Below are 72,089 nucleotides of genomic sequence, written 5' to 3' on the forward strand. Positions count from 1 at the left end.
ACCTCAGCCTGAAGAGCGCTGACTTTCTTTCACAGAACCATGCCTCAAACTAATAAATTAGTCTGAAATATATCAGACTAATACATTAGACTAATATCAGACTAACACCCCTTAAGAAGGGTCCAGTAGAAGCAGATTAGCAGAGCTGGGGCTGAGGACCCAACACACACCTTAACCGTGTTTCAGGTGTTTTAGTTAGGGCTAGCATACTTAGGTTCCAGGGACTGAAAATTCATTAGTAGTTGAAATGCACCAGGTATGCTGCTGGGTGGCAGCTTTCACTTTGGTTTCATCTGAAAGGAATCAGACACTCAGTCTGCTGTGCAATGGAAACCAAAGAGCAATGAGTGGGAATGATCAGGGAGTCTTTTTCAAAAGTGTACTCCTGACATGAACTAAGTGCAGTAATGTCAATTCACCTGTTGTCTTGGGATTACACATTACCTGCATTTGTGTTAAGAAGGAAAATAAGAGGAAAATCCTATTTCCCAGGAGTAGAGTTGTATTGTTTAGAAAGTGAGATTTCAACCTGTATCCCATGAAATTCAGACACTTGTATGGAAGCTCCCTACAGATCAACTGGAAAACAGGTTTGTTTGGCATTTCCAAATTTGGTTCCCTGTGGTTTCGAGAATATATGGTGAAGTGAAACAGAGGAAATTCCAGAGTTACTTTCTAGGAGACAACCCAATCCCAAATCACTAGCCTTTTTTTTTTCTTTTTTTTTTTTTTTTTCTTTCTGAAAGATCAAATTGAACTTATGTGGAAATTGGCTCTCTCTATACTGTAAATCCAATGGCAGGATGGAGGCTTTTGTGCAAGTAGAAGACTAGAAAAGGAAATCAAAGTACTCAAAAAAAAAAAAAGATATGTAAAGTGTTTGTTCCTAACAAATTCTCTGATTGCAGCAATACTTTGAGAGGTATGGTAGAGTTTGAAAGGTAGGAAGTTGAATGCTAACATTGACAAGCACAAAGTGAAAATACAGTAATTAGACTCATTCATGAAGAACAAGAAGTCTGTTTAATGCCTATTTTGTGTAATAGTTTGGTGTTTAGTTCTCATCTTCCCTTTTCTTTATCATCTATGACATACCTTTGTTATTTTGCCATGTACATTTCAGGTAAAAATGGTGAAAAAAATAATAAATAATATGTTGCATATCATCACAGAAGGAAGAAAATAACAGCCTGTGCCAGCTGTGCCTAAAGCATGTGAATTTATTCACAGCAGTGTGCTTCTAATTCCTGCTCCTGTGAAGTACTTAAGTCCCTGAAAAGACAGAGGTTATATTATGCAAATGTGGTTTGTTAGTCAGAGAGGGATGACACACCTTTAAATATCTTCCTAAATGTTCTGCTGTGACACTCATGAAAAGTTCAACTTCTTCTTCGAATTTGTTCTTTTGTTCTTTTGAAATCTTAGGGCTCTGATCTCCCTGATTTTGTTGCATTTTAATGTCTAAACTTCAAAATTTCATTTAGCTTCCCTCACGTATTGATACCTTAGATATGTATAATGCACCTCCTTGCCCTTCAGTGGAGAGGTTTTGAGCAGACCTTGTGTTGTCTGTCATTCAGACCTGAAGTACCTGCTTTATCATTAACTCTGAGAAAGCAGCTGTGATAGCCCTCTTGTCTATGAAACCAGAACATGTATTCACAAGTATTGGAATCTGCTATATGTTGATGGGATCATTTATCATTTTAAATAATTGTACTTTATTCCATAATAAATATTTCTTTTTATGTAGGAGAAACTAGTCAAACACACTTCAAAGCATATGTTAATTAACTTATTATAAGAGTAGCCTAGTATAGAAAAGAAATAAACTGTACCTTTCAAATTACTTTGTATTTTTTGGATGTGCTCTCCATCTTGCCACCTGGATCCAGAGGAAAACATCTTTTTCTCTGTGTGATAATAACAGCGACTGCGGGAGATACTGTTTTTCTCTCCTGTGAAAGGGGAATGTCTGACTAATCAACATTTGTAAAACAATTCCCATGAAGAGAATTCTATAAATGACAGGTACGATGTATTATCTTCTTGTCTTCCAAATATCTGCATGTTTTCATCTGTGCTAAAACCAGCATCAGAATTTAGAAGTACCAAACTGATTTTGACACCAGACAGACTGGACAGCCAATAGGTTTTTTTCAGTGTCCTTCAGAAGAAATAGGGGCTATCTGTTTGAGGCGTAAGTGGATAGGACAGCTGGAGTCTGTTATTTCATTTCTACTGTTAAATTCACAGAATCACAGAATCATCTAGGTTGGAAGAGACCTCCAGGATCACCTAGTCCAACCTCTGACCTAACACCAACAAGTCCTCCTCTAAATCATATCACTAAGCGCTACATCTAAACGTCTTTTAAAGACCTCCAGGGATGGTGACTCAACCACTTCCCTGGGCAAACCATTCCAATGCCTAACAACCCTTTTGGTAAAGAAGTTCTTCCTAATATCCAACCTAAACCTCCCCTGGCGCAACTTTAGCCCATTCCCCCTCATCCTGTCACCAGGCACGTGGGAGAATAGACCAACCCCCACCTCGCTACAGCCTCCTTTAAGGTACTTACAGAGTGCGATAAGGTCACCCTTGAGCCTCCTCTTCTCCAGGCTGAACAACCCCAGCTCCTCAACCTCTCCTCATAAGACTTGTTCTCCAGACCCCTCACCAGCTTCGTAGCCCTTCTCTGGACTCGCTTGAGAACCTCAGTGTCCTTCCTGTAGTGAGGGGCCCAAAACTGAACACAGTACTCGAGGTGCGGCCTCACCAGAGCCGAGTACAGGGGGACAATCACTCCCCTAGCCCTGCTGGCTACACTGTTTCTTATACAAGCCAGGATGCTGTTGGCCTTCTTGGCCACCTGAGCACACTGCTGGCTCATATTCAGCTGACTATCAACCAGTACTCCCAGGTCCTTCTCTGCCAGGCAGCTTTCTAATCACTCATCTCCCAGCCTGTAGCACTGCTTGGGGTTGTTGTGCCCCAGGTGCAGGACCCGGCACTTGGCCTTGTTGAACTTCATACAGTTGGCCTCAGCCCATTGGTCCAGCCTATCCAGATCCTCCTGCAGAGCCTTCCTACCCTTGAGCAGATTGACACACGTACCTAACTTGGTGTCATCTGCAAACTTACTGAGGGCGCACTCGATCCCCTCATCCAGATCGTCGATAAAGATATTAAAGAGAACTGGCCCTAGTACCGAGCCCTGGGGGACTCCACTAGTGACCGGCCTCCAACTGGATTTAACTCCATTAACCACGACTCTTTGGACCCGGCCATCCAGCCAGTTCTTAACCCAACAAACCGTACACCAGTCCAAGCCATGAGCACCCAGTTCCTTGAGATAATGCTGTGGTTAACGGTGTCAAAAGCCTTACAGAAGTCAAGGTAGATCACATCCACAGCCTTTCCCTCATCCACTAAGTACGTCACTTTGTCATAGAAGGAGATCAGGTTCATCACGCAGGACCTGCCTTTCATAAACCCATGCTGACTGGGCCTGATCGCCTGGTTGTCCTGCAAGTGCCGCGTGATGACACTCAAGATAATCTGCTCCATGAGCTTCCCTAGCACCGAGGTCAAACTAACAGGCCTATAGTTTCCCGGGTCTACCCTCCGGCCCTTCTTGTAGATGGGCGTCCCATTTGCTAGCTGCCAGTTGACTGGGACCTCCCCTGATAGCCAGGACTGCTGATAAATGATAGAAAGTGGCTTGGCCAGTTCTTCTGCCAGTTTTCTCAGTACCCTCGGGTGGATCCCATCCAGCCCCATCAACTTGTGTACATCTAAGTGCTGTAGCAGGTCGCCAACCATTTCCTCATGGATTGTGAGGGCCACATTCTGCTCCCCATCCCCTTCCACCAGCTCAGGGTACTGGGTACCTAGACAACAACTGGTCTTGACATGAAATTATACAAAATTATACACAATTATAATTCTGTAAATTATAATTTTGTAAAATTGGAAGAAATTGAATTAACCTGGGTGTAAAATATGAATTGTGGTTCTGACAATATGCATTTGAATGGAAGTGCCAGAAATGTCCACAGAAGTCATGGAAGCTACATAGCTGTTTTGAGTAGCTTGAGTGGGGTGAAAAAAAAACCACGATGGTCTTTAATCAGCAAATCTGACTGCATTACAGTGAGCCCACTGAAGGAACTTGTTTTAAGAGTGTTATAAAGAAGGTACCTGGTGGTCCTGGGGATTGCTCAGTGGATGGAGTCAAAATTCCCTGGTATTGACAAGGCTGCTCCTTTACTGATTGCTCTCCTACACGTACCAGAGGATGGTTATCTTCCATATGGCAAAAATCAGGACAGAAATAACATTAACCAGGTGCATCCATAGTCTAACACTTAACTTCTTGTGGCCTGATATTTCCATTCTCAGCAATAGCTATGCTATGACCATGGCAACTGAATTACAGACTCCGGGAAGTCAAATTAATTCAACCTGCTCAGCTTGTTAAACAGCTGAGGAAAAAGAAATAGTTAACTCAGAACTCTATTTTAAATGTGTCTCAGCCATCCCTTTGTGGGTGAGATTTCCCTTACAAAAGCAGAAGGAAGATTTCTAAAGTAAGAGAGTTTACTGAATAGTTAGGTATATATGCATTTTGAAAGCACTGGGAACTAAGAACACACATAATAGAAACGAATTATAACCCAGACAGTATAGCTAAATCTAAGAGGAATAATTATCCAGAAGCAAACGATCTTGCTATATGCTGCTTTCTTTACTTTTTAGACACAGCTGTCTGTGTCTAAACTAGGATTTTCTAAATAAAAAAAAATATTATAGTATTCAGAGTAGAGTCTGGAGTTACTTTAAATCCACTGTTCTGCACAGTGCTATGTGTCATGAAAGACAGGTTTATGAGGTATTTAAATAAGTATGTTTTCAGATTGACTTCCTAAGATTAACAAGACTAATTAGTGTAATTTTCCCATATGGTAACAATGTCTTAGACTCACTGTTTGATAGTACATGCTATAGTATATGCTATATAATGATTTACTGATGTTGTATGTTATTTAGCATGTTCTTAGGGTGAATAAGTAAGCTCTATCAAAAGACTTCTCAGGGTAAGAGCTAACCCAAGTTCCCGAGTGTACTCACCTATTACCATTTACTTGTGGGAACAGGAATAAAAACTGTTCAAATGGGATGGCTCTGAGGTCTCTGGCTCAAAATTTCTCTTTTGAAAAAGAAGAGCAAGATTACTGATGACTTCACTGATGTAACATGGGGGGTAACATTTTTTTAGTCTACTGAGGACCAATACTGAAAATGTGCTGTGAGGTGTGTACATATATAAAATGGAGGGGATTACAGTGACTGCATTTTCTTTTCTCTATGTATTTCATCTCAAAGTAGTATTATGGAAATGCACACTGCTTCTTTTTGCTTTCTATTATTTTCCTCCTCTGTTTACTTCATCTGGGTCTGAAATAAGCCATCCAAGCTGAAAGGTGGTGTCTGCCACTTGCATACAGTTAGTAAAATAGCTCTGCCATTCTGTCATTGAGCCAATATTTTATACTTTTAGTATAAAACCTAGTTCAGGGATGAGGCCAAGGTAAGTGTGGGCTGGTGTGGCCTGGCCAGCGTGGGTGGGAATTTCCAGCTCAAAGCCTAAGCAGAGCATGGTGGTGAAAGAGTGATGAGACTGGAGAGGTAGCCCCAGGGAAAAGCTAAGTTCTGTGGGGAACAGGCTGCTGGGTTTGGACCAAGATAAGCAAGTTAGGAACCTACTGATTTGTTTAAAAGAAGCAGACTGAGTGTCCTGTAACCTGTACACACCACCTTTGTTACACCCTTTCCCCACCTGAATGAGAGTGGTGGTGGCTGACTGTATGGTGATGTATGTACATTCAGTAGTTGCTTTTTGGAATTCAGTGATGTGTCCCTTGTATCACTGTTCACAAGGATGCTGGGGTTCCCAATGTGACCTTTGTGGGGACACAGTTGCATGTTCTTCAGGAGATAAGAGCAGTGGGATGACAACAAAACGGACGTATGTTTGCTGTCAACTTTATAAGAGCTGTACACGTTGTCCTTGCTCTGGCAATATAATCATGCATCCACTGTTTGGATGTACATGGGCTTTGCTAAGTAGTTGTTGGCTACTTGATCAGAATAATCCTTACCTGAAATATTCATCTGTGTCCATTTAGTACTGACTCTGATGATGCTCTTGTTGAACATACCATTGATTGCAATAAATGGATTGGCATTCTGTGACATTCTCCTAATAGAAAAGTTGAGATCTTCAACAAGACATTCTCAAATTGTTATGTATGTCAAGTAAAATTGTATTAAATCTCGTCAGGTTTGGTGGAGGGCAAAGATTTCAAGTTTGTTACTACCGTATCAGAAAACATGCCATTGTCTCTAACCATAAATAATATGACAATATGCTGTTTGATCAAAATATTTTTAAGAAGAAATGGCCACCCAGTCCTAGGACACCACTGAAATTAGGGTCCATACTTCAGATTAATCAAAATCTAATACTTCAAGCTTATTTAAATGTAATGAATTTGGGGTAGTTTGTTGTTTTTGTCTTAAAAGCTCTTCCCTCTCATCAATTTGAATCACTGTCTTGAAATTACCCAAAGCCAATCCTTTCTTTTTGAACTAATAGTTAATTACTATTAAGTGGACAATTAATTGAAACATAGATCTTCGTCAATTTATGTTTTGTATTTTTGAGAGAGAATAACTCCTGTATATTCATTTATCTGGTGAATAATCACCTTTTTACGTTTTCAGCACCAACTGAAACAAAACCCAGAATCTTTCAGAAGACTAGGAGAATTCAAATGACCATGTTTCAGTAGAATCATGTTATCTTGCTACAAATACAAAATTAAGTTTCTTTGTACAACTTAATTACTTTTTACCTTGATATTTGTTATTTTTTTCTATTGCTTTCCTTCATTATGATAGGCCTGATTCTTTTACTCTTATCCACAGTGAACAGTGTTTCAGCCCAACCTCCCAACCAAGAATCAAACATGTAACGATACTTCAGCAAATCTATAGTTTGAGTTCTTTGTACTTCTACATTTCTCCATGGAATATGTTATTTTTTGTACTGTCTTGATAACCTGTCTCCATAAAGAGAAGAAGTGGTCCATCATGTGTATCCCAGCTGAGTTTAGTCCTCAGTAAGGACTCTGAAGATCACAGGGAGTGTGTAAGTATGAGACAACTGAACTACAGATGTAGTGAAAGTGTTATTTGCTCATTATATTTCCTATTTAAATATGAATATTCCTAAATTGAAAGACCTTCACTTCTGGCTGAACTAAATCAGTTTTCAGAAATTTGTGTGTTTGGTCAGATTCACACATTTAAGCAGTTTGGGAGCTTTTTTATTCTCTCTGACGTACCAGTTAGCCAAAGCACGCACAACATGCCAGTGGGTATCATTCAAGAATGACTTTGATAATGGAAACAGTGCCTGAGTGCAGAAAGCCAAGATTTGCATGTGAAGACAGAAGCAGATTGCAATTATCTGATTTTAGAGGTGCAAGGATCAGCCTTCCACAAAGACAGGACAGAGGGACTGGCAACAGTTTGTGTGATGCTCCTCAGTGGAGTTAATAACTAAACAGGGTGTCTGATACCTCCCGTACTACCCGGCTTGTCAGGATAGCAGCAGCCACAGTCTTAAAGATCCTTGCAAACTTTTGTGTGGGTAGCCATCGATGTATCATATTATGCTTGCTTTTTTTTCATGTTTCTAACATAATTTACAATTTGACCATGCTTTTGTTGAGGGCCAAATCCTGTATTTAGAATACTGACAAACAGAAATTTTCATTAAGGCTAAGGAATGGTGTTCATATATATGTGGGGGTGTGCAGGAGGGTTGCAACTGAAATTTTCTGGGCACCAAATTTTCTTTCCAGTCCATGAGAGTACTCATAGGGCTGATTCTCTCCTCATCCTTTTCTTTTTTCATCTCAAGCAGAACATTGGTATATTTTTTCTATTCCAAAATTGATTTTCATTTTTTACAGAGACTACACGATATTTCACATTAAAATGCACTGGAACAGCTTATGGAAATAAGAGCTTTGCAAGCAGGTTGCAGTTTTACAGACTGCAGTGTTTAGTATTAAATATTTTATTCAAAACAAAAGGAAAAGACAAATCATCAACTGAACTTTATTGCTATGATCATTTTGCCCTGTTGAGGCCTGTTACTGTGTGGCTAGAATAAGTTATTTTTAAGAACACTCCAGCGGATTAGGGGCATACAAACCATTTGCTGCAATGATGTAGATGTTGGAACTTTGATGCTGATGGTTAAGTAAAAATGTATCCAAGGCTCCTGAATGTTCAGGTTCTTGAACATTTTTGTCTGATATGCTTTATCATACTGTCAAAGATTACAAATAGATCTCATCTAAAACCCTATGTCTGCTGGCATTATTTAACTTCGAGTTGTTTTAAATGCTGACAGGGTTCCAGCATGTTTTACAAGAGGCTGCACACAAACCTTGAGTATGAATAACAGATATTCTAAAAGGGAATAAGATTTTTGCAGCATGACCATATTGACTCTGAAGTAGTTTACACAATGGAATAACAGTTGTAGTGTTGCAAATAGTGGAAAAGAGATGTTGGCTCTGCTTTATGTCTTAGCTAGGAATACACTATAGAAAACCATAATACCAGAAGTATAGGACAGTAATAAACCTGTTTTATATTGATGTTAGAGATAATATTGCAGTTCGTCATTGTTTGCTATTGTAAATGTTTTGCTGGGCTTTTAGCTGTATCTGTTATTCCATACCTCTGAGGACTTTCATGGTTCAGGTGGGATTTAGTATATTTTCTTTCAAGTACAAGAATAATAAACATTCAGTATTCGAGAGACAGGCTTATAGACACAAAGAACTGAAAAACTTTCTTCTAAAAGTAATAATTCCTTGGTAAGATAGATACAGTATGCATACTATCATACGTTATGCATTTATTCTACTATACTGCTCAGTAACAACATATAAAATCAATAGGGTACTTTATTATGCAATTTGAGGTACAAGCTAAAGCATATATCCTAGTCAACTAGTTATCTGTAAGAGCTATGCATTCCTTATAACGTCATTAAAATCTGTAGATGTTGCAGATATCCCTGGAAAGATTTGAACACCTCTGAATACGGGGGTCATGAGTCACAGGAGAAAACCTGTATGTCTCATCATGAGTACAGAGTCAAACAGAAACCTCTTCTAAAATCATTTTTCACCTTTCGATTTGTTGTCTCACTTGCTAGTTAGCTTTATTAAAACCAGGCTAATTAGAGATAAAATGACAAAATTAACAATAAAATAGTTTGACATCATTACCTAACACTGTGAAATGTGCTATGTGGGAGAGAAATGGAAGGAAAATCTTCATAGATCAGCTCAGTTTTGCTTGTTAGCCCAAGGATTGTGAAGCCAGCTAGGGCTCATCTTTTTCTCCCGGAAAAGCAATAAAGTGCATCCTTTTAGTCTTGTATAGTTATTTCTCTGTCTAATTAATAGCATTTTGCTTTGTCCTTGGCATGGGCTACAAAACACAATGCTCAACTGTGCTCTCTATCCTTAGCTCAAGGAATCTAGAATTATTTGCTAATAAAAGTTTAAGAAGAATGGGTATTACTTGCGCATCCAGACATATACAACATCTGCACATAAAAATTTGCACAATGTCTTGCTGTAGGCATTTCCCCCTCTAGCTGTGCTTCAAAACACGAACATTGCTTCATGGTCTTGAGAGAAAATCTGTAAGTAGCTACTTAAAGAGCAAGGGTGAGGACTCTAGATGACAAACTACAGCAGACATCTGTCTGCTAACTCAGAAGGGGAAAATTTAAAATAAATCATTTTGCATGCTGACTTTAGATTGCTTCCTCCACTTTCTGATTTGCTGGAGACCAAGGTAGTTGCCTCACTGAGGGTTTTGGGTTCTACTCAAGGAGCTAGTAAGCTTTTAGTCAAAGAGTTTTATGAAGCATAATTTTTTGTTACCGAAGTCAGTTGTTACTGGGTCAAGCCCATTGTATTTGGCTGGAGCCAGCAGATGTTGTCAGGGCAAATTTGAAGTATGGCTAACAGGAGATTTGTCTTTTGTCAATAAAGGATTTGTCTCTCTCCTATCCACACTGCTATTTTGCTTTGCTTAGTTCGTGGTAGGGCCTAGACTAAGTAGTGAAAGTATCAGCATTTATTTTTTTATTTCTTTGTTTGGTAACAGGATATGAATGACTGGACATGATAAATAATGGAATTTCTTGTAATTGTGTCTACATGAATATTTCATATACTTAAAGCCGTGAATTTATCCCATATTTGAGAATCCTCTGAACTATGTGACAGAGCTTAATGGTTTGCTTTTGATCCATCCCTCTTACGCTGCTGATACAGGCCCATAGCTGCTTAAGATCAAACCATATTTCAAAAGTTCAGTGTGCGTATACAGGAATGGAAAACCAGGGAGCAGACTGTGAATCCTCACCCTTTTGAGGCAAAGTCTGTACCAGTGAAAGTTGGAAGAAGCAAATAAAGTTAGTCCAAGAAGCAAATTAAGCTAGTCCAAGTCTTCCTGGAAATCTGCTTTCCTCTTGTACAGTACAGACGTAAGGGATTAGCTGCAAAAAATTAACAAAAGTTTCAGGGAGCTCTCAGAGGCCATGCATGAATGCCAGCTGGTGAGTAAACGTGCAGGAAAGTGTAAGGAATTTCTCAGTGTAGACATAGTTTGAGAGTGAGAGATGAGGCATTCATTAGTATTAGGTGTGTTTTAAAACCAAACCTGGTAAGAATATTTTCTTCAACAGTTACTTGTTGAGTAATTGGAAATTAACACAATAATCAAAGATACGGGTTTATCAGGAAATGACAGTATTTCTTGACCTCTAGGAAGGGACAAAGGGGAAACAGGAAAATCAAAACAATGGTGAGAATGTAGATTTCAACAAACTTTGAGAGTTCATAGGATGTTTTGTGAGAGCCAGATCTGAAGAAGGAAGAAAAAAAAAAAAGATGAAGATTAGTTCACAATTCCTTGATGAAATAATATTAAGGGTACAGCATTACGGCATCATACTGCAGTGGAAAGACAACTGTAGAAAGAAACCAACCTGGCTAAATCCTAAGTTCTTCAGTGGGTTTTAAAACAGGAAAGAATACAGAAGTTGGAGTGCAGATCAGGTTCTTGGGACAAGTCTGAAAGTGTAACATAGATAGGTAGAGAAAAAATTGGAAGGGTCATTGATCAAAATGAGATGCAGTTAGTGAGGGACATCAAAGGTAACTGAAAAGTACATTAATAATAAGATAGTAATGAGAAGTTTGTCCACTACTGACACAGTTAAAAATTGTTTCTTTTGTATCAGTCTTCACTAAAAACTCAATGGCAGTCTAATGTCTTTCACAGTTAATACTAAAGAAAAGTGAAGAAAATCTCAGCCTTTAGGGAGGTACAGCACTCCAAACAGTACACAGATGAATCTGATATTTTAAAATTGATGAGGGCTTCTGTATCTGTTGAGCAACTGACCACCAAAGCTATTCTAGTTATCTTGAAAATTCATGAATGACAGACAGCATACCAGAAGATTAAAATAAAACCAAATGTAGTCCTTCTCTTGATGAAGGGCATGAAGAGTTGGAAATGTGTAGCATAATCTTAACATCCAGAAAAATTACTGGTTCTGATAAATTTTTGTAAAAACTTAGACAGTAATGAGATGAGTAAAATTCTCTGTCCACCCCATGCTTGCTTGCCTTGCCAAACAGGAAAATGCAGAAAAAAAATAGTGTAACTTAAAATGATGAGAGGATCTGAATCTGCACAAGTCAATATTTACTTGTGTATAGTATCCATATAGTTCTGATTTCTAGCACTATGCTCTACAAGTGTCAAGAAAAGTTCCTGTAGTTACAGATGCCGAGATTACTGGCATATTAACCAACAAGAATATACAGCTAGCACTTTAGATAAGCTTTCTGGACTGTCTTTTGTAGTTGGACGAAGGTGTTCATTGCTCACCAGAGAATTTCTTCCTTCTTTGATTTTGTGTATGTATCATATTAAGTATTGCCAGTTCAGTTTTCAATGCAGAGTTTAGCCAGCCAGGTGCAATAGCACATATTCAGTTTTCCATGGTGGTAAGCATCCAGGGAATGAAGTGCATATAAAGGAGAAATCTGCATTCACATATTACCTGTTATTGAACAGAGGACGTGCCACCGAGCCTATAATCAATGCTTATTAAAGGGACGAATAAATATTGCATGAGTTTCCAGTCTTAGAAATAGCTGTCTCATTCTATTTAATAAGCAAGGAAGACTTATGGTGTTTGCCCAACAATTTCCCAAGATACGCTTTTTTACTAGACTTAGTCATGATGTTACTTTATTGCTTCTTGCTGTGTTAAGGTCCTACATTGTCTTGTCTATTCTCTGGTGGAGATACATTTGCCAGAATATCAACTGCTTTGAATCAATAGACCTCCAGTGCAACTGTTACAGCAATATTGCTTTACGACAGCTGAATATTGTCTTTTATTATTCTCAAGTAGCCAATGAAATCAACTATTCGGAAGCCAAGTTTTAAAAAAATGTATTCGGCACAGGCCAGAAAACACTACCACCACCACACTGTAATTCCATTTCTTAAAAAATGTGGGAAAAAATGTTTATCATGAAATAAAGCCAACTCATCTTTTTTTGGAAGTACATTTACATTTGTATTTATCTATAAATGGAGAGAAGCCAGTTGACTAGGAGAGTGAGTGTTCCAAAGATAAGAATAGTGAGTAATCCCTTGCTAGGACATCAATCTGAGATTTCAGGGACCTGTGTTTTTCAGCTTGTGCTTCAAGTACAAGAGGGACTAGAAACCCCTTTCCATTCTCACTGAATTACCTAGCTGTGGAGTTTCTCCAGATTCCATCCTGTATCTGATATGTTTTAATTAAAATATTTCTGGAAAATATTTCTGGAAACTTCTTCTTCTTCTCTCTTTTTTTTTCTTTCGTTATTCATTTCTGACTGAACAATATTCTTCAGTGGGAAGTAAGTAGCTTTGTAAGTGGGAAGTAATTATCTATACAGCATAGTTGTTATTTTTTGGGTGAGCTCTAATTTTATTCAAATTACAGCTGGTGTGAGAATGGTATCTTTTGCACATTAAAAAAAGCAAGCCAGCTTGCTATTACTTCAGAAGCATGAAGGAAAAGACTTTTTACAAATGTGGATCCATAGAACATAATACACACAGTGTGCAAATGGTTACATGGAGGAGACGTTCTCCTTCTGGGGATTCGTAACTATACAGTTCATTTATGAACTGCTCATGTTGTTCTTGATGAATGCATCAAAGTCTCCATATACTATTATGGCCTCATAAATCCTAATTTACATGCAATTTCATCTGCACTGCATTGCAACAATTACTTAAACCAGTTTTAAAAGTCTTCCTACTAACAAATATTCTGATTATTTGAATCACTTGGTTGAATGGAATGAAAATACAATCACATTTCATGCAAAAAGGAAAACTTGCAAAAGAGAAAACACAACAAACTGAACACATACAATGAATAAACAACCAGTGAAAACTGTACAGAATAGAAATCCATTATTAGATGCCATTTAATTGCTAACAAGCTGTATACAATTGTTATTTCTAAGCAAAAAAACGGTTAGTAGCAGATCATTTATATGACTATTCAGGTGTATAGAAACTGTTTTTAAACTGAAGATAGAAAAATATTGTGGAAATGTAGTGGACATCTTGTTTAAACTAAACCCAGAACAAATGTACAAATGTAGCTGAGAATGTCCATATTTTACTTTTTTTTTTTTTCTATAAGGTTCTTATCTTCATTCATGTTAATTATCCCACCCTTCTGTCTTTTCTTTCTTATATGTATTTTTGTTACTTATGATTTCACAGAATCAGTACAACAAGATCTAATGATTCTTTATCATTTAGCACTCCACCTTCTTTTTTTCTATTAGAAACATCCATTTAAAAGTCTTCACTAACACTAATTTTCAATTTATGAACAAGCTAGGCGACATGACTGTTGGAGCATTTGAAGATAATATTGCTGTTTCAGATGAAGCTGCCTTTGTACCAGAGTGATTTCTAAGTATGCTGAACTTTTCAGCCAAAGCAGAGAGTTGTGATTTGCAGTTGGATGGACGCCAATGCAAAGTCTGTGTTAGTAGAATCTTAAGTCAAATCTGTTATTTGCTGTTGTGAATCTGTATAAGTGTACTGTGCTGCAGTGCGATGATATTATTCCTCATTATAGTAGAGTCATGTGGAGAGTGTGGCAATCTTTCCCATTGGAGAGCTACCATCTTCTCAATATGCAAAGACATTTCTCAAGGTGGATACAGGAGAATGGGAATACAAAAAATGGAGCCCATGTTACACACAAATCTGGGAGTATGTGTCTGTAGTCTTTCAGTATTATCTTATGTGAAACTGGAACTTCATGATTTGTGTGAAATATGGAGAGAGAAAGTGAAGGTTCTCTCTGAGTATGAATTTGAATCTATGACAAGGAAGGGCTGACCATGCATAAAGGAAAATGTGAGTAGAAGTTTAATTCTTATTAAAATTATTTTTGTTATTTTAACTGCACACTTACAGTTTTACACTTTACAGTTTTAAAGTACATTATTTTTAGCTTTTGCATCAGGTATCAGAAGTCTCTGTAGTAGTGTTTTTTTTTTCTTTGGAAAGGAAATTTTTTCTTGAGAAATTCAGTACTCTTGTCAAGTCTGCTGGGGTGTGGTTTCTACCTCATCTAACTTCACCTGAAAGATGAGATTGGAAGTGTACAAGTTTTTGAGTATTCTAGTTATTGTTTTTTATGTATACTTACATAGTATATTTATATGCATTTACATAAAATATGTTTATATTTCTATTATAATTAAATTTATATAAATATACTATAGTGTTTTATACTTAATAAGTATCAACAAGTTTCATCAGTTCGTCTATACAGGCATGCCATCTGACCATGAAGAGATTATTGTCGGAGAACACAGGGCTAACCTTATTGTGAATCAACCACAAATTGAGTGAATCCATCATTTATTAAAACCAAAATTATAAAAATGAGTTCCGTCTCCACCTCAGTAGAATGACTTTGATAATTATGCAGTGCTTTACACAAGAGCATGAGGCAGTTCTTTATACCAACAAACGGGTAATTACCATGTACTTTTACTCCATCATAGATTCAGAGAAACAAGTAATGTTTTGGTATGAATATCTGCATAGACAAATCAGCTAATTCCTTGAAAAGTGATTTTAGATAGAACTCAATGATTGTTCTGTGAAAGAGTAGGTTAAATTCATGTAAATCTGGCTCATGGTGGTATATTTTTCTCCAAAGTAAGGAAGGATCATTCATACAAATCACCAAAATCCTTCATTAATGCCCAATCCCTTATCTAAATATCAAGATTCATTCTATGAAGTTTTATTACACCTTTGTCTGCTCACTAAATATTTTTCATGTATCACTGAAAGGTAAAGCAAAATTTTTATCCTTTTTGCTTCAAAGTGAATGCAGATCTTTCCCTAGCCTAGTTTAATATATCTAGCCATGTGTACTGGGTCGGACTGGGATGTTAACTTTCCCTGCAGCAGCCCATACAGTGCTGTGCTCTGCAATCGTAGCTAAAACAGCAATGGTATCACACCAGTGTTGTGTCTGCTGCTGAGCAGGGCTGGCACAGCATCAGGACTCTCCCTAATTCCCCTGGGGGTGGGCAAAGATGTGAGAAAAGAAACATCACCAGGGCAGCTGACCTAAACCAACCAAAGGGATATTCCATACCATATGATGTCACACTCAGCAATAAAAGGTGGAAAAAGGAGGAAGAGGGGAGGGGTGGGCTCTCGTGAAAACGTCTGTCCTCCTCCCAAACACCGGCTATGTGCATTGAGGCCCTGCTTCAAGGAAGTGGTCAAGCATTGCTTGACATGTGGGAAGTAGAGAGTAGAGAGTAATTTCTTTCCTCTGCACTTCCACATAGCCTTTGCTTGTTTCGCTTAGTTTTCCCTTTCCCCCTCCCTTTTCCCCTTTCCTTTTTCCCCTTTAGTTAAATTGTTAATTGTTTAGTTAAATTGTTTAGTTAAATTGTTTAATTAATAATAATCTTTCCTTAATAATTATTTTTTTTCCTTTAATTAAATCATCCTTATCTCAACCCGTGAGTTGTTCTTTCCTTTACTTCTTCCCCTCCTCATCTAAGGAGGTGGAGTGAGAGAGCAGTTGTGGTGTTCAGCTGCCTAGCATGGTAAAACCACCACACCATGTAAACAAGTTTTCAAGGACAAAATATTTTTTTTCTAGTTTGTTTTTAAGCTCTGCAATATTCTTCCCTCTTTTTGCAAGTGAAACTAATGGTAACTTGAAGATTTATATGTTGCATTTTGTTGATAGGTCAGAAAATGCTATTTGGGCACCAGATAAGTGAATGACAACAATAAGGAGGTATGTAATATTCTCTAATGGCTTCAATTCCTGGCAAATTTCATGGGACTGCTATTGTGCAGAAAGGGGAGTGCATTCCCATTCACCTGTAATGAGAGGTAAGTGGGACTTGCTTTCTCAATCTCTCATGGAAAGAGGGAAGCTGATTAGCTTATCGGTCTTGATCTAAGTACCAGGCTTTGCCTGTTGGCATCACTTCTTTTCTCTGCAGTTCATTTGCTATCAAGATGAAAGCTAGGTTTAGAAAACACACATACTTTCCGTCCTTTTCACAGCTTTCTGGTAGTTTTTAATCTGTTGTGTATCCACACGCTTTTAGTCTTTCCTTCCTAGAGAGGTTATAAATTGGTTCCTTTCTAGTTAGATAACTGACAAAAGCATCTATGTGTTTTTGTTTTTTAAAGACATTACAAATTGGTGAATTTAGCAGAAAAATCAGTCATGCAGAAAAGACCTCCCTTTTTTAGCTAACAATGAAACATTTCTGAATCTTGTGTTGCTGATATATTTTACCATTGAATGAAACCACTATCTTTGTCAGCCAGAATTTGCACACATACATGTATACACAGGGCTTCATTTGAAATAAAATGATAACAAAGGTGGAGAAGTTGTGAAATAGATAAAGGTTTGGTTCATAGCTGGCTTTTTTTTTTTTTTTGATAAGGAGAATGAAGTGTGGTATTGTTTGAATGCTGAAAATTTTGTTTATTTGCCTAGTAAAACAGTGATGGTATTGTGGGTGTAGTTAGAGACCCCTTATTGAGAGCACAGTGCTGTTTTGTTACGTTCTGTAAAAACACATGGCAGACAGGTAATGAATGGTCTATGGAGCTCACAGCTCACAGCAAGACTGTGAAGACCCCATGACTTCATAGGACAGGAAATGAAAAGAGGCCTGAATAATACATGGAGTTCACATTTTGAATGGGCTAGCTTGTATGAGATTAAACAATAAACAAACAATCAAAGAGCATCTAAAATACAATCACTTTAAAAAGATTAAAAATGGATAAGAATTTTGACAATGAAAACAAATCTCTTAAATCACGGAAAGAGAGCTGGAGAAAAACAATCTCCTTAACTCAAGCTCTGCCTCTAGCCATCACTACGAATACCCTAGCCTTTCTCTTTTCCCCATCACTTGATCGTTGTAACAGTGGTGATCATGCTTGTCTACAGTCCTTCATTGGAAACCAGGTTTTGGCAAGAAAAACGGAGGATTGTTTCAGTCTCCTAAGACAAGGCCCAAGGCCCAGAGAGGTTTCCAACAAACATAAACCTCTAAAAACTTTTAGTGGAGCAGTTTCTGTTCTCATTTCTGTTTATTTCTCCACCTTGGTCTCCACCTTGGACAAATGAAAAAATAACAAATATGTTGCCATTAGAAGGGGTCGTCTATATGTAGTTCAGTGCTGATTGTCCCTCACATGTTATTCTGTGTATAGTTGTTTTGGCTTGTTTACACATTAATAATCTAACATGCTGGGGATCATAGAACACAGTGGGGCAGTTTGTGAGAAAGTTTGAAAGCCAAAGGTTTTCTTATAGAAGTGGATCTACCTTATAGATATCTCTATATCCTGCTGCTCTGTGGGAGTGGTTTTCTCAGAGGTTAAATCAAGCCAACACACTTTCTTCTGAAACTTTGAAATATTGTGGATCTATACAGTAATAAAAAGTAATGGAAGATGAATTGGCAATTGATAAGTTGAGATAAGAAGGAAACAGCAAATTAAATATAGTTTGCCATCATTATAAGTGTAATCCAGAACAGGCACTGTTATGGCTGACCCTCAGCAGCTTTTTGTAATACCTACTTAGCTTTCTAAGGAGTTGGATCACAGGATAGGTCTTTCCAGAATTCCAGTAATTCCATAGCTAGAGGCCTGCAAAATCATTAACAGTATGGAAAAAAATAGGAACTTCTTTTTATTTATTTTTTTCTCCAGTGTAAGAATTCGAGGCATCAGTTGGAAGCATCACACTGCCTGTTTAAAATCCAAAAAAATAAGGTGGCTCTCTAGCACTATGACCTGTAGTTACGTTGTGGGATTTATTGTCAGAGGATGTTGTGGATACTAAGAGTTTACATGGGTTTAAAGAGCAAATGGACAAGTATCTACGCAAGTCTATTAAATACCAAGACTCCACCCTGACTCTGGAAGACCCTGATTTCCAAAGTACTTAAGGCTGGGAGTCATAGCATTACATATTTTCTTGTGTCGCAGACACAGAGTACTAGGCTGGGTGGACCTTTGTTCTGACAAAAAAAAAAAAAAAAAAAAAAGGCTGTTCTAATGTCTTACCGTCTTATCCTGGATTTTTGCTTAATACTATGCACTAGATAAATCCTCTTCCTTTCTGTTTCTTCTCCTCTGTTTGACAGGTAGCCAGGTACCAACACTAGGTCCATCTTGGGAAGCCTCTTTGCCAGTCTAATACTGATAAGTCAGTATCTTCATTGCTGTACAAGTCTAATTTTAAAATTTTATTTTTAAAATATATCAGTTATTACATGGACTCAGTTATTGGGCATCCAAAACCAGACACCAGATCTACTTCAAATTACTATCTGGGTGTAGTAGGTAGATCATAAGAAACTCTTTGGCTAATTGGGAGCCAAAGTCAAAGCCTTTCTTTTGGCTGACTTCAGTTCTGGATCAAGATATTCCTGGGCTTTTTCTTTATAGATTACCCTGTTTTACCAACTTAGAGTGTAACATACTGTAGTACTAATCCTGCCATCACTATTCCTGTAACACTGGAGTAGATCTATTCTTCAAATCATTCAGAGTATAATTAATTCCATTATGTATACTTTAGTTACTGTGTACCATATTGCACCAAGAAAAAAATACAAAAGAACTTTCAAAATGTAGCATACTTAAAATGGAGAACATAAAACTGTTATTTATCATGTTTTCTTTGTAGGCTACACTGCATGTGTGATATACTTAATTCTGTACTCTGAGTATTAAGGCATGTGAGTAAACAAGAAGCTGATTTCCATATCAATAATCTGATCCAACACCTATTGAAATGAGGAGGCTAGTTTCCAGTGCTTCTTTGCTGTAACATTGGCCTGAGTTTTACATTCTGTCTTAAAGGAGAAAGACTGGATGCCACAACGGGGTGAATGGAGTTGGTTACCTGCTCCCTCATCATTCTTTTACTAGCTTGGCTCCCTGACTGCAGACACAAGATCAGAGCACAAGACCAGAACTCTGTTCTGCTGTTTATGCTGCATGCAGTATGGTATCACTCATCTTTTAACACTTTAAGCTTATTCTCTTCTACTTCTGAGTCAGAAACTTCAAAGCGTTTAGATTCAGCTATTTTTTCTTTTTATCTTCCTTGGGATTTTGTATTATAGTATTCTACACATTTTATAGATATAGCCCGCTGTCAAAGTTGTTGTCTTAACAGCATGTTTTGCCCTAGATGCTTCTGTTCTCCAGAAAATTCTGACTTCTATTCTGTTTCTGAATTATTTTTTCTTTGATATTTTGGAATTTCCTGAGAAACAATACTTAAGTTTTGTTTTTGACCAAACATCTGTACTGTCACATCCTAAGTCTGTGACATCAGGGCAGCTGAAGTGCAGCTTTATCTGCTGAATGACTAAGCTGACTGGAAAATCATTTCTAAGGGCACTATCCTGACTTTGCTGATCCTTGGTCTTGAGGATCTTAGCTGTTTGAATTTACTAGTATTACAAGGGTTGTTTACCTCTCACTGATTATTTCTTTTGTTCCTTATGTCTGAATTCAGAATGAGAATTTCTGTGAGGTTTCTTCTTCAAAGCCATTACTGATCCTCTACAAGTGAAACTGCCACAGCTGATCTCCCTGGTTACCATCCTGGCTTCCCTTTTCATTCTGTATAAGCCCTGGGGGGAAAAATATTCATGAATATTCTCAGTGAGAAGTAAACAGGAAGAGAAAATAACCTCTAATAGTTCATAAAGTTTGATATATATAAAAAAAAGCATTAAAGAACAATGAAATATATGTCTATCTCAACAGAGAACTATACAGTTTTAAAGTTTTCCATTAGTTAACAGCTCCTAACACTAACAGCATTAAACCAGCTTTAAAAGTAGCAAACAGTTGAGTACATTTTAAAGTTAGACTTTTATAGCTGGGGCTTGGCTCTACTTCCAGTAAAGAAAATCACAAATTAACTTGTTTATGGGCTATGAAAAACTTCAGAGCTTTTTCTGGAGTCACTGTATCAGAAGAGCTCTTAGAGAAGGCTTGCTTTCTGATGCTCCTTTTCTACTTAGGGAAAAACAGTAATTCCTCAAGTCTTCAGTTTCCTTCTGAGATTAAATGGAATAAAGACCCTTAGGAATACAACTGAACATGCTGAACATGCAGTGGAGCCACTACCTTCTTGGTGAGGTGACAGGACCGCTGGCTTCCTTTGGTTTCCCTTAGCCCTCCCATCATCATTTACAGCTGCATTCATGTTGGAAAGTACTTGAGTCTGAGCCTGATGGGATGCTTCTGTGTTCTTGCTGTTACTTGTTTTCTTCAGAATTTGTGGATATGGGATGTCTGGACTGCAACCCTCACAGTGGTGCTTCTATAGCATGAAGCTGAGGGTCAGTCTTACATGACCTGAGAGGCAGCATGAGGGCTGAAGGTGGTGGATAGTAGGATAGCATTGAAGAGCTGGGTGGGATGCAACACCACTGTGGTGCAGTCTTGTCCCAAGTTTCCACTTGGTGCAACCTCTGGAGTAAACGGTCCCAAGAACCGCACACAGGTTTTGTTTCAGAGAAAGCCAACTGATTAACACTGAAAGAACATCTTGTAGCTCTGTAACATTTAAGCAGTCTGTGTGAGCTGGGGGCTAGAAAGTTCACAAAGAAATGAAGAAATTTAAATGCTATCTGCTGTATATGCATGCACAAATATATGCTGGGGGCCACCCAGCTGGAAAACAGCTTTGGACACCAAGTAAAAGAAGCCGAATGGTGTCCTAGTCTGCAGTAGGAGGAGTGTTTCCAGCAGGTCAAGAGGTGGTCCTGTACCTCTCTGTACAGCACTGGTGAGGCCAGACCTGGAGCACTGGGTTCCATTTTGGTTTCCTGAATACAACAGAGACATGAAACTAGAAGAGAGTCCAGCATCTTTTTATTAATAACACATGCTCTAAGCATTATGTAACCAGGTATGTTCCCTGACTAGTATTTTGCAGTAGTTCTGCTATACACATTTTATAGATTTCAACAGCATTCTAGTTGAAGACGAAGGAGTTTGTAGAAGAAGGAGTTTGTAGCATTTTTCCTCCTTTCTGTCCCCCAGTGCCCTCTCAACATTTCCTACATTCTGCTGCCAGTAGGCAGAAGGGTTATCTGGCACCACTCTCCCTCTAGACTGAGTGTAAATGCATATTGGCATTGATTCCTGGTAAATTGTATATGCTTTGCACATGGCTCCTTCCTGGTAAAGTTTTGGATAATATTCTGCTAGTTTTCTCTCTCTGTGTTTCCTTTCCTGTGTAGCCAGACTGTGAGAGTGAGCATTGGTATAGCGCTTACTTTTTGCTAGTCTACTCTATGGTTAAAGTTCATCCTTGTTGATGTATGTTTTTGCCTCCCTCTTCTTTGCCTTATCTCCAGATTTTTTTTTGTTACATGCAAATAGGAAAGAATTTTCAGCACAAGACAACATATTTTTACTAGGCACCAACAAGGCACTGAGAAAATGACAATAATATATTCATAGAATCATAGAATGATTTGGGCTGAAATGGACCTTTAAAGATCACAGAATCACAGAATGGTTGAGATTGGAAGGGACCTCTGGATATCGTCTAGTCCACCCCCCCGCCAAACAGGGTCACCTTGAGCACATTACCCAGGATTGTGTCCAGATGGCTTTTAAATATCTCCAGGGAAGGAGACTCCATAAACTCTCTGGGCATCTTTTCCCACTTTTCCTCATGTTCAGTCAGAACTTCCTGTGTTGCAGTTTATGCCCATTGCCTTGTCCTATTTCTGGGCACCACTGAGAAAAGTCTGACCCCAACCTTTTGATGCCCTCCCTTCAGATACACACATAGAACAGATCCCCCCTGAGCCGTCTCTTCTCCAGGCTGAACAGGCCCAGCTCCCCCAGCCTTTCCTCATATGAGAAATGCTCCACTCCATTAATCCTTTTTGTAGCCCTTTGCTGGACTCTCTCCAGTAGCTTCATGTCCCTCTTGTACTGGGAAGACCAGAACTGGACACAATACTCCAGGTGAGGCTTCATCAGTGATGAGTAGAGGGGGAAGATCACCTCCCTTGTCCTGCTGGCAATGCTCTTCTGAATGCAGCCCAGGTTACTGTTGGCCTTCTTGGCTACAAGCACACATTGCTTGCTCATTGCTGGTTCATCTAATCTAGTCTATTGGATCATCCAGTCCAATGTTTATTGAGTGTACATATTCTGCTTTATTTTTACCTAGTCTGTGTACACTTTTCTTCATTTTTGAAGTGTGCAAGGTTCTGTTTCTTTGAAGAAAGGAGAAAACAAGGAGACAATGGTTTTGTTTATGTTTCCTGACCCCTCAGACAGTGTTGTCAAAAATTCTGTTCTCAGTGCTAGTCCAGCCCATTTCTGAAGCTTGCTTCTCAGTCTGTTTCTGTGGTTTCACCTTGTTTCTGTCTTGTTCACAGGTCACTTGATCAAAGAACAATCAGATCCACATTTTGCTCCCATAGTTCAAATCATAGAGGATCCATAGATAAACACTGTTACAGCGGTAAAAAACTGATACAAACTGCAAAGTGGTGGCCTTTGGTCAATCCAATTGATATTCTCTGTCCCCTAAACCGGTTCTTCTCTATATATCTCACTTTTACCGCAGAGATTTCAGGAATCTGTGTTTTTATAAGATGCTTCAATCTTAACACCTTTTGTGTTCATTTGATATTTATCTGTGTGGTGCTACAGCCTAAGAAATAATTTAACCTTCCCATTTCCCAAGGCAGCTATTCTTTATGTAACTTTTGATAGTACTGAATGACTCCTAACTTCTGCATTTTTAACTATGCTCCTTGAAACCTGTCAAGGTGTCTTTTCCTGCTGTGTTTAAATGTTGAGGAATGTGAATGAAAATTTATATAGGATATAGTCATTGATGCCAATAATTTCCCTTGAAACTTTCCATTGACCTCAGTAGAAATTCTACCAAGCCTTTGTTAGGCCTATAGTAGATTGCAGTGCCCCTTACTCTTTTTTTGTTTGTTTGTTTCTATCAGCTATGCCTGTTGCTATGAAAAGCTGTCTGTGAATTGTGTCCTTCCCAGAAAAAGCAGTTCTTACAAGGCAAGACTTGACATGACTTGATTTTAATAGCCTGTCCAAACCGATATGATACTCATTTTGTGTACTTCAGGGCATTAGATTCCACAAGAGTTTGTTGTTCTACCCAATTAATTTGAAAGACTGTGCTTCATCCCAAGAATAAATTGATGAAAAAGTTTTACAAAGGTTGATCTTTGATAACACAGCTGAAGGTCCTTCAAATACATCAAGCATAGGAAGTCAGAAACACATTAATTTTCTAAGAGTAGCAGTGCAACAGAAATAAGCTGGAGTGTCTTTTGTTGGGATTGTACAAGGTAGTGCTCAATGAATTTTTATATCACATCAGACTCTCACTTATAGCAGAAGCTTGAAGTTTTTCATTCCAAATATAGTGCAAACATTGGCCTCCTACATTACTCTCCCAGACATGTTTCAGAGGAGCAAGAGAGCTTTATTACCTTTCCCAACTAATATTATCCCACACAGTCTGGGAAAGCTCCCTACATTTCTCCCTCTCTTGTCTGGTCTATATTTTGGCTTTAACTACGTCTGGCACCTTTTCTCTAGGCAGCTTTTGGGCATTTTATCATCTGAGTTAACTTCGAGCTTTCACAGTGAGTTGTCTGTGGTCAGCTGTGAAGCAGGTGTATGCCGTGGTATTTGCTGAGGTGCTGTTCTTCTTGCAGCACAGATGAGACATTGTTGAGTATATTACATGGTTCCCTTCTGCATGTCTGCTTCTGTAAATCATGAATGCAAAAAGGGAAGGGGGTGTGGTGCTCAGTCAGGTCTCACCCCACAAAGGGCTGCAGCTCTGTGTCCATGGAGGTAGGAGCAAACAAACAGCAAGGCAGGCAGGGGCAGAGGTCTCACCAGCTGGAGGCAGACACAGAGTACCTGAGCAAGGCGATCCAGGTGGGTCTGAAAACAGTATGCAAGGTCAGCCGAAAGTGTCATCATTGCCGAGAAAGCCCACAGAAACTTCTTGCAGCCAAGATCTAAGCCCAACCAAGGTTTCTCAAACATCTGTCCTCTCAGCAAGTTCAGCTTCTAGGATGGATAAAGTACGTGCTCCATACCCAGCAACATGCAAGCAGATATACACAACCTCAGACTGGAGTAATATCAGTGCCCTGCGAAACTACTACACCTTAACTGCTCTGAACAGATTTGCTGAGGGTGCATATTGTGCCATCATTTAAGTTGTTGAGAAAAATACTGAATATTGGTACCAGTGATATGCCATTTGTTGCCAGCAGGCAACCTAATGTTGGGCCATTGACTATGGCTAGGTAATGAGGGCACTAACAGCCTTAATGTTCCTGACCAGCCTCACCTGGGGCTTCCACCTATGCCTTCTGCCCATGGCCTCAGGTGCTCCATTTAAACTCAAGTTTGAGCATTTGCTCCTGGTCTGAGTTATGAAACGGGTACCCATATCTTCAGTCCTGCCACTGGCCTTGTTTCCTCGAGGGACCTTGGATCAGGATTTTAGGTAGCTTCTTCCTGGTGCTGTCTCTTGGATAGTTATTAGGCCCACGCTACAGTGTTTTCTTCAGTTCTATCTCTGGTCTCATCTCCTGCTGTTCCTGCATGGCCTCCAGGTTAGACCCTGGAAATAGTTCATTACCCTGCTCTTTCTGGGACCGTCAATGGACCCTGTTATCACCACCACGCTGCTTGCCATGTTCAAACCCTGTTGGAGTGTGCCCTGGTTGTCACCTTTGGCTCCTGGCTTGTCATCCCTTGTGGAGCTGCTCTGCTCTTACTGCTCTCCGGTAGGTAAAGTAACACTGGAGATCTGTTGGTATTTTTAGTTTTTTGTGGTTACAAAGTTCAAACAAATTAGGATGTTGTTTCATATAAAAATGACAAAAAATATGGTGAATCTAAAGGAAGAATAGAGAATAATATTAAAGGAGAAGAATAACTGATTCCAATTGTTAAATACCTATCACTCTGAATCTGACCTAGCTTTTATTTTTCTGTGCAAACTGTCTTTGGCAATAAGATGTTGGCAACACTATTTACTCCAACAACCCATTTCAAATGTTGTATTCTTTATTGTTTTTCTCAGCTGCAAAGGTTTCCTGCAAGGAGTATTTCTGAGAAGGTTGAGGGGTCCTGGGGGGGGGGGGGGGGGGGGGGGGGGGGGGGGGGAAGGAGCTCTGTAAGAATAAAATCAGTGATGAGGTACTTGAATTCACTCCCATGGAAGGTAGTAACATTTATGCTAAAAAGAGAACGTGCAATATTGGAGTAGTTTTTTTTAATTATTATTTTTTATTTTTTTATTATTAATAGTTAAAAGGCTAAAACTGATCATTTCTGCAACGTAGGCAGGATGAGTCTGTTATATATGATCACAGTGATCTCAGCAAATCATTACATGAACACAATACTCTCCTCTCAAGAGTTTTTTTTTACGTCTCAGTGCTGGCAAATTTGCCATAATTTTTCAACTGTTTTCTGTCAGTGCAGATCTTGTCTGTTTCTCAGTCTTTCAAACCCACAGACTGTTTATCTGCATGCAGTAGCTGGATTTGTGTCTTCAGCTTTGCCTCTCTGACCGTAATAGGTGACAAATAATAAGAGAATAGTAATAGTAGCAAGATTTTTTTTCTGAGTCTGGAGTAACCTCTAGCATTAAAGTTACTCTAAGGGCTAGAGTAACCATTAGTGTCCTTTCTTAGAGCACTGAAAGAGAAATGTGGATATAGCAAAGATGCTTAACTGCTGTTTTCATGATGTTAAGCTTAAGCTTAACAATTTCCTGAAAAAAGGAAATGGTCATATACAGTACAAAATATATGTCCAGAAGAACAGCTACCTTGTACCAAAAACTGTGGTGTCCACATTAACTTCTCTACTGCAAACTTTCTGGGAGTGATCAGTGTGCAACATATTGGCTTTACAGAGAAGGGTAAAAATCAAGACACAGAAGGACCCAGGGCTCTCCTATGCTTTTTTTCTTTAGCAATCTCAAAGCTGCTTCTGGTGAGCAAATTAGCAAGCTAGTTGTTGACACCTGAAGTGTCCAAACAGAGAAGCAAGAGCTTGGGGAGTTGCAGAAAGCAGAACCATTCCTTAAAGTATATGGCAAGAGATCCTTGGTGAGGCTAGGTGTAGAGTCTTCACAAGGTCTCCTAATGGACAGGAGAAGTGACATTGTATGGAGTGCAAGGGGGAAGAATAGCTGGGCAAAGCTGGTTTTGAGGTGTACTGGGTGGTTTTGATGTGAGGGGACAGAATTATGGGAGAGGTGAGCCTTATGTGGGAAAGATTTAGAGGGTTGCTCAGAAAGAGTTATGGGTGTAAGTGGGTGAAGGAGGAGAGGCTGGTATGCAATAAATGGGATTAAACACAATCTCTGCAAGAGGAGGGAGGGAAAGTAATGTAGCTTTGTGGAGATGTATGAAGAGACCTAGTATAGGAGAAGACAGGGACATAAATATGGCTCTTTCTGGAAAGGACGGGGAACATCCTGTCTCTTTTGCATGAGGGACAACCAAGGACTATGATGGAGAATGCATAACACAGGGACTTTTTGCTTTGAGACACTGCATTTTAAAACTGGAATTTGGGTAAATGAGGATGATTGAGCACTGGTGTAACTATCTGTGAATTGTCTAGCTACCAACCTCTATTACAGATGTGCCTAGCTGGCAATTTCAGAACTATGAAGCTAACAATACAATTCCTTTATTTCAGGTTATCTTACTTTTTCTACACATGAGTAACTCTTATTTTTGAGCAATTAGAAGCATGTTTAGTCAATGTGGGTTTAGCAAAGAAAAATGGGTAGAATTTTCAAAAGCACTTAGGAACAAAATTTCTGTGGTTTTAAACTATTCTGTAATACTGAAACTGCTTTGTTTTTATGAAGCTCCCCCCCCCCCCCCTCACCCCCCCCCCCCATGAAATTTTCTGGAGTTACTGTAATTTTGGGTGGAGGGGACTAAGCAAGCTGTCATGAAAAAGGTAGACTCTTAGTAACTGTTGTGTCTGGAAAGTTCACAGAACTGACTATTTCTAGGGCTCTGAATATGTATCTAGACTTGCTCCAAGATTCAGCAGCGGGAGCTGTGGCTGCTTATAGCAATATTTTAGCTTTCTGTAGGGAAGGCCCAAAAATACAAAGCAGATCTTCCTTTGTTTAACTTATGCTTTCTATGCCTAAACATGTCAAACACAAGCACTCCAACACAATATTTATTTTCTAAAGTAAATATCCTCCTTGGTAGACATCTGTGTTCTTAATTCTGTTCTTTATTAAAACATCTGTTAGAGAAAATATCATGCCATATTTTTTTCTGTTTGCAGTTTCCAGCTCCAGATGTTCCCAATGAAGTGGGAATAAGCCTGGATAACCCAGCAATCCTGCTGATGATATTGTGACAGTTACTTGGCATGCATGGCAATCTGAGTATTAAAATTCAATAAAGTGGATCATCTGCAAATTAGATTGAAGTATTTAGGAAATTGGTTTCCTTTAAAACTGAAGATAAATATGGATGGAAGCTCCTCTTCCTCTGACCTTCTTATGTTCTCTTCTCTATGTAGTAGACACATTCCTGTCTTTGTTCATCAACTTGCCTTGGGCTTAGCAAGAGTGGCACTTCATTCATAATTTCTTCTAAACAATACTACTGTTTAAGGATACATTTGGCATGTTGATGACATGATACAAAAGTAATGCAAAGAAGACTAGGTTTTTTGCTCCTACTCTGATGTAGTTCTTTGTATGGTAGTTCTACCTGCACCACAAAAGTAACCTCTGACTTTGAAATTGAAGTTTGGCTTCTAGGGATTTCAGGAAAGCAAGGAGCATTTTTTTTTTCCCTCAAAAAAGAGGTACCTAAATTATTATAAGGGGACAGGTTGATAGGTTCCTAAATGTTTGAGGCTAAAAAGGACACTAAAGCATCTACTTGGCTGAGAATGCTCTGAGGAGATTCCCACATCACAGGCAGTGCTGACACCAGGGTCATAACAGAGAATTTTAGCATTTCCTCAGTTCCTTCCAGCATTAGGGCACTCGTTCTACAGCTGTCCTGCCTCCTTTTCAGAGCAGTGGTGTCTCAGCTGCTGTATTAGCCCGATTTAGTACCTCATTTGCAGGGTCAAGTAACATTACTTCTTGTTGCTTTTTTGTGGTAGGTTAGTTTCTGCTCTGTTTTATGCTGGTGTACAAAGCTGGAATCACTGAAATTCACTTTCTGACCTGATGTGTCTGTCTGTGGTTGAAACATCATGTATCCTTGTGAAGTTCTGGCCCCAGCTTTTCAACTTTATGTAATCTGAAGTTAATGCCACGTGGTATGCCAAGCAAACAGCCTTTGCTTATCATAACCTTGTTCTGAGCAGGTTCTCATATCTGCATTGCTCAGGTGAGTGGCTTCCAAACCACATCACTGGGAAGATTTCAGTAAGTTTTCAGGAAGTTACAGTAAGTTTCCAGTAGTAGCAGTAAACTTGTTCAGTTGAATCTTTGCTAAGGAACTAAAGCTGGACTCAGGCAAGGAAGAAACTTTTAGAGGGGAGGATGAGATCTTATATTAAGGAACTGATCTTCACCATATTTATGAACACCCAAGAACTGCTAAAAACAGGAATTAGAAGAGTGGTGCCATGGCAGGTTAGGCTATAGGTGAGGCGTTTCAGTTTGGCAACTCAGATGAGAGCATCACTGACAAACGAAAGGATTTAGTCAAACTTTAACTACTTGTCAAGTATACTCTGGGCCCTAGTGCTTGTGTAATTGATTTCAGCAGAGCCTGACTCCTTGTGTTTTTTTTTTTTAGTTTCTTCCTTACCTCTTTACCTGTCTACAGATCTTAATATTTTACAGCTAGAAGCATGAACAGCATGAATAAAACAAGTTTCTGATTTATGAAGTCTGTGTGACCGTTGTTGTGACCATCCTTGTCAACTGTAGCAAGCCAGCTTTAGGTGAATGTCAGTTTTAGTGAAAAAGAATGAGTGGAAAGAGAAATTACTTAGAGAGGGGGGAAAAAAAGTGACATTTAAAATTCACCTCAAGCAGGGATTTTTGTTTGCTTCTTCATGTGAAAACACAAACAGTAAGTTTATTCAAGAAACTAACATTTCAGTGAAGTTGTTCCTGATTAACTTGAGAGACTTCTTTTTCTAGATCTAATTTGCTAGCTTCCTATAACGATTATTAGAGCTGTTGGAAAAATCTTGGCAGAAACTTGAGGAAAAGAAGTCAAATTTCTTAGCTCTTCTTTTTGTCCAGCAGTAAAGATATTTCAGTTTAAGATGACATTTTAAAATAAATGGAGCTGCGAAAACACTGAAGCTATACTTTTCAAGAGAAGGCACAAAGCATATCTTTGAATGTAGGTACAACAACACTGGGAATGCAAATGGTTGTTAACTATTGCATAATGATACTTTAAAAATTTTCAAATATTAATAGATAGAATATAAAATTATCAGAGAGCTCTGCACTCCAGATGATAAAAATAATAGGTTAGTGAGGTAGGACTTATTCTTTGAATGTGAAGAAGTTTTAATGAGGCTCACTGTAAATAACATTACTATGGAACTATGGACAAATTCTGTACCATTTTTCTTATCAGTATCTTTTTCAGTATCTCATTCAGTGTGAATGTGCTAGTGGACCCTTCTTTGATACAGTCAGTTCATGCGGGTTGCTCCTTTTTTGGAGATGATTATGAGAATTCAAAGTTGATATTTTATGCCTATGTATGAAGTGGTTACATGAATAAATGTAACTGGAAGTGCTCTCAAGCCACTTTCAATAATTTACCAGCAGTTCTGGCGAACTGGGGAGGTTTCAGTTGATTGCAATGTGATGCCTATCTACAAGAAGGCCAGGAAGGAGGATCTGTGGAACTACAGGCCTATGAGTCTGACTTCTCGTGTCAGGGAGGGTCATGGAGCAGAACATCCTGAGTGCCATCACACAGCACATACAGGACAACCAGGTGATCAGACAGAAACCCACTGCATGGGTTTTTGAAAGGCAGATCCTGTCTGACTAACCTGATCTCCTTCTACAGTAACATGACTTGCTTAGTGGACAAGGGAAAGGCTGTGGATGTTGTTTACTCAGACTTTAGCAAGGCATTTGGTACTGTTTCCAACAGCAGTCTCCTGGAGAAACCGGCTGCTCATTGCTTGGATGGATATATTTTTCACTGGTTGAAGAACTGGCTGGGTGGCCAGACCCAAAGGGCCACTGTGAATGGAGTTGTATCCAGTTGGTGGCTGGTCACCAGTGGTGTTCCCCAGGGCTCGGCACTAGGCCCAATTGTGTTTAAGATTTTTATTGGTGCTCTTGAGGAGGGGATTAAGTGCACTCTCAGTGCGTTTGCAGATGACACCAAGTTGGGCAAGAGTGTTGATCTGCCTGAGGGCAGGAAGGCCCTGCAGAGGGGTATGGATAGACTGGATTGAAGGCCTGCATCCAATTGTGTGGGATTCAACAAGGCTAAGTGCTGGGTGCTGCACTTGGGTCATAACAAACTCATGCAGTGGTATAGGCTTGGGGATGAGTGGCTGGAAAGTTGCCCAGCAGAAAAGGACCTGGGGGTGCTGGTTGACAGCCGGCTGAACATGAGCCAGTGGTGTGCCCAGTTGGCCGAGAAGGCCAGTGCCATCCTGGCCTACATCATAAATCATGTAGTCAGCAGAACTATGGAAGCGATTACCCCTCTGTACTCGGCACTGGTGAGACCACATCTCCAGTACTGTGCTCAGTTTTGGGCTCCTCACTAGGTGAAGGATAGTGACTTGCTTTAGCATGTGCAGGGAAGAGCAACAAAGCTGATGAAGGGACTGGAAAACAAGACGTGAGTTGCAGCTGAGGGAGCTGGGGCTGTTTAGTCTGGAGAGGAGGAGGCTGAGGACAGATCTCATCTTTCAGGTAGTTATAGAGAGTGTCTTTAAGTAAGGTGGGTGTTGGTCTCTCCTGGTTAAGCTATGCAAAGTTTACTGCACAGTGCAGGAGAAGCAAACAGCTCTGCATCCAAGGGTACTCTCATCTGCCAGCCATGCTTGTCTGTCCTATGTGCCATAAACTGACCATATCAATCCACAAAATGTGAAGCACTTCTGTTACTAGAATAATGAATGTGTTGATGTCATCATAATTACTATGACATCAGGTTTTCCCTGATGTTACAAACACTTGCAATAGCACTCGAGTTTTCATTTTCTTGGCATAAGTTTTGAGAATAGTTTCTATCTTGGAGTTTTGCTACTCCACCATGGATTGGGAGGGAGAGTTCTGGACGGGCTATCTGCATAATTTTTGGAGCTTAACTAAGGATTTGAAATTCCTATTTGCAGCAGTGGAGATCCATTGGTCAAAAATTTAAAACAGATTGCCATGGGGAGGTACAGAGAAGCTGCATTAGATTGCGTAAGCTAGATTTTATAGCTGAAAAACTGCTTTTAGGTTACTACTGCTCTTAAATAAGCAAAATACTTTATGAATAGTACATTGCAAGAAGGAAGACTTTTTGTGAAGAGTTTGAAGCCTAATGTTTTCTAAAATATATTTTAGAAAGATATAGGAGAGTTCCTAGGAGGATTCAATGTCCTTATCAGGGACTGACAGTTTTCTGGGACTGTCTTGTCACCATGTGATCTTTTTACTCTGGTCTGCTTATTTTTCTGTTTTCAGCAGAAGCTGACACTTCTGTGGCAAAGACCGTGCTATACAGTCAAACCTCAGAGACAAGGACATTATTTTATAGATAACATTTCATAAAACTTATGAGAATATTAGCAAATAGCTTGAAAAGAGACTGGAGAGATGTAGTAATGTATTCTTTATTTAATGAAGTATACACAATAGTCAATGGATAATGCTTCCATAAATGTAAGACTGTTCTCAGATGTAAAGCTTCATTGTAATGCAATTGATTCCTTTAATCTAGCATGCCTTGTATCATTGGATTGGTTAAAAAAAAAAATTCAGCTGAATATCCTTCTGTTGATTTGGCAGGTGGTCTAGGCATTTGGCTCTGCTACAGGGAGCCAAAGTGTCATCGTTTTTATATCAAGTACCAGGTAACGAATAGTTGGGAAACAGCTTACATAACCCTATGGTTCAAGGTAATTCTATATTCCTCAGGCTTATACTTCCACCTTATTTCTAACCAAGTCTTAGGGAGGATAAAATTATTGATCCGTGGGCTACAGTCTGACTCTTTTTATTGTTTTCCATTCCTTTCACAGGTTTTCCTCCCATACTCTATCAAGAGGGCTTTAACTGTCACTCTTTTAAGCCCTTTCCTCATCCTTTTTAGCTCTTACTAGAGTTTCTAAAACTGAGAATATGAGCTTGGTGAAGACTCATGCCGAACTTTAATTTGATTCTTGTTTCCTTTGCAAGCCCACTCTCTGGCTTCAGCAGCTCTTAAGGCTTGGGATGGTATGATCTTTGAATTTAGGAGTAGGGCCACTCTATGTAGCACAGCTTATGCATCTCTTATAGTCAGTTGAGATCTAGTTGGTGCAGTCATTAAGATGCAATTAATTCCATCATAAAGTGTACATTTAAGGGAAGCCTGCCAAATTCCACACTAAAAAAGTTCATCTCTACCCATTAAAGAAAGTGTATGTAGTGAATAACATAGACACGTACACTTAAAATTCAGGGAGGCAGATCAGAAATGGGAGTAAAGATTGTTTTACCTAAAGCATCTTTCTGACAGTGACAGGAAGCTGATATAGATATTTGGGTATTTGACTTCTGTATAGACGTTTTTCACTCAAATTAGGTTCAGAAAACAATCTGGAAAAGCTGCGTGTCATGTTTCTCAACATGCATGTCAAGAGAGCAGACAGTTCATGATCTCTATTTGGTTCCTGGCCTTTTTGCCAGTGGGGGTTATAATTCTGATTTCGCTAGTGGGTGCCATGGAGAGGATGAAGATATATCAATTGTTCACTGCCTTCCTGTCTTCTCCAGAATAAGAACTACAGTGTCATCAAATGAAACTAGCAGTTACCATGTTCAAAGTGAAAGGTTGTGATCCTTTATCCAGTGTGAAGCTGAACTGGGAGACAGGACAAGTCCGTTGAGCAAAAAGCCAGTGATGACAACTGAATATGTTAAAAAATAAAAATGTCTGGATCAGTAAATACTCAAGCTGACTGTGATAGTTACAGAAATTATGCTGAAGAGAATTATAACAATATAATTGTTCTGTTCTTATATTCTTCAGGCATCAAGTTTTCTCCACTGTCAGGATGCTAACAAGATACTGGACTAGTTTTTGGTTGGAGTGGTTCTTAAGACCAGAGTGAAATGTCTTACAACATAAACAGGGGTCCTTCAATGGCAAAGATGTTCATAACATCTAGCTTACTTGAATAGGAAATGAATGTGTGTTTATATAGGTGTAAGCAGTTTATATTGTGTGGTTTTTATATCATTCATTATTGTTACATATCAACCTTTAAAACAGTGTTGTCAGTAACATATCTAGTATATAACACTTTCTCATAAGCTTCCCAAATACTCAGTTTACATGAATATCACCCAAAGGTAAAGAATGGCAGATATGAAGTCCAGCCAATATTTATGGAGATGGATCACTGCTCCGACTCCAATGTTTTCATGTTAAAACCTACCTAACTTTGATGAACTGATTTATGAATCAGTGATTCTATGCTTTCCAGGTGTGTAGCTTTTCATGAAATTTCTGTTGAGCCTTTGTATCAGTGACAGCTTTTGGCTTGATGAAAGTTTCTGATTTTTAGGATTCTACGATCCCCACCATATGTGGCAGACCTTTGGCAGAGCGGATGGTGAACGTAATGCTTGAGCACACAGTGCAAAGGTCTAGAGCAAGGGGAATTGATGGCTTTCCAAAGACAGTTGTGCATCTATCTGGATGAAGGCACTTCATTAATGGCAGTTGGCTTTCATAACATTCCTGGGCTATTTTGCTAGAGAAACTTTCAATGAGAAAAGGCTGATCCTCAAGACCTTGAGAGGTAATGCATTCACACAAAGTTACAAGCATGGCATAATCTCTGTAGGGTGTTCCAAGTGTTACTGTTATGCAAACTCTAGTCACAGTGCTGACTTGATTTCAAACTCTGATACTTGTAAGAGTGAGTTTGTTACCTCCTATGGGATCTCAGCCTTTAAGGATTTTAACATTACTTTAATATCAATCTAATTTTGCTTCTGTTGAATGACATATGTGAAGGAAAATTAGACCCTATTACTATATTAGATTAACTTGGTTTCTGTTGTTGGCTATTTTTGTCCCAATTACTTTTGTTCCACTTAAACTGATGTGAGTATGGAGCTGACTTCTACCTGCATTCCAACCCATAAATACTCAGCATCTCACAAAGGTCAAGAAACTTTAAGGTACGCACTAAATGTTATCCTGAAGGCTGAGAATTAACAGTTGTCTACTCTAAATTGTAGACATTTTTAGGAATAATTAAAGACAATAATATCCAGACATTTAAAGGAGCTAAACCAGAACATAAATACATTTTTTTTGATTTCCAATATAAATCTTATTTTGATATCTTTGATACTTCCATTTCTTCTTTGACATCTTTTATTCACATATTATATATATATCAGGGAAAAGGATAGAAATTATTATTTGAGTACTTTAATAAATATTTGTGATTTTTTTCTATCAACTTTTTTGTCTAGGATTTAGAATACTGAAGAAAGTTAATGCAGGAGAGAGAAAAATGAACTATGTATCCCAAATGATTTTCAAGAACGTATTTTGAGATGCTTCTGTGCTGCAGTAAGCTATAGTTAATAATCTGATAGCCCCAGTCATGTTTAGTCATGGATGTTTTGAATAATCTGTGAACAGGTATATCTGATAGAAAGAAAAACTACATATTTTGTAGTTCTCTGCTCCTTCAGGGAGTACGTGATCTGTATGTATTTTACTTCTGTGTTTATATACATGCACAGCCTTGTGAAGCAAATGCTTTCTTCCTTACTTTGCTTCCCTTATAATATTTGTAACTGAGTATTCTGCTTTACAGGTAGCATTTAAGTAACGCAGTGTGAGGGGACATAATTGAAAGTATCCTATTATCCTAGGGAAAAGGAATATCAAACTAGTCCCTAAGTTATTTTTTGTTGAGTATATGTTTGAAGTTTAGAATTGCTTTTATAAGGAAAGCAATTATACTTGTGGCAACTAAAGGAAAAGATCAATGTTCAGAGCACTTAACTGAAGAGGTTAGGTGGACAATTACACACTTACTGAACTGCCATTGGCTCTGACTTGTCAGAAGCACTTGATCTTTCTGAGTGCAAAATCTGATGTCTGTGTAATCTAAACTGGCTCATTTTGTGAGCACTGGGCTAAGTGTTTGTCTTAGCTGCTTGTATTGGTCTAAAAATACAAGGGGGGGGGGAAGAGGTGGGGAGGGAGAAGATCTTGATGCTGTGTAAGCACTGCTCAGCAACAACTAAAACATCGGTATGTTATCTTCACAAATCCAAAGCATAGTACTGTGCAAGCTTCTATGAAGAAAATTAATTCTATTCCAGCCAAAACCAGTAAACTTATGCATGACTGCCTTCATGGAGGGTGTTTTTATGCCCTGAGCACGAATGTCCTTCTCTGTTTATGAATAGAAGCTTACTGCTTCATGTGACTTTTCTTACCCAGTCTTGCACAAGAGGGAAACAAAACTGGAACAGTTTCTTCCTTCTGTGTTCTCTTGATCACAGCAAGAAGTAGTGGACAAGCAACCCTTCCTCTACCAGATGAAGATTTATGGGGAGTTAGAGATGGGGCTATATATCTTTGTACAAGTATATAAGCTCTGTGATGATCTTGCACATCAGTACTTTCATCTTTGAAATCATTCTTGCTGAAAAGAGGAATGCTTTCAAGGTGAGGAAAGACTGTTAGATTATTTACTCAAACCCCTTGAGTGTATTAGTCCATAAGTCATCACCAATTAAAGTGAGTTGAAGAGCTTAGTTATAGTGCATCCTCCAAACAGTCTGTAGTTGTTGCCAGATGACTTCTGAAATATAGTCTGACTCCTTTTGTATATTCCAGGTGGTAATACTCTTCTCAGATACAAATTTGGGCTTTAAGCTTCATTTTGAGGTCAACTAGTTTCTGTCAGATGCAACATTATAGTAGACTAAATATATACTTGTGGTATAATTGCCTAAAGTAACTAGGAAAATAAAACTAATATTCACATTTTAAAGAAAATGTACAGCATTGAAGAGGCTTTCAGGGTAGGGCGTAGCTGCATTACCTGAGCGTTCCCTAGGCTTCCAACCTTAGATGCTATGGCACCGGGGGAACCTGGTGTGCTGATTCTAAGGAACATTACGGAGTGTAGAGCGGAGTGGAGACACTGCGGCTAGGCTCTGTGACCAGGTGGGGACTCAATTGTTCTTGTGCACACCAAGACTGATAAGCTGTGCTTTTGCTACCCTGAGCCAACGACCTGTCATGTTTTTGACAAAATGCTGTACTCTAGTGTACTTTTGCTCATTATAATATCATTGTAATACCAAAATGCACCTCCATCTCAAAAGCTACCCACCTCCAAGGTGCAACCACCCCTCACTGGGCACGCACTCTGAATTTCTTGGAGCCTATTCCTTTAAACGGAGACAGGAAAACTTTTCACCAATCATAACTAAGATATGCTTAACTAGAGTCACTCAAGCTCCACCTAAAAGATAGAAAATAGTATAGATTGGCCTAAGAGAGAGGGGATGTCAGGAAAAATACCATCATTAGGGGAGATACCATCATGAGGAAATATGCCATCCCGAGGACCTCCTGACTTCTGGGATCAGTCAACGGGCTGAGCCTCTTCCCCCCCATTGGGACGCCTTTGGGTGAGATTTGAACACTTGGTTATACTGGGTGTCCCTGCAGAAACTTAGAAATCTCTATACAGTCTTTGTGCCTTTTAATGTGTTAATTTCCAGGCTGTGCACCTGTGTATTTCATGCATGCTAGCTTGCTTTTGCAGACAGTAAATTATCACCGGCAATCCAAAGAACCTGTGTACCTGTTGCTGTAATAAATTGCACTTAACTGCATTGTTCCTAGCTGTGATAGTTCTCATTGAATGTGACTAGAGTGAGGGTGTGTTATGTTGTTGGTGAATCTGTGATCGTGATAGTTCAGTGCTCTGAATCTGACCAGACCCATATCGGTTAATGTGTTATTGGTGAATCTGTGATTGTGACAGTGAACTACCTATGTGATTGTGATCTATTGTGATTGTGAACTACCCCCAACCAGACCCGTAACAGTTAATCGGCTACACCCCTTAATGCGACAATACTATAGGTCTTATGGTGTATGATACCTCCCTGAATTTATAAATGACTTTAAGAAATTGTTCTATGATTTTATTATCTTGTATTATCTTGTATGTCCTAAAAAAAAAAATCAACACAATTCTTCAGTGTTAATCACCTAACTGATATTGTACACAGATTTAACACAGACTGTAAGGTGGTTCTTAAGTGTCACATTAGCCTCCTTTGCCCCAGACATGGTTAGAGATCAGCTCAGTTTGTTGTCTGAGTCTCTTCAGTTGCAGGTGCAGTTTTCAGATCTATAGTAAAGACTCAATCTGATTCTCACAAAATCTTATTAGATAGTACCTCCATTGGAGGCTGACTTCCCACTAATTTCTAGTGTTTCTCCATTAGCCACTTCACTTTTCACGTAATATGTGCTTTGTATTTTAGTTTTTAGAAATTGTCTGCTGTACAATACTATAATTGCTTCACAAATGGCCATTATATCTATGTAATTATTTTTATAATCTGTTCTTGCCATTTATGAGTGTTTAACTAATGGAGGTGGAGCTTGACCAAAATCCCTGATCAAAATGTCAGTATTACCTTTCTTTCAGTGATGAGAGAGTCAAGTAAACTTTTCATGGCTATCAAAAAAAAAAAAGTCAGAATTGCCAGATGTTTTAACTTGTATGTGGATGTTATTTTCCCACTGGAAGCTGTCTACCCACATGTACTGTCAGGATTTAAATCATGTTTAAGAATAATATCGTACGACAACAGACTTTGGTGTTATAAGGACAGGGCTTTTACTGCATATATTTCCATGTAGGGAAAAGTGATAGGGAACAGACTGAGCAGGGAACAATAAAAGTCTCTCTTAAATGGTCTTTAAGATTTGCAGGAGTGAAAGTAAAGTAAATTTTTCATCAAAAGCTAAAATGCTGTACTCTCACTCTTCTCTAAGCGGAGAGAATGAGGTAGCAATAGAGGACAAGAGGAAATGGGCACAAACAAACACAGGAGGTTCTCTCTGAACATCAGGAAGCACCTTTTCACAGCGAGGGTGACAGAGCATTGGCACGGATTGCACAAAGAGGCTGTGGAGTCTCTGTTCTTGGAGATCTTCAAAAGCTGCCTGGACAAGATTGTGGGCAACTGGATTTATGCTGCTTGAGCATGGGGATAGACTGGATGATCTCCAGAGGCCCCTTCCAACCTCAAGCATGCAGTGATTGTGATTTTGTAATATGAGGCAAGAAATGACAGGACTTTGCCAATGAAATATGAAAATATGAAATATTTTCATATTATGAAATATGAAAATAATGAAAATATGGTGAAGGATCTTAACTAGAGTAGAACAGGTTCTCATTTTTAATATTATATTGATGTTTGATTTCTGAATGGCTTATGAATGACATCCACGAATTATTAGATGTTACAAACCTGAACACTACATAATTTATCAATTTCAAGTACAGCAGAACAAATTTATAACAAAGCTATTGGCTTTCTGGACTTCCAAAATATCTGTAAGAATTGATTATAATACTTAAGCTGTGTATTAAACATTAATCTTTTAAAAGCATTTATAATTAGGGTGTTAATACGAAGCCAGTTTCCTTTTTACTATGGTGTAGCACTGCCTGGAAGTGGGAGAAGGTATATTGATTTAATGAATTATTTATTCTTTCAATACATTCAGTGAACCTGATATGTTGGACTTTCTGAAGTAGAGGTATCACATGAGATGATCTTGATACAACGTGCTGACCTAAATTTCCTTTACATTTGTGGATGTTCAAGTCTAGAGTCAGAGACAAATAAGCCTTTGGTAAGCATAAGTGGAACAAAACTGAGTACTGATGTGGAAGCAATGCTGAGAGTCAAGCCCAACTCTTCCCACAGTGAAGATGGGACTGTGTGTGTGTGTTGCGGGGGGGGGGGGGGGGCAGAATCTTGTGTACAGATCTCCAGGAGCTCTATATGACTTTTCAGGCTCATTTATAGGGATCTCCAGGCAGACAGTGGCGTCACTGTAGATGGAAAAGGAAATGTACAGCAGCACTAGTACTCAGTGATGACAAAGCTCCAGTGTATACCCATTAGAGTAAATTTCTAACAAATGAACCTAATCATTACCATTAAAATACAAATAACTCCTACCTGTTACGTTTGAATCCTAAACATCTTGTTGGAGATTATAGGCACAAATGCTGCTTACTGATAGAGGTTCAAATGCAGAGACAAATCCTAATAAGCAGAGGACCTGATGTGTTTTGAAGTGTAGGGATCCTTATTTGCATTCTATTTAACTTGGACAATTTACCAAAGTAGGAGAAAAGCTGAAAACAAAAGCCTTAGAACATAGCTACTTTAATGGTAGGGCAGATGCTTTGTACTTTCACAATTGCTTTGTAATGGAAAGAAGACAGGCTTTATCATTAGACTACAGTAGTTTTCTAAATAGAAAATAGCACCTGTAATGACCACCTAGCATCAACCCCACTGATGTGATGCACTGCAATTACGTGCCTGTTTGCTGTATCATCTCTTTATCTCAGCTATCTGAGAGTATTCTGGAGATATCACAATCTGTTCTTCTCTGCTGTTTTGACTGGTTTCCTGTCCTATCTAGACAATTCAATAATGGAAAGAGGATGTTACCTATTTCCAAGACCTATGGTTCCTAATAAACAGAGTGGGAGAAACAGCTACAGCAGACAGGCTCATGGACCATATATCTCTATGTAAGAGATGTTTTTATAATTCTTGGTCTCTGTAGCAGTATGTCCTGATTCCCTGACCTGTTGTAGCAAAGTGGAGCTTGCCAGAAGAATGCAACTAAGGAATTTTTGTGCCAAGTTTATCATAAAATACTCTGTCCTGGTCCTAGGAATGTAAGAATTGGCAGATTGAAACGTCCTTCACTGCACTGAAATCTTATTCCTTACAAATATCTGATGGGAGAGTCTGATGGGAGCAGGTGGAAAGAAAGCACCTTTGCCCTGGCAGGTTACCAGTGCCAACCTTCTTTTACAGATCTGTGTGAAAACTAGGTTGACAATGATATCACATAAAGGGGAATACAGTACGTGCTACAGAGCCTTTTCTTAGTCCAAAAAAACCCACCCCAAAACTTCCCAGTGTGGGATTTTGTAGAATCTCTTGATGAAGCTGCACATGAATGAACGCTACTGAATATGTTTAATGCTCCTTTTTGTTCAAGTTCACACAGAAGCAGAAGACTAAAATTGCCACCATTAAAAGTGCAGAGAGAGCCTCCAGGAAGCCATTCGGTGCTACTGTAATAAACATTCATTATTAACACTACTTTGTGAACTAAGAACGAAGCTATTTTTCTGGTATGACAGACCTGCTGTGTACAGCTCTGAAGCATGCTAGGGATACATGATAAACTAAGTATTGATATTTAACAAGAGTCTTTACTAATTCTTCAAATTTACCCTCATGGGCAATAGAAATAATCATATTCTGTATTATTTATTTGAAGATGCTGAGTCAATTATTGGGCATAGTAAGAGCACTACAATGTTTTTTCTGTCCAGTTCAGATCACCTTATGGCCCCAAGCAGGTTTCTTTAATACATTTGTAGCAGCCCAGTGGGAATAGGGATATGCTTAATGGAACTACTCAGTAGCTAACATATTGGTGACAAGGGCATCATGACCAATCAAGCCTGTTTATAAAGGACTTCATTTATGTGGATCCTTTTACTACTATGTGAGTTCACATGAGTTTGCATTAGTCCCCACTGAGCCCTTCCTGTGGGTCTGAAAAGTGCATTCCTTTTATACTGGAGACTCAGGAGCTGAGAACATGCTGAGTCTGTTAGCATTTAACACCAGGTTTTTCTGTAATTTATCTGGGAGTTGTCAACAAAACAGTCCACTTACTGGGCAGCAATATTGACAATCTAATGGACAAATCAAGTAGGACTGTTAGTGGGCTGTATTTAATCTCCATGTCAGAGAAGCATTTTTGTGAGAAGGGTTTCACTGGACTACAAATTGAGCATAAGCCAGCTATATGCACTGGCAGCAAAGAAGGCCAACAGTGTAAGGAAGACATGGAGTTACTGGAATAAGCCCAATGTAGGGCCACAAAGGTGATCAAAGGACAAGTATATCTCTTATATGGTGAGAAGTGGACAGAGGTTGTATTATTTAGCCCAAAGAAGATAAGGTGTGGGGTGGGGAAATCTTATTCCTTGCAAATATCTGATGAGAGGATGTAACAAAGAGTATGACTGTTTCTGGTGGTGCTCAGTGACAGGAAAAGGTATGATGAGCACAAGCTGAAACAGAAAACTTGATCAGAATGTAAGAAAAAACAGATCATAAGAAAGAAAAAAAAAAAACTGTTCTACTGTGAGAATGTTTGAATACTGGACCAAGTTGCACAGAGAGGTGGTGGAGTCTCTATGCTTAGAGATATTCAAAACCCAACAGGACACAGTTCTAGGCAATGTGCTGTACGTGATCAAGCTTTTTGCAGTGGCGGTTGGACTAGATGATACCAGAGGTCCCTTCCAGCCTCAGCCATTCTGTGACTCTTCAAGCATCAAGTCCCTGAGATAAGCCAATATTTTTTTTTGCCAGCCTTCTGCACCTTTCATGCATCAGTTTTATAGATGGGGTAGGTAGCACCTATTATTTCCAGAGGTTTTGGATGTTTCCCATTACCAGACCCTGTAATCTGGACCCTGTAATGTAAACCCAGCTTTTCTTGGTTTGCTGAATTTTACCTTATTCCAGCTGACAGACTGCATTAAAAAAAGTTTATACTTTAATATTGCTGCTCAATATCATGAGGCTCTCTAGACTCTTCAGTGAGAGACCTTGGCTTGAGAATGAGGCTTCTTTCATTTCATCTAGAAGGAGTGAATAACAATGCTGTTCCAAAAGGTAGAGGGAGAAGTTCACCCTTTAGGTGGAGGATTGGAGTTGGAGTGTGACATCAGCCTGCCAAGGTGGCCTGGTCCTGTAGTCCTGCCTCTCATTCCCCTCATCTCTGCTCTGGACCCTCACACAAGACCCCACCTGCTTCCTTTCCTCTTGTATTTTTCTACTACACATACAACATTCTGTTTACCTGTGTTTTTATACCATACCTATTATGATTCAGAATATCAGAGCAACATATTTAATGGCTTAGTACATTATTACGTACATTACAGTCAGATGGTAGTAGTTAGCACGTTGTCTGAAAGAATAGGCTACAGGAAAGAAACCTGGCTGAGAGTTCTCTGTAATTTTCTCAGATATGGCAGTGGTGTTCTGAAGAATCATGGACTTTATTTGTGGTTTTATTCTGTAGCAAAATGAACAAATGAAATAATTTTAATGAAATTAAACAAGCTTGACTTTCATTTGGCATCTTGTCAGACTCAAAGATAAGGTAAAGAACCCTACATCTGAATATATGACATTCAGGATGAATTGTGATTTACTCTTTTCAAGCAGCAATACACAGGCAGTTCTTTAAATTAAAGTAGTAAGAAGACAACATTGATGTTCTCAAGAGAGTAAGTAGCTGTCCTGTCACTAGCACTGCAGATTGCATTTTGTAGTTTAAATTATAGAAGCAACAGACTTTTTCCTTTAATTAAAGTTTGAACAGAAGGGGAGGCTGGCTGGCAAGGGCTGGTTCTTGCCCCAGTTAAACTAAAGTATCCTATTAGTAAGTTCTGTTGGGAGAGTTCAGCAACTAAAAAGGACACATAAGACATATTTTTCTAACTTTCTGAAGGCCTATTCTAAAAATAAGAACATATTCACTGTATTTCTGCCTATTTCATTTCAAATTCATCAAAGAGCTGGGAGTTCATATCTGCATCTGTTGGCTTCAAAGGCAAAGTTTTGGTACAGGACAGATGATGAACAGAATTAAGAACTGGTTTCTCCTTGAAAGAATCTATAGCCCACCAGTCTATCTTTCAACTATGATTAATTCTTCTCCCCAGCCTTTAATATGTTGCTTGTTGTGGGAATACTTGTTCCGGAAAAGGTTAGAACAGGACAACCTCATTAGCTGACCACAATGAGACATCAGATTTTTTTCCGCTTTTCCGCTTTTGACTGTGATGATCAATATAGGAAAAGTTCCTCTGGATAGAATTTTGATGTAAAAGAGTCTTTGTTTTGAGTACCCAGAGAGAGGAGCAAATCTTTAACTATGTGTAGGTGTTTGAGTAAAGCACAGCTTGAGTGTCTGACAGACTCTTTCACTAGAATGCCGTGAACTGCAATTGGCTTTGCTTTTTATTGATAGGAATCAAGTAGAGCTTTTTGCTCAAAATACCAAGAGCCAATTTTTACTTGTGATTTATCATTGCCATTCTCACTCCTTTCTGTAGAGGCTAACATTTGCCCTGTCTTCTGACCAGATTCTTCTATCCTGGTGGTCTCTGAACACCTTAATATTAAAGTCTGTGCCAGAAGCAATGTAAAAACACCCATTGTAAGTATGATTGCAGTACCATTATGCCCTAATCCAAGCAGGGGAGCAACTTACCAAGGCATAGACATACCCAGCAGATGCTTCTGGCTAAAGATGTAACAGTCATTTGTCCCCAGCAAAACTTGTGCACTGTTGTCGTACTGGAATTTATCACCTCTTTTGGCCTGTTGGCAGAAAAGAATTTGCAAGTCTTCCTCACTGATTCAGTGCAAACTTCACCAGCTAAATGTAAACTTCTGGAAGAGATGGTTTGATTTAAACTGTGACACTTGCAACCATTTGCTGATCAAATGTCTGCCTGAATCTAAACCAAGTGATACTTAAGAAGATAAGTTATGTCAATCACAACCTCTTCTAAGGTGATCTGGGTTTAAATCTAATCAAGTTAGTCCTCAAACCCTCCTGAAAATGTGTTTATCCTGCAAGAAACTTCAGCTAGAACTCTGTTCATCTATTCATCTTAAATGTAATATTTTCTTATAGAATGTTGAAAAATTGCTTTCTTAAATGTAGTCCAGGTGAGAACAAAATGTCATGTAAGAAACAGACTGAGAGGAGAATAGGAGTCCTTGTATTCCACACAGCGTCCTTAAAACAAAAAGAATTTTTTAAAAAGATACTGCTTCAGGAAATTTGTAGACATGGTGCTTCCAGTACTGTAAGTGGAGGAAGATAAAAATTATATAACTGAAAATATTTTTGATTTCCTGTATTTAAGCAAATTTCTATACGTTATTATTGAGATATTGAGATTACACCCTCTCTAAAGAAGACCTTATAAAAAAAAAAAGCGTGTAGCACAGATGAATTTCGTATATAATAACTAAGCCAAGGATCCTCAAAAATAGGAGTGTATGGTTAGGTGAATTCTGTCAAAATGACGAGTGTCCAGAAGGTTCTGTGGAAGAAAATGGAAGCAGTTTCTTGGTTGTAGTTTTGAAAATAACTTATGTGAACGCCTGTGCTGGGAGCAAACAGTGCATCAAAACTTCGTGCTTTTTAGTTCCAAACTGACTGTTGAAGTCCTGCTCTTGTCCTTTATTGGATGTCTCTCTTATATGGATGTTTCCACAAACTGTCTCTAGCTTTTCCCAAAAAATCATAATTTGTATTAGTTTTACATAATCACTAGTAACCTATGTAAATGTGTACATGAAGTCCAACCATAAAACCTACCTGTATTTAAACTGAGTATATGTGTCAGAATGAAACCAACACAGTAACTTATTGCTGGATGTTGATTCTAACACTCTCCCCACACAATGATTTACCAAGAAGAGCTACCTTTTCACAGTGTCACTATCAATCTTGCTGAACTGTGGAAAAGCAAGTAGCAATCCAAAAGGGTCTATAGAAGAGTCATTTATCATCTGTAGAACAAGCAAATATAGTGAAGGGAGGTGTAGAACTTCTTAGTAAATTAAAATGTACAAACATGCATGCCTGTATACAATACAGTGCAAACCCCAGGAGAGGGAGGAATCATTCTCACCTGTGCTGATGGTGCTTGGAAGGATAAGCAAGGAAATGCTGAAACTTTAATCATAGCCATTTTTATCCAATATTATTGGTTGGTCAGGTAAGCAAAGACCAAGACTCTGTGTTTTAAGGACACTCAAATTAAGAACACTCAAAAATGCTAATCCATGTTGGCTGAATACCAACCTTATGAGATTCAAATGAAGTTGTTTTGTCTATTTTAAGCACAAAATTTAAGGTCATGTGACTTGCAGTTTTTGCCTTTTCCGGCCATCCTTATTTTGCAGTTCTGTTCCATGGAAAAGAGAAATGCATAGATTTTTTTCATCCTGTAACAGAGTGAAGTGAAAAATTTTCATAACGCTTCTCTCCAGTTTTTCTGAGACTCCATATATGCAATAGTCCCAGTGATGTGGGAAGATACCTGTGTAAACAACTCAAATTCTCCCAGCTGCTCTGCAAACAACACTACATAGGCCCTCCTCCTTTCTTGGCAAGGTGGAGGTAAAGTTGAGGCTGCCTGGCCATCACTCTGCAAAATTGCTCAAGCCTGCAGCATGCCATGTGTGGCACAGTGATCAGAGGCCCTCCCTTGTTGTAGGAAGGCTGCTGTTGAGCAGAAATCCTACTGTGGACCAGAGAAACCAAAACAGTCAGTGGAACCAGCACAACTCTGAAGCAAATTTCTTTCAGAGGCAAAAGTTTCACATGCATTTTTTTTAACTTGATGGAAAATTAAGCTGTAGTTTAAATTTTTCTCTCACTTATATGGCTTAGTTTGTAGTCCTGAATGATTAAAAATGGAAACTAGAGGTAGCACTCCATACTTGCCTATGCCTTCCATATGCTGAAAAAGTTACAATCGCTTCTGATCTTGTGCTTAAAAAGAGTTTAGAGGACGTCTGTGCAGCTCCAGAAGGCAAATTTAGCTAACTGTAGATGCATCTCTAAAGTGTCTTTGCAAGTAAGATGTCAGTGCTGGTTAGGGAAACCAGAGTGAAACTGCTAATCACCTCCATCATTTATTCTAGTACTATGACATATTCCTATCACTCATTTGCAGTATTCATTGCCAGCTTCAAAGGAAAAGTATAATAGAACAGTGAATGGTTTTGGATGTAGCTTTCTTTTACATAGGAGTATCTTATATTAAAAACAAAAAAACTTTTGAAGGCAGAACTATAGACTATGGAAAAAACAATCACTGTGTTTTCAGTAAAGTTAGCATTAGACATAGGTTTCACTAGGTTCTGTCAGCTTGTTAGGTATGGGTCACTCTTTACTTCTCTGTATGGGACTATATCTGCAACCTGTAAAGGCAATTGTGTATGCCCTCTATATGAAATACCAAACTTTTTTTGTATTATGACTATACCAATTGGGTTAAACAACATATGTTTCCTTCACTGTGCCTGTAATATGTGCTTTTAATAGCCTAGAAATATTGTCAGAAAAAGAGTAATTTCTATTTCTTATGATAATTACACTGTTGAGGATGTTGAAACCAGGAATGAAGGGTGTGATGTTGAGAAGAGACATATCCTTTACTGTCTCTGTTAACGACCTAAGTCCTAATCTGATATCAGATCTTGTTTGAGAGATGCCTGACAGAAATTTAAGACACCATATCACAGGATGGTTGAGGTTGGAAGAGGCCTCTGGAGATCATCTGGTCCAACCCCTCTGCTCAAGCAGGGGCACCTGGAGCTGCTTGCCCAGGACCATGCCCTGATGGGTTTTGAAAATTTGCAAGGAGGAAGACTCCACTACCTCTCTGGGCAACCTGTGCTGGTGCTCAGTCACCTGTAGAGTACAGAGGTGCTTCCTGATGTTCAGAGCAAACCTCCTATATTCCAGTTTGTGACCATTGCCTCTTGTCCTGTCACTGGCCACCACTGGACATTGCCTCGTTCCATCCTCATTGTAACCTCCCTTCATGTATTTATAGACATGGATGAGATTCCCCTGAGCCTCGACTTCTCCTCGCTGGACAGTTCCAGCTTCCTGAGCCTTTCCTCATAGGAGAGGTGCTCCAGATCCCTCATCATCTTTGCTGGACTCTCTCACGTAGCTCCACGTCTCACTTGTACTTGGGAGCTCAGAACTGGACTCTCTACTCCAAGTGTGGCCTCACAAATACCAGAGGTGGAAGGATCACCTCTCCTGATCTGCTGACAACACTCCTCCTAATGCAGCCCAAGATACTGTTTGCCTTCTTTGCAGCAAGGCCACACTGCTAACTCATATTCAGCTTGGTGTCCACCATGACCCCCAGTCCTTTTCCGCAAAGCAACACCTGAAAGGAAAAAAGGCCACCTGTATTTGAATTGTGTTTTGTTGTTCACTTTTGTAGCTTCGACTTGAGGTTATCAAGTGTAATTTCTGGTGCCTTGTTCTGATTATTAAAGAAAATAATGTTGTCTTTTAGTCATTAAATGTGCTACCCCAAGGAGGAAAAAAAAAAAAACAGCTGAAAGGCCAGTACTATATCCATTCCACGAAAGATAAGATTTAGTTAGTAGATAATCTGAGGTGCTTGTTCTTCATTATGTCTACCTCATTTTCATTGGTCATGCTGTGATTAGAGCATGTTCTTTTGCAATGAGCACAGACCTGGCCCTAGTCATGGCCTCTGTTTCAATGATGACCTTAAAAGCAAAAAAGCTTCTTTATGGCCATTGGTGTGCATAACCACAGTCCCGCTGAAACAAATGTTTTTCTTTAGTAATTGACATGTCAGGAGGTTAATAGCAGTTTATGTCATGGTAACATAAAAAGATATTTGAATTTTCAAAAATTAATATCATAATTGATTTCAGAAGTGATTCAGGTGATCTCCTAAATATAAAACATAACCTCTCCTAAAATTAAAAAATGAAAGTTCTAAAGGAAGCAATTGTATATTCTGATTTTTCTGTGTTGCAGTTTGTGGTTACTTAACACTTGCATTCCTTTTGAGTTAGGATGATAAAAGACTGTTAAACAGGATGATGAAAACAATGTAAAACAAAAAGTGTAACTAAGTCAAAATGCCTTCCTTCAGAGTACCTACCTTATATTTGTAAGTGCTTCAAGAAGAGCAAGATCTTGCTAGGGTAAGAACACTATGTGAACGACTGTTGAGAAATCCTCATGTCATTTGCTAGCCTAAGGAAGCCCTTAAGAAGAACAAAACCTAAATGCTGAGTCATACACTTCGATATCATCAGTTCTGACCTGATTTCTGTTAGTAATGCTTTGGCTATTGAAGAAAAAGTTGCAGTTCTTATCTCCAATTACTCCAGTGGCTCTGGGAAAAAAAAGTACCATAGCTCAGGGGATCACCTCAGTTCAAAGGTAAAGTTCAATCTCAGAATTAAGGTGTGGGGAATGAAAAATTTCCATCTTTCAGCATTGGGAAAAAAAGCTTAAAGTAATAAGCTGTAAGTAATGCTTATGGAGCACTGAATAAACTTTTGAATTTGGTTTATTTTTAGTGCAAATGCTAAAGGACTACATAGTAGCTAGATAGGAATAGGGAAATTCATAGAAACTGTTGTTTTTATTGTTTGGGTTTTTTTTGAACAAACAAAAAAAAGCTATCATGGCCATCTGCTGAACTGGTGACAGGGAAATTGTATATAAGATGAATTTGCGAGAGAAACTGCAGAGAAAATAAAAAATAAGTGGTCTTAAAGGGGTAGATGAAGCACTAATTTGAAGCTACAGTGACCTCTGTGCACATTCATCTATAGTATGTGCAGGAGTTCAGAAGGGCTTGACACAGAGAAAGGTGATATACCTTTAGGGTTAGGGTTCTATTATATCAGTATTGAGAGATCAATTACACAGAAAGAAAAATGCTTATTTTTAAGTGAAGTAGTCCTTTCTAATGATGTAGTCCTGTATGGTGTTGAATATGAAAGGCTCTTTTTTGAAAGGCTCTTTTTTAATTGAGTGTGCTGAGGTTGTTTGTGTCAAAGGTAATTGCTTTATTTACACCAGTGAAACATTTATAGAACCAGCTGCTTGGACTATGTTTTAACACTAAGCAGGAAGTATGAAGACTTTACTATTTACAGACCCAGGATTTATAATCTATTAAGGTCAATACAAGTTGCAGTGACCTTAGCTGTTCTCAAGATTGGGTCTTTACCATTAGCATCAGTCAGCATATTTGCGTCAAGTCTGCCTCAATGCAGGTGCTTATGCTGGATATTTAAACATCCTTCCAGCACTACATTTCTGTGAAAACTTACCATTACTGAAGGAACAAATTGAATGAAGAATAAAAGACACGGGCTTGTGTCACTCCCTTTCATAGAATGTCCTTTCCTAAGATTTGCAGAAATTGAATGAAAAAAAGAGGGAGTGGAAAGAAAACAATTATCCAAGGGGACATACTAAAAATGCTAAATTATGGTTACTCCTGGTGTGAGCACAGTAAATGAGTCGTGGTTGGCTTGTTGCCAATATTCTATTTGCTCTGAAATTATATCAGAGCAAATGCAAAGTTATTCTAATATGATCATGCAGTCAGGATCTCGCCCTTTTTATTTTTTTCATAATTATACAGATTTTTCACTGTACAATAAAACATAGTTCAAACTAACCATTTGTACTTACCTATCCTTTGGAAAAAAAAATCAGATAGGGTTATAAGTGTCTAATTTATTTTCTGGATTGTTAGTAGAGAGGCTGACAAAGTAGATGCAATAGGCTGACTAAAGTTTGGAAAAATTTCTCATAATCAGCCGTAGCCCTCTGTTACCTGACTTACATACTCATGTGGTTCTGGGCCACGTTGTAGTGGGTTTACGTGGCAAGGTTTTGATAGCAGGGGGACATAGGGGTGGTTTCTGTGAGCCCGTGGAGAGGAGACCATGCAGGAGCAGGTGAGCTGGCAGGAGCTGCTGCCTGTGGGGGATCCAGGGTGGAGCAGTTTGCTCCTGAGGGATGGACCCCATGGTATGGACCCATATCTGGAGCAGTTCTTGAAGAGCTGCTGCCTGTGGGCAGCCCATGCTGGATCAGTTCAGCAAGGACTGCATCCCGTGGGAGGGACCCCACAGCACAGGGGACGAGAGTGACTAAGAAGGAGCAGCGGAGAAGCGCTATAGACTGACCATAACCCCCATTCCCCCGTTCCCCTGCACTGCTCGGGGGGAGGAGGTGGAAGAGGGTGGATGGGGGGGGGGAAGGTGCTTTTGGTTTCTTTCCTTTGTTTCTCGCTTCTCTAGCTTGTTAGTAATAGGTAATAAATCTTACTATCTCCCTGTGCTGAGTCTGTTTTGCCTGTCACGATAATTACTGTGATCTCCTCATCCTTATCTCAACCCTTGAGCCCTTTTCATCGTATTTTCTCCCCGTTCCTCTTTGAGGAGGGGGAGTGAGAGAGCGGTTATGGTGGAGCTCAGCTGCCCACCTGAGTAAAACCACCACAGTCCTTTTGGGCGCCCAACGTGGGGCTCAAGGAATTTGAGATAAGGATGATAGTTGAGAGAAGTAATGGGCAAAACATGGACTGGATGATTGTTATGAATGTAAAACTTGTGAAGAATTTAAGAAAGCAGTAACTGTGAGGAATATGTTTCATGTTAGTGTGGTGAAGGGACGAGGGGTGGTGCGTGTGTAAATTGTCCACCTCAGCGGTGTTGTGATGATGATAATGTTTATTTTGGTGCGGGGAATTCTTTTTCTTTTTTGATGTAAGTCAAGTTTGTGAAGACTGTGATAACTGTGAAGTGAGAGTACACTGATTATTTTTAAATACGCTTTTCACAGAGGTGAGGGGTGGAATGTAGTGGGTTTACGTGGCAAGGTTTTGGTAGCAGGGGGCCATAGGGGTGGTTTCTGTGAAAAGGATCTAGAAGCTGCCCCATGTTTCATAAGGGCCCCACTGCTGACCAGAGCTGAGCCAATAAGTGATGTTGTTTTTCACCTCTGTGAGAACATATTTAAGACAGGAAAAAAAAAAAAAAAAACACTGCACCACACAGCAGCTGGGAGAGTGAGAGGAGTGAGGAACAACCTTGCAGGTGCCAAGGTCAGTGAAGAAGGAGGGGGAGAGGTGCTCCAGGTGGCGGAGCAGAAGTCCCCTGCGGCCTGTGGTGAGGACCATGGTGAAGCAGGCTGTCCCCCTGCAGCCCGTGGAGTACCATGGTGGAGCAGGGTTCCACGCTGCAGCCCATGGAGGAGACCACTGTGGAGCAGGTGGACTTGCACTGATGGAGGCTGCGGACTGTGGAAGACCCCTGCTGGTACAGATTCTGGCCTGGACCTGTAGCCCGTGGAGAGGAGACCACACAGGAGCAGGTGAGCTGGCAGGAGCTGCTGCCTGTGGGGGATCCAGGGTGGAGCAGTTTGCTCCTGAGGGATGGACCCCATGGTATGGACCCATATCTGGAGCAGTTCTTGAAGAGCTGCTGCCTGTGGGTAGCCCACGCCGGATCAGTTCAGCAAGGACTGCATCCCATGGGAGGGACCCCACAGCACAGGGGACGAGAGTGACTAAGAAGGAGCAGCGGAGAAGCGCTATAGACTGACCATAACCCCCATTCCCCCGTTCCCCTGCACTGCTCGGGGGGAGGAGGTGGAAGAGGGTGGATGGGGGGGGGGGAAGGTGCTTTTGGTTTCTTTCCTTTGTTTCTCGCTTCTTTAGCTTGTTAGTAATAGGTAATAAATCTTACTATCTCCCTGTGCTGAGTCTGTTTTGCCTGTCACGATAATTACTGTGTGATCTCCTCATCCTTATCTCAACCCTTGAGCCCTTTTCATCGTATTTTCTCCCCATTCCTCTTTGAGGAGGGGGAGTGAGAAAGCAGTTGTGGTGGAGCTCAGCTGCCCACCCAAGTAAAACCACCACACACGTGAGTTGTGCAACTTTCCAGTTTTAGCTATATGATAGTTTTCTTTAAAGTCCAAGTGACTTCTTAAGTTGTAGCACTCTTTTTCATGAGAAGGATGCATGTTCCGCATGAGTTTTTTAAAAGTGTTGAAGAGCTGCATTCCTAAGTATTAATGCTATGACTGTTTGCTTAGTGAGCCTACCTGGCGAGGTGCCCCACTAGACCATCTGTTCACAGAGAAGGACTGGTGGGAGATGTGGTGGTCGGGAGCTGTCTTGGGCAGAGTGACCACGAAATGGTAGAATTCTCTATTCTTGGCAAAGTCAGGAAGGGGACCAGTGAAACTGTTGTCTTGGACTTCCGGAGGATGGACTTTGAGCTGTTCAGGACACTGGTTGGCAGAGTCCCTTGGGAGGCAGTTCTGAAGGGCAGAGGAGTCTAGGAAGGCTGGGCACTCCTCAGGAAGGAAATCTTAATGGCTCAGGAGCGGTCTGTCCCCACGTGCCCAAAGACGAGCCGGCGTGGAAGAAGACCGGCCTGGCTGAACAGAGAGTTGTGGCTCGAGCTTAGGAGAAAAAGGAGGGTTTATAATGATTGGAAAAGAGGGCGGGCTACTCAGGAGGACTATAAGGATGTTGCGAGGCTGTGCAGGGACAAAATTAGGAAAGCCAAAGCTCATCTGGAGCTCAATCTGGTTACTGCCCCAGATAACAGAAAATGTTTTTACAAATACATCAACGCAAAAAGGAGGACTGAGGAGAATCTCCATCCGTTACTGGATGTGGGGGGAAAATTAGTTACAAAAGATGAGGAAAAGGCTGAGGTGCTGAGGTGCTCAATGCTTTCTTTGCCTCAGTCTTTAGCGGCAAGACCAGTTGTTCTCTGGATACCTGGTACCCTGAGCTGGTGGAAGGGGATGGGGAGCAGGATGTGGCCCTCACTATCCATGAGGAAATGGTTGGTGACCTGCTACAGCACTTAGATGTACACAAGTCGATGGGGCCGGATGGGATCCACCCGAGGGTACTGAGAGAACTGGCGGAAGAGCTGGCCAAGCCGCTTTCCATTATTTATCGGCAGTCCTGGCTATCAGGGGAGGTCCCAGTCGATTGGGGGCTAGCAAACGTGACGCCCATCTACAAGAAGGGCCAGAAGGTAGACCCGGGAAACTATAGGCCTGTTAGCTTGACCTCAGTGCCAGGGAAGCTCATGGAGCAGAATATCTTGAGTGTCATCACGCGGCACTTGCAGGACAACCAGGTGATCAGGCCCAGTCAGCATGGGTTTATGAAAGGCAGGTCCTGCGTGATGAACCTGATCTCCTTCTATGACAAAGTGACGCACTTAGTGGATGAGGGAAAGGCTGTGGATGTGGTCTACCTTGACTTCCGTAAGGCTTTTGACAACGTTTCCCACAGCATTACCTCAAGGAACTGGGTGCTCATGGCTTGGACTGGTGTACGGTTTGTTGGGTTAAGAACTGGCTGGATGGCCGGGCCCAAAGAGTTGTGGTTAATGGAGTTAAATCCAGTTGGAGGCCGGTCACTAGTGGAGTTCCCCAGGGCTCAGTACTAGGGCCAGTTCTCTTTAATATCTTTATCGATGATCTGGATGAGGGGCTCGAGTGCGCCCTCAGTAAGTTTGCAGATGACACCGAGTTAGGTGCGTGTGTCGATCTGCTTGAGGGTAGGAAGGCTCTGCAGGAGGATCTGGATAGGCTGGACCAATGGGCTGAGGCCAACTGTGTGAAGTCCAACAAGGCTAAGTGCTGGGTCCTGCACCTGGGGCACAACAACCTCAAGCAGTGCTACAGGCTGGGAGATGAGTGATTAGAAAGCTGCCTGGCAGAGAAGGACCTGGGAGTACTGGTTGATAGTCGGCTGAATATGAGCCAGCAGTGTGCTCAGGTGGCCAAGAAGGCCAACAGCATCCTGGCTTGCATAAGAAACAGTGGGGCCAGCAGGGCTAGGGGAGTGATTGTCCCCCTGTACTCGGCTCTGGTGAGGCCGCACCTCGAGTACTGTGTTCAGTTTTGGGCCCCTCACTACAGGAAGGACACTGAGGTTCTCGAGCGAGTCCAGAGAAGGGCAATGAAGCTGGTGAGGGGTCTGGAGAACAAGTCTTATGAGGAGCAGCTGAGGGAGCTGGGGTTGTTCAGCCTGGAGAAGAGGAGGCTCAGGGGCGACCTTATAATGCTCTATAAGTACCTTAAAGGAGGCTGTAGCGAGGCGGAGGTTGGTCTATTCTGGGAGATGTGGTCTATTCGTGGGACGTGCCTGGTGACAGGATGAGGGGGAATGGGCTGAAGTTGTGCCAGGGGAGGTTTAGGTTGGATATTAGGAAGAACTTCTTTATCCAAAGGGTTGTTAGGCATTGGAATGGTTTGCCCAGGGAAGTGGTTGAGTCACCATCCCTGGAGGTCTTTAAAAGACGTTTAGATGTAGCGCTTATTGATATGATTTAGAGGAGGACTTGTTGGTGTTAGGTCAGAGGTTGGACTAGGTGATCTTGGAGGTCTCTTCCAACCTAGATGATTCTGTGATTCTTATGGCCCAGAGAAGAACTAGAACATCACATCAGCTAGGGGAAATTTCCACTCCTCATAGCCAATTGTTTAAGACTGGAAATGTGACAAGGGAAGCAATGTGACAAGGGATTCCTAAATCATCTTTTGGTCAGGACTTGGTTTTAAATAGCTTTATATTTCCAGCAAAGCTTGTGTACTGAAAAGTTCAAGTATTCTTTGCTGCTTTCAATATATTTCCTTGCACTTTAAGACTCAATCAAAATGAAATGTTGGCTTAAAATACTGCACTATGGTTCTGAAGGTTCCACCGTGTTGTGACCCAGCAACAGTGAAATTAAATTCAAAAGCTTTGTCTTGCAGTGAAATAGCTCTGGCATGTGCTTGGAAAGACAACTGAACACTGAAAAGAGTTGCATCAATTATTTTTTTATCACATGCCTGACCACCTTTTCTGTGGAATTTTTTTTCTGATATACAGTCTAAACCTCCCCTGGCACAACTTGAATCTGTTGCCTTTTGTCCTATCACTTGTCACCTGAGAGTTAATCACTTTAATTTTAAAAGTTAAAAACAGTAAATAAGGAGTCCTACCAAAAAAAAAAAAGGAAAAAACGTAGAGGAAGTTGAGACATTTTCCTAGTTTTGTTCTTGGAAAAAAGCTACAATTCATTACATTTATACATTTATAAATAAAAATAGATCTTTTGCTTCTTTTTAACAGGGGATGTTACTCTTCTGTTCATAGTTATACTCTTTGTTGAGAAATGTTTGCCCCAGAAATTTTGCACTACCTCAGAGAGAATGTTGCACTATAGCCATATAAGATATTTGTGTGTATTGATAAAGCTTCCTGTAAAGTAATACTGTTTGGTGTGAATGAGCAGTATATATTCTAACCTGATGTAATGGCCACAGAGACACCCATAATGGATGTGAAAGGTTCCTAGCACAAACAATGTCTATGGGACTTCAAACTCAGTTTAAACTTCTTGAGAACAAATTATAATATGAAATTTTAGCTCATTTTTATCTATAAGCTAAGCTATTATCTTCTATGGCTTGCTCTACTGGTACCATCAGAAAACTTGTTCATATTGAAATCAGCAGGAATTTGCAATTAACTTAGACAGTCAGAGAACAGGCAACACAATGAATCTTTTTGGTTCTGATTTTGTCTGAATTTCAAACTATGTTTGATCAAGATTCAGTATATCCTGTTGTATTTCATCTGTTTCCATTTTTCTTTAGTTATAAAACCTAAATCTGCTTTGATACACTCTTGGTGTGGATATCAGTTGAGCAAGAAAATGATTCATCCCCTAGGTAGCCTATTTGTCTCTGGAACGTCCCAGCATGCCGGCCTTTCCCTGGCGTACTGTGATGCTTTTTGAGTAACAGTCCATTGTGTATAATAAAGAAACACTGAGAGTTTCTTAAACCTGTATGAGGTGAATGTACCATGATTCATTAATCTGGGTCCCCTATGACTGTAACATGTATTTATCTGAGTACAGTAAATACTATAATTGGCAGGCTTGTTTTAACACAATATAGTTTGTTTTCCATTTGCTTGGAATATATCTTTGAAATGCGCGCTCTCCCTCTCCCTCTGTCACACACACGTTTGCTTGCCAGCCAAAGTCATTCTTGTCTTAAACAGTTTGAAGGCCGAGACAGAGGCGAAGTTGTAGTGGTAAAGATCTAAAGATCTGTCTCACTTTTGGTAAAAGTTGAGCTGTCAAAGAAAAAAAAACAACAGTGAAGAAATACAACTGTCTTCTAACTTTCTGTCAGATTCTGGCACAGTATTAGTGGCTTTGTCTCACAGGAGAGAAGGATTAAAGGCTGTTTCATAATGAGGTAATGATGAGCTTAAGAAGAAAACAGCGTAAATGCTTTTGGCAGCTGATCAGTAGTACTGACTGAAAGGTACTAAGTAAGCTGCATGGAGCAGGTACATCATGGATAATTGCCACATCATCATATACAAATATATCTTTGCAAATTAAAAATCAAGCGTGACTTTAGATGCCTTTGCTTTGACATTGTGAGTATACTTTAGACCTATTCGTCTATTTTGACCTAATTTCTCTGTCAATGATGCATGACAACTTACACATTTTCATCTCATACTGGCAGAAACACATTCAAAAGCTAAAGTATGCCAATGGTATATCTAGTACAAAAAGGAGCAGAAAGTGGACCAAAGGAAAAAAAAATAGAAAAGACAAAAGGGTTCCAGAAGTTTTGATAATGTTATAAGTCCTTTAGCTGGGGATCTGTTGCAGGGAAGAAAAACTACTTAAGATAGCTCTTATACAATACTCTTTAGATGCAGCATGCTTCCGAACCAGGTTCCCATGAGCCAGCTGTGTGTAAATCACTTGTTGCATTTAGGCTCAATACTCTCACTTACTATAAATGGAGATCACCTCTACATGGATTGCTCATATGGTAATATCAAATATAAAGAATACATATAAATGCTCTTACTGTTTGCACAGCAGAATGTCTGTTTGTTATGACTGTGTTCCTTGATGGAAAGCTACAATTACAACCATTTTTCATTAAGTGTTTTACATAAAGCCCTCATGCTGACTTTGTAAGGCTTGCACAACATGTTTGGCAATAAACAGCATGAGCAAATGTATTTTTTTTCCCCAGGGAACAGTATTTAAATTATTGATTAGAGAGCTACTGATGAGTTAAAAGACAAAGGCACTGTACAGCATATCAGATTTAAACACAAGATTAACAATATCTTGGAAGTTACTTTCAATGTGCCTTTTGATGGCAGAGATACAATTAGTGTGTTTGTACACTTCAAATCTTTGTATATTGAAAGAATAGCTGCTTTTTCTTTGTAGTGGTGAGAAATATGAACTACCCTGGGTTTATTTCCTTTGTGTTAGAGGCATGGAAGGACTTCTGTTGGTTTCAGATCAAGACTGTCTCATAATTTCTGCAGCATTTGTCATATGTTTGTGTTTATACGTCTAATAAGTATCAGGAAATTCAATCTTGGCCTTTCCCGCTGTTGAGGATCTTGATGTGACAGTATTTGTCTCACAGATTTATGTTTACCTCTGCTCCAGGAATTTTCTGATAACAGTAATAGTTTGTCGTTTCTAGTGGGGGATGCGGCATCCAACTTCCTTCTTACAGCAAAGGACTACTGAAAATCTTGTACTCAGTTCTAACTGCATGAGAAGTGTGTGCCTTTGTGGCCTCACACCTGGTCAATCACCCATCACTTGATTCTCTTCTCCTTGTCCTCTCCTGTGGTCTGTCCTCTACACCATCTCCTCCTAGTCCCACATGCTTTGTTTATGAAGTTCAGACTCTGTTCATTAAGCTTCCCATGCTAGATTAATTTTTGTAGTCCAGTCACTCAATGTTTTCCACTCACAGGACTTCTGAGGTTAATTTCCAGCACCCTGTGTTTAGCTTACTTATTCATCTTAGTGTAGTATGTTTCTCCATTCCTGTTCCTCATCCCATCTTTTTTAATTTTCTTTGATCTCATTGTTTCTTGCAGAGCTGTTCTCTCTAACTGGCTTCTCATTCATTCTCTGTCAACCCTCCTTTCAAGCCTGTTGAATGGCTTTTTGACCACATAGTCCAGGATCAATATTTCCTTTGCATCTGTTTCTCATGCCTTCTCTCTCCGTTATTTTTCTTTCTTTTTCCACTGGTCTGTTTTCAGAAAGACATTCTCAGGTTGTTCATTACCTGTTCAACTCCTTCCCTGTTCTCTATGTCTAGTGAAAAGGGAAAGAGTTTCATGTTAGAACAAAAAGACATCAAGGGTGGTGAAGAGAGAGAGAGGAGAAGGTGGAGAAGGGCTCAAGAAGAAAGACCAACAGTGGACCCAGTGTGTGTGTTCAGATACCATCTATGTATGTCCTAGGCATATTTACTTCATTGTTATTATTTACTGGGACAGTCTCCTTTACTTCTTAAATCTGGAAGTCCTGGATAATATATATATTTATATATATTTTTTTTTAAAAAAGGATCACAATCACAGAATCACAGAATTGTCTAGGTTGGAAGAGACCTCCAAGATCATCTAGTCCAACCTCTGCCCTAACACTAACAATTCCTCCACTAAACCATATCACTAAGGGCTACATCTAAACGTCTTTTAAAGACCTCCAGGGATGGTGACTCAACCACCTCCCTGGGCAGCCCATTCCAATGCCTAACAACCCTTTCAGTAAAGAAGTTCTTCCTAACATCCAACCTAAACCTCCCCTGGCACAAGTTTAGTGCATTGCCCCTCGTCCTGTCACCAGGCACATGGGAGAATAGACCAACCCCCACCTCTCTACAGCCTCCTTTAAGGTACCTATAGAGAGCGATGAGGTCTCCCCTGAGCCCTTATTATGAGGAGTTTGTTCATCGCTGGGTGCTGTTGCCCCCATAGATTTCCCTCTAATTAACTCAAGTATCACTGCACAATTGCTTTCTATCAACACTACTGGAACAGACTGCTTTTGAGCTAAAATGTGATGTATCTGCAGCAGTAGCTGTATTCAGTTCATTGTTTCTTTTATGATACAGTGCTGCAATTGTTGGCTTGTTCTTAGGGGACATTCAGAAGTATCAAAAGGAAAATATTTATGGGGGTATTAACTGAATATTCTCTCATAGAATGCTTCCTCAGCTTATGTGAACATACAACAGCCAGCAGTGTTTTTCTTTTGACTGATAATCTTCGAATGAGCCTAGTGGGAAAGAGAAAAGTGTTCTCCAAAGCAAACACTTTAATGTCCAAAGAACTGACAACAAATATGTGTATATTGATTACAGGCCATTCCAAAACTCTTAAGAAAAAACGATGTGTAGAGTGATGGGCTCCATTTTGGTTCTCAGACTTGGGATTGAATCATGGACATCAAAAGCTGAAAAGCACTTTATTACTGCCATTTGAGCTAAAAGTCTGGTTTTAATATTGGGATAAGCAGCATTTCACATTCTCTGTGGTCAATGTACAGAGGGAACATTTGAAAAAAGCAGTCTTAGCTTTTAAAAGAAAGTATTGGTATCCAGTGTACTATACATACTGTGTAAAAAGGTTGTTCACTTGTTTTGCTTCAATTCAAGCAAAGGAGGTAATTCTTGGGAAAGTGCTCTAATCACTAAAGCAGCTGTCCTGTACTCAGATGCAGCCTGGACATAAGAAACTTGGGCACCCAAGTTTCCAGTAATGACCTTGTGAAAATATGAATGTTGCCATCTGTGGAATTGAGCCTTAGTTTATATTTCCCTAAAGAAAGATAGTTTTACATGCACAAAACTGACCAAAGGGAGTTACAGTTTCCACCTTTTTCTCTCCACCCCCTTTCAACTTCGATTAATAAATATTTTCCTTTCTCCAGTCAGCTCTCTCCATGATGCATGTATCTTCTTTCAGTTACACAGCAGGTGCCTGGCTGGAATCCTGGCTTCCACCCAAAATTTTCTTGGGTATATTTGTTTGATATGTCGCCAAATGTTAGAGAGCAACATGAAGAGTTTTATTCTCTATTGTATAGGACAGAAAGATTCAAGTTTTCGCTCCTGTTTAATAGTCTCCACTGTTCTATGAATGAGTGATCAAATGAACAACTTGAAAGATTTCCTCTCTACAAAACCAGTAGCCCAAATTAATGTAGGGTCTATGGGAGCTCAGACCTTTGCTTATTTCCTCTGCTATCCTCTGCATTCCTTATCAGGTTACCTGTGTGTCCTGCTGACAGGACAGTAGAACAGGATCTTTGCAGACTTGCCACCTACACGAAAAACAAGTCCTTTCCCAATAAACAGATTGCATGTTTCAATTTAGATGAGGATTAATAGCCTTGAAATCTGAATCAAAATGAGGCATCTACTGCAAGGATGGTATTTCCTTAATTGTATCATTGGCCCAACTACATTAACATACATTGAACAACTAGTGGTTAAATTCTGACACTGGCATTAATTTCTGCTTACCGTACTCTTGGAGTACCTTTGAAAGACCATAGAATCATTTAGGTTGGAAAAGACCTGTAAGATCATCAAGTCCAACTGTTAACCTAGCACTGCCAAGTCTACCACTAAATCATGTCTCAACACATTTACTCATCCTTTGAACACCTCCAGGGATGGTGACTCAACCATTTCCCTGGGCAGCCTGTTCGATGCCTCACAACCCTTTCAGTGAAGAAATCTTTCCTAATATCCAACCTAAACCTCCCCTAGCACAGCTTGAGGCCATTTCCTGTCACTTGTTGCTTCAGAGAAGAGACTGATCCCCGCCTTGTTTACAACCTCCTTTGAGGTAGTTGTAGAGAGCGATAAGGTATCCCCTGAACCTCCTTTTCTCCAGGCTAGATAACCCCAGTTCCCTTAGCTGCTTCTCATAAGATATCTAGAGATCTTTAGAGATCTAAGATCTTTTATACCAGCTTCTTCACATACCAGAAAAACATTTCTCTTTTTATTTTGCTTTTCTCATTTAAGTTAACATTCTTTCCTAATTTAAACACCATGTTTTTCATAAACCTCCAGGATTTAGTTACTGGAGATTTAGACCCTTGTTAACTCAGTTCTTCTTATGGCCAGAGGACAGGTTTGAGAGAAAAAACAGCATATGACATTGCTAAGTATTTGTTCTGTGGGCGTACCTGGAAAAAATGCTCTCAAATTCAAGGTCACGATACCAGAATTGTAAGTGATATCATGGCACCATGCATTAGGTGGAGGTAGCCCTTCACTTCAAATTGCAAGGCTTACAAGCAAGTCAAAATCTCAGTGGTAGACTAATACAGGAACAGCTAGCAGTTATATACTTGTCTGGTTCTTGTATTTCTCCCTGGATATTCACAGTGGGGCAGCACTGGAGGTAGTGTTTTAGGATCAGACTTTGAACATACCTGAAATGTCTGTTCTTACATTTTCTTCTGGACAATTATGTTTTTGTGTGGTCAATCATTCAGACTACTTGTAAAGTTCCCTTTGGCCTTTAAGTCTTGAAACCTACGGTACTGACACACATAGAATTACTCTCTTCATTAAGAATGATATCAACTCTCACGCTACTGTTTGGATGAGTTAAATGTATGTTTGTGAATAAGAACTTGTATATAGAAGGTGAATAAGAGCTAAAGCTAGCTGAGTAAGGTATCAGAGAGACAGTCAGCAAGAAACGACAGTTTGCAGTACAAGACAGATAAAAATATCTATTAATCCAAATGTATTTTTTTAATTACATTTGAAAATGTAATTTTTAAATACTTTTCATTATTTAAAGGAGGCTTATAAGAAAGATGGAGAATGATTTTTTACTTGGGCAGATAGTGATAGGACAAGGAGGAATGGTTATAAACTAAAAACTAAAAGAGGGGAGCTTTAGATTAGATGTTAGGCGGAAATTCTTCACCCAGAGAGTGGTGAGGCACTGGAAAAGGTTGCCCAGAGAAGCTGTGGATGCCCCATCCCTGGAGGTATTCAAGACCAGGTTAGATGAAACCCTGGGCAATCTAATCCAGATCACAGTGGCATCCCTGCCTATGGCAGGGGGGTTGGAACTAGGTGATCTTTAAGATCCCTTCCAACCCAAGCCATTCCATGATTCTATTATTCACTGCAATCCTGAGTCTCAGGCTCAGTCCTTGTGGGACTTGCTTCCCTCATCCCATATCTGCCGGTTTGGAAATCACCTGTAATGTAGGAGACTCCAACATTCTCTTTCTATCTCTTCCCAATTTTTTTCCTGATTTATATAACCATTGTGACCAGTTGTTAAATACATACCTTTGTTTGGCGTGCACGGAGACAAATCTTATCATGATAGGGGTGAACATATGCTTCTTAACAGATGCATAACTCCATAACTGTTATCATTTTGCAAGAGCCACTTAGATAGTAAGGATGGCAAACAGAAGCATGAAGAGACCTGAGGCTGTGAGAATGTCTTAACTGTGTAATGTTACATTACACTTTGATTTAGAGGAACCCTTCAGCGTATAGTATCACAACCATGCGGTTAATCTTTCTGACCTGCTTTGCTGCTTTTTCTCTGATTAGTATGTCAACTTCCCTGTGAGATTATGCCACTGTCACATAGCGTAATAATGCCTTGGTTCTTTTCTGCTTACAATCATTTGCTTGTCCATTTATCTGTTTCTTTTCAGTGTGGCCCTGGTCGTGTTTATTTGTTTTAGATTCATACAGTCTTTGGATGAATGAAAATGAAACAGTTTGGCTTCTCTGATGTTCAGCTCATTCACTTAAGAAAATCATTTGTTTCCCTGAATAGTTGCCTCCAGTTTTGTTAGTATGAATAGTTTAATCTTATGACCTACTGAACTTATGACCCGGTAAACTAAATGATTACCCCTCTTAGCTACTAATGATCCAACTGATCATGACTAACGATCCCATTTAATATTGCACTATAGATATTGTAAGTGATTATTCTGTTTGATTAGCTGTACAAGGATATGCTCCAGAGCCACAGGGACCACCTTTATTTTCTCTAAGGCGGTCAAGGAAGTTCAAAACAGCAGAATAAAGCGACAAGAAAAAAGAAATATACAACATCAGATGGGATAAGTAAAATTCACTTCTGAATAAGATTATTTTTATTTTTTTTTTAACCAGTGGCAATTAAAAGCAGTGACTCATTGCTTCCCTTGATGTTCATTAGAGTATGGTAATTCAACTGCAGCCTACTTGGATGGTAACAGGAGGTGAGGAGAGAAGGAGATGAGAAAACACAGCACTATTTTCCTTCAACTGGCACAGAAATGCTAGAAAGCAAGGGTTTGTACTTGCTTTGGAACTAGAAGTTAATAGAGTTGCTGAAAAGCTTTCCTAAGTGAAATTTCATGAAATGATACCACATGTGAAAGTTAAAGAAAAAGCCCAGCAGGAAAATGATATAAAGAGAGTGAAAAGAACCTGTATCTTTTTTTAGCAGCTCTTCAGCTTGTAAAACAAGAACCTACCACAGATTACATCCTGTTCTTTCTTCTTGCTTTATGCACTACCTAATATCCATTGGTGTTTTACAACTCAGTCAAGGGGAAAGAATCCTAAAATCAGCTTATTTTGTAGGATTGCAAGCTCTGAGTGTTTTGACTCCAAGTAGACTCAGAGCTAACAAATGAGAAGAAGCTTATAGTAAGTGACAAGGAAGTGGCAAGATGAAGGGCTATATTTTTAAAGCTTTGAAAAATTGAACTTATTGGATAGGAACAAGTCAAATACTTGTAATTTTTATGCATCCTATTTATTTCTGAATAATTTGTGCAGATTTCACACCAGTATCCATTACAACAATATAGTTGCATTTATGCTACTGGGAACACTATGAAAAGTTTTGGAAACATGAACTTAAAACCTGCCTTCTGCAGCTGTATGGGGCTCTGAAATCCCACTTCACGCACCACATCAGGAGAGTGGAATGTAGAGTAGCTCTATGACTTTTAAGTAAAGTTTGAGCAAGTACCTCTGAACGCCACTTAGTTGAAATGAAGGGTTCAAAGAAGTTTACTATTCTTAAGCTAGTGCTTTATAAGGAGGAGGAAGTAGAAGTACACACAGAATCATAGAATCATAGAATATCCCGAGTTGGAAGGGACCCATAAGCATCATCAAGTCCAATTCCTGGCACCGCACAGGTCTACCCAAAAGTTTAGATCATGTGAATAAGTCCACAGTCCAATTGCTTCTTAAATTCAGACAGGCTTGGTGCAGTGACTGCTTCACTGGGGAGCCTGTTCCAGTGTGCAACCACCCTTTCAGTGAAGAACCTCTTCCTGATGTCCAGCCTAAACTTCCCCTGCCTCAGCTTAACACTGTTCCTGTGGGTCCCATCACTGGTGTTTACAGAGAATAGGTCACCTGCCCCTCCACTCCCCCTCGCAAGGAAGTTGTAGACTACGATAAGGTCCCCCCTCAGCCTCCTCTTCTCCAGGCTGAACAGGCCCAGTCACATCAGCCGCTCCTCATATGTCTTACCCTCTAGTCCCTTCACCATCTTCGTAGCCCTCCTCTGGACGCTCTCCAATAGTTTAATGTCCTTTTTGTACTGTGGTGCCCAGAACTGCACACAGTACTCGAGGCGAGGCCGCACCAGCGCAGAGTAGAGCGGGACAATCCCTTCCCTCGACTGACTAGCAATGCAGTGCTTCATGCATCCCAGGATATGGTTGGCCCTCCTGGCTGCCAGGGCACACTGCTGGCTCATATTCAACTTGCTGTCAAGCACAACCCCCAGATCCCTCTCTGCGGGGCTGCTCTCCAGCGTCTCATCGCCCAGTCTGTACATATAGCCAGGGTTGCCCCATCCCAGGTGCAGGACCTGGCACTTGCTTTTGTTTAACTTCATGTGGTTGGTGATCGCCCAACTCTCCAATCTGTCCAGATCTCTCTGCAAGGCCTTTCCACCCTCATCCGAGTCCACAACTCCTCCAAGTTTGGTGTCGTTGGCAAATTTGCTCAGAACACCTTCTAGTCCTACATCCGAATCATTTATAAAAACATTGAAGAGGACTGGCCCTAAAATGGAGCCTTGAGGGACCCCACTAGTGACCATCCGCCAGCCGGATGTGTCCCCATTTAGCACAACCCTTTGAGCCCTGCCCGTCAGCCAATTGCTCACCCATCGTATGATGTTTTTGTTAAGTTGTATGCTGGACATTTTGTCCAGTAATCTTCATCATCACCTCTATTAAATATACAGTTCATGTTACCATTGTCTTTTCTGGGTTTCTGTAACAGAGATGACAAAGTGGAACTGTTCTCTTAAGAACCTGTTCCACTGAGGCTGACAGGATTTTTTTATTATTATTTTTATTTTTTTAAATATGTGGCTCTAGCTTTTCTTCTATAAGAATCAGTAGAAATGGGACTATTCCATTAATTTTTCAAAGAGCTAAACTGGGCCTTGCAGCAAGAGTGCTGAGCTCAGCAAAAACCAAGAGCAAAGATGCGTTAGCAAAATGTCTCCCTTTCTGGAAGAGGAGGAAAAACTCACAGTAACCAGATAAAATCATAACAAAAATAGCAACACACTGAGCTGTGAATTTTGCAGATCTTTTCAGAAAGAGAAGATGGTGAACTCACTGTAACGATGGAATGCAAATCAAAATTCAATGCCTCTTGCAGCAGGACAGTGTGACCTGACAAACCATTAGGCTGGCATTCAATTTGAAATAAAGTACAGATGAGGAAAAAAAAGGAAACACTATTTCAGGTAGGAATCCAGCTGGTATATTTCAGTTAGCATCCTCAAAGCCTGCAAGACCACCTCTAAATTGGTGAAAAATGGCCTACCAATTTATTGATGCTGCTAATCGTAGTTGTGTTAAATATAACATGACCCAAACAGAAAATTTTCAACTGTTCATGTCATCAAATTGTGTAACTTCTTCTGTATGCACTTTGTCAAATGTAATGAAAAGAAATTGAGCTTCTGCAACAACTTCAGCCCCTTCTTCTTGAACTATGTGCTTATGCAGGTCACCTCTTGATGGGACTGCTGGTGAGTGAAGGGCAACCTGTTTTTCCACTTCTGCAGCAGGGGAACTTTGTTCAGCTGCAGAGTCTTCATGTTCTTTTTCTACCCACTCTCTAATGAACTGGTTTCCAAGCGCATCACTAGGACAGCAACATAATGTGGGTGTGAATTAGACACCGTAGGCAAGATAGCAGAAGGGGTGACACAAATAAAGATATGTCTTTTTCAAGGCCAAACATGCAGATGGTTTTATTATTATTCACGCTGCCCAAGGTAACTACACTGTTTAGCTTGTGTTGGGGGCTAAATTGTTGTTAACACCAAGTGAAAAAGTTAAACAAATTAGAGTGTCCTGATGATCAAGGTATCTAAGAAAGAAAAGATTTTTTTCTCCCTCCTCTATAAGTATTTGAAAATGTCTCTAAAGCTGTGTTCAGTCAGCTAAGTAAACAACAGGTTATATGATCTAATAAAACAAGTTCTGGTATTCCAGAGGTCTTGGGTGTATCTATTAACAGCAATGTAGCTGTTAAGATGAAATGCAATTTGAAATGGAAAGTTTTGTGTTTGTTTGTTTGTTTATTTTTAAGCTTTGATTTATGTCTTTTTCAAGTGTTTCTGCTCATTTGCAGTAATAATTGCAAGGATAATCAATGGTGATCAAGTTCTTTGGAAGCACTTGAGTGCTGGTTTTTTTTTTTTTTCTAAATCCCAGTCCTCAAAATGGTCTTGGTTGTCCACCAGAGTAGACATTCAAGCTAGGAGGTAGTCAATGCACAATAGCATGCTGTGCTACTAAAGACAGTGAAGAGCTGTGCAAGATGTAGCACTGTTTTGAACTTAATATACTAAAACAGCTGTCCATTGTTTATCTTCAAGCCTTTTTCTTCATCCTCATCTCTTCCATCATGAAATCATTTTATTCTCTCCACAGAGAAAAAGAGAGAGGTCTCCTTTCGGTCTGAGGGAACAGCAAGCTATTTTATGCTGTTTGTCTTCTCATAAAGATTCTGCTTGGGGAAGGTGGCTTCAGTTTCTGCAGAAGGCTCTGTCATAGTATGAAAGCTGCTGAGAATAGCTAGTAAGGGAGCACATGGTTGAAGATGCAAAAGGGCCTGGGCCTCGGTTTTCCTTCTGTCAGTCTTCAAATCTGCCATGTCACCCTACTAAGGAGGAAAAAATGAAGTAGATGTATGAAAAATCACTGCATTTCTAGGAACCCTCCCGCAGCCATACCCACTGTGTCAGTGCTCTGCATGGCCCGCTAAGCAAGGAGCACTGTGAACTAATAATACTGCAGTTGTGCCCAGAAGTTTCTACTATCTGGACATCTCTGCATTATCAACAATGTTTTTCAAACAGCCAGCTACTAAAATTAATTTGGGTCTTGCTTTCTTATCAGAAACAAGTTGCAGGTATTTTGGCTTCTTCATTCTCTGTCTCATCACCATGACAAGTTTTTATTAAGAGAGGGCTCAGACTTGTATTCCTGTCTATAATAAATGACTAGGTGGTCATTGAGACCTTTATTACATTTTTTAGAATGCAATAGCTTGGGCTGTTGTCAACAGGATAGACCATGAATGCTCCCGGTAACAGCCAAGTTTGGACCAAGTATCTCAAAGGTAAGGCAGTGCTTAGTAGTTCTCATATTCGCAAAGTTTATATGCCAGTGGGTCCTGAAAGTGGGTTGTTTAAAAAACAGCAGCAAAATTATACCTCTCCATCTGAAAGACGAGTGAGAAAGTTCTGTTCAATCTATTTATGCAGTCACTGTACATTATCAAAACTCATTTTTAATTAACTGTAGAGGGAATTGTACATCTATAGGCTAGAACCCATGGGGGAAGACATGTAGGAGGCACTTATTTGGAGTAATAAATTCAGACACATGCCTATGATTCTAAGATTTTACCTATTAATTAATGACCATAGAAGACTCCTTTATTTCTCATGAAGTGGGAGAGATGAACTGCTCAATTGCCTATGCTATGGAATACATTGTTTCATAGACCTGCTTCTCTTTTGACACCTAATAAATGTTCTAGGCTCAGTTCTGGGGCACGCAGTTGTGTATTGCATAGGCAAGTGAGGAGTGCAAGGTTGCTTTGCTGACTCTCCTTGCACTGTTCAGTTGTAGGAAAAGAAGCCAGGGGTTACTTTTTTAAGATGGATGAGAGCAGTGGTTTGTATATCCCCCTGCTCAACACCATGAAATCAAATGCTCTTCTCAGGAAAGTACATGTAAATGAGTGACTAAACATTTGCAGAACCGAGACTTTCCTGGCTCCTCTATCCCCAAGGCACAGATGTTCTTTTCTCTAAATTGGAATCACCCTATAACATCTTTTCGATCCAGCTATTTGGCCAGCTGCTCCATGGCTCCTCTAGCTGCTGCTTCATGTGAAGTGGCAATGTAAGAGGACAGCCTGTCATCAGCTCAGTCAATACTGCTCTTCCTCCTGCCTCTGAGCACTTCTAATGTGCTTCAGCCTGAGGAATTTGTCCTTTTCTTTTAGTGGTAGGAAGAAATAGGTATTTTTACAGAGCACATGGGGTTTGGAAACTCTGGCCCAGGCTTTTGAGAGCAGCCTGCTAGTTCTGAGGATTTTCAGACCTGGAACTGACAGGTCTTTTCTTCTCAGTGCCCTTGGGAAGTAAACTGTGGAGAAAAGGTGAAGCAAGAAGTTACTAGAGCTATCTGACAATGCAGGGTGAGGTACAGTAAATGATCTTTTTTTTTTTTTTTTTTTAATGCCTGGTGATGATGCTTCTCCATTGGCTTAAGCAAAGATTAGGCTTTTACTAGTGAACTGTGGAAGAACCTCATTTTCTAGCAGTCATACCTTTCTCTCCACCATCTCAGAGCAGTAGGATTTTCTGTGGATGTTGTGGTGCCCTGCTCTGTCTACTCACACTTCTGTAGTGAGATCTGACTGGTGCCAGGCCTGAGGTTTGCTCAGAAGATGTGTGGGATTAGGTCCCCTTGTCGAGGTCTGCATTGCTCCTACCTACTCTTGATGAACTTCAAGTCTTAATTTCAAGCCGCAGAAGGCTTATTTTGTCTCAAGGCTTCTGGGACTTCAGTCAGAGCTGCTGGTTTTGGAGCAATTCATTAGCTGTACAGTAGCAATGTTTATAAGTGCTGTAATATCAGTGGTGTCTGTGTTGTGAATTTGGCCAGTAAACTGTGCTTAAATCTTTTTGAAAGCTGACCTTACACTCCAGTGGTTTTCATTAGGATTGGAATTCCAACTCTTCTTACTTTGTTTTGAAAAATTCAGTGGTATTTTTATAGGTGATTATTCAAAATCCGTCTAAGTGTTTGTTCATCTAGCTATCGATCATCCTTGTTAAATGTAATTACCAGTTGATCTGTGAGGCAGGGGTTATCTTCTACTTTTGTTCCAGATAGCTGTCTTCTGTACAAAATTGCTGGGATGCTAACAATGCAGATGTCTGTAAACAATACTGGCATATATGGAACTGGTCTAAACTGTTAATTAAACAAACAAACAAACAAACAATATTTTTCTCAGTCAGTAATTTGAGAAATGAGTGGGTTGGGCCTACATAAAGGGCTTGGTCAGCATTCTTCTAGAACTATTGTAGTGGGTTTACGTGGCAAGGTTTTGGTAGCAGGGGGCCATAGGGGTAGCTTCTGTGAGAAGGATCTAGAAGCTGCCCCATGTTTCATAAGGGCCCCACTGCTGACCAGAGCTGAGCCAATAAGTGATGTTGTTTTTCACCTCTGTGAGAGCATATTTAAGTCAGGAAAAAAAAAAAAAAACACTGCACCACACAGCAGCTGGGAGAGTGAGAGGAGTGAGGAACAACCTTGCAGGTGCCACCAAGGTCAGTGAAGAAGGAGGGGGAGAGGTGCTCCAGGTGGCGGAGCAGAAGTCCCCTGCGGCCTGTGGTGAGGACCATGGTGAAGCAGGCTGTCCCCCTGCAGCCCGTGGAGTACCACGGTGGAGCAGGGTTCCACACTGCAGCTCGTGAAGGAGACAACTGTGGAGCAGGTGGAACTGCACTGATGGAGGCTGCGGCCTGTGGAAGACCCCTGCTGGTGCAGATTCCAGGCCGGACCTGTAGCCCGTGGAGAGGAGACCACACAGGAGCAGGTGAGCTGGCAGGAGCTGCTGCCTGTGGGGGATCCAGGGTGGAGCAGTTTGCTGGGACTGGAAGGCGTGTCCTGTGAGGAGAGGCTGTGAGGGCACTTGGGTTGTCTAATCTGGAGAAGAGGACACTCAGAAGTGACCTCATTGCTCTCTACAACTTCCTGAGGAGGGGAAGTGCAGAGGGAGGTGCTAGTCTCTGCTCCCCAGTAACCAATGATAGGACACATGGGAACAGCACAAAGTTGTGTCAATGTCTTCCTTAATAGGCTTTAATTTTTGGTTAGTCCTGAAGTGGTCAGGCAGTTGGATTTAATGATTTTTGTACCTCCCTTCCAACTGAGTTGTAACAACCTGTTCTGTTCTACTCTACTCTACTCTACTCTACTCTAAATAAAATAAATATATATTGTAAATAGGATGTAAGCCTTGACATCACTACTAGTACTGTTACTGCTGCTTCTCACACAGGTAAGCATGAAGAAAAGGCTGTAAATTTTTCCAAATGAATCCCAACTGCTTCATTAATGGTTCCGGATTATGTGAAAGCACTGTTCTTCAGGGAAACATGTTAAGAGGGAATCTAATCTTTTTTGCAGAAAATGTAAAGAGTGCATGGAAAATAAAGAACAGCCATCAGCTTTCAACTTTTGGCAGGCTCCTCAGAGGAAGATTTCATATTTATTGTGCAGGCCAAATCTTTACTGGCTCCCAAAGCAATTAAAAGAATCCCAAAGTCCAAAACATTAACCTGCCTAATTAAGATAACATCATTAAATCAGTGGAAATATTCTGATTTGCTGTAGCTCAGACTCTGTTCCTGAGTGTTGTCCTGCATGCCATAACCGAGCTTTAGTTATGGAAGGAGATAAATAGTGCCATGGAAGGAATGCACAGCTCAGGTGCAACTGTGCTCTTCTTGTTGTGGCCTCCTGAAAAAAATGAAAGGCCATTTTCCCTGGGGAATTCCATTGTCTTTAGTTTATTTATTACCTATACAAAAATCAGATT

At 39.9% G+C, this 72,089-nt stretch overlaps 1 long non-coding RNA gene across 2 annotated transcripts; it reads left to right on the top strand.

Moving 5' to 3' along the window:
- Positions 1–22,960: 22,960 nt before the first annotated feature.
- On the top strand, positions 22,961–49,070 carry LOC308189744. Of its 2 annotated transcripts, none has more exons than XR_013946566.1 (2): positions 22,961–25,634; positions 48,061–49,070. It is a non-coding gene; the product is annotated as an uncharacterized lncRNA (long non-coding RNA). The 2 variants fall into 2 exon arrangements; XR_013946567.1 differs by lacking the exon at positions 48,061–49,070 and adding an exon at positions 28,180–28,329.
- Positions 49,071–72,089: the final 23,019 nt, after the last annotated feature.

The sequence above is a fragment of the Anser brachyrhynchus genome (assembly GCF_964034855.1).
Source record: "Anser brachyrhynchus genome assembly, chromosome: 2".
NCBI classification, from domain to species: domain Eukaryota; kingdom Metazoa; phylum Chordata; class Aves; order Anseriformes; family Anatidae; genus Anser; species Anser brachyrhynchus.